Raw genomic sequence first — 72,089 nt, 5'->3', positions numbered from 1 at the left:
TTTGGCTGAAAACACAATTTGCATTGATTTTGTTCACCAAATCTCGTTTTTGTAGTATTTTGGGGTCTAACATGCACTTACAAAATATTTTGTAATTACGTGACCAAAATGGCCTTCATTTTGTAATATAAACCTTTCAAATCGTGATCCCTGTGCACAGATGTATATATGCATCTATTTCGCGAAACTTGGACATAGATCAAGTGCCACTGATTATCCGACATGATCGAGTTGCACGTCACATCAGTGGCGTAACTACGGGGGGGCATGGGGGGCACGTGCCCCCCCCCCCCCATCGGCTGGCAAAAAAAAACGGGGAAAAGGAGAAAAAGAGGGAGAAAGAAAGAAAAACGTATTATTGGGGGATAAAGAAATTATTGTTTACTATTATACTATGTTTTTCATAACTTTATGAAACCAAATTTGCTTAGGGCCTATGTGTTCATCATTCCTGGTGCTCGCATTGTCTGTTTAATTCCCGGTGTATTAAAACATCCCGCTTTCAAGTCAATATACACCGAATATGCCTATAGTTCCAGCTATCATTGTTTTATGTAGTAGCATGATATTATGCTTCTTTTGAATGATTACCTAACGCGATTGCCCCCTTTTAAGGTCTGAATATAACACATTTCCAATTTGTACTTACGTTCGCGTTAGTGGATTGGTATATATGTTAGCTCTTCATGAATTCTAAAAAACAATTCTTAAAATATCAATTTTTCTAGTCTGAAAATCGAAAATTTTCAGCTCGCGCTTCGCGCTCGCATCATTTGTATGTTGGAATACTTACGGTCTTAGTTAATTTCTACGAGCAAACATAAGAATACCCCTCTTCTAGCTTGAATTTATTTTTTTTAGATTGCGCTTCGCGCTCGCAATATTTCATTAGTGATATACGTATCATGTTTATGATTATAATTACTACAAAAAGTGTTTCATGTGTTTAAATGTAATTCTAACAAAAGAAGCATGCAATTGTGCTCGCATTTGATGGCTGTGGTGAGATACGTATGCTCTTCATGAATTTCAAAAAAAAATCCTGTCCCTGTTTGGGGATCAATATATCTAAACAAAAGTCAGCTCGCGCTTCGCGCTCGCATTGTTTGTTTAGTGAGACAGGTATGTATCATGATGGTAAAAACTAGCTTATAATCTCTTTTTAGGTCTGAATATAACAAATTTCAGCTCGCGCTTCGCGCTCGCATTAATTGATCAGTGAGATACATATCCGTTTAATGGCACAATCCTTAAAACTTATCTTTTAGGTCAGTATAGGCCTAACTGGCAATTGAGCGCGCTTCGCGCGCCCACTTAGTGCATTATGAAAGATTTCTGCCTAAATGAGACAGAAAATCGTGTACAACTCTTGAACGCACACACAGGTCACGGAGTGACCCTGAGTGCAAACAGCTGACTGTGTTACAACTTAGGGGTGATACATTTTCACAATAGGGGTGATCAAACTCACTGGAGGGACTTTAATTCACTTATAACAAAGAAATGTGTACTACAGTACTCCTGTTGAATGCTCTGATGAAAATTATATGAGTTTCACATTCATTTGAACGAGAGGACAAGATTATTGTATATATCGAGTGCATTATGCGTAAATCATACTACCATTGCGACCCCTGCCAGGCCGATGGTTCAGGCATGACGATCCTGAGTGACGTCACCGATAGAGACCTCAAATGCCAGGAGAGCCTATTCGACAACTAACTTCATCTAAAAAACACGTATTGAAGATAACATCCAATGGGGAAATGACTTCCATTTTCGTGAAATATACATTCCATTCTTCAATAAATCTTTCACTCCGTCGTTAACTGCCCATTCATTCTCGAGCAATGGGGGAATGAATACAGAGTGTCTCAAAGTTTGTGTGAAAAAAGGTGCATTTTCCATAGAACTTCTGCCAAAAAGCAATGCGTAAGGGAAAGATTAGCCCCAAAACACGAATAGATGAGTTAATCAAATGGGATGAATCATGAAAATCAGTGAAATATAGTTTCTCCTGTACTCATTACTGAATACCCTGACTCGATACGATTAATTTTTCCCCCTCTCCATCAACTTTAAAGAAAAAGGGTGCATATTTTCATAAAAATATCATGTGTTATATCGATGGACGCCCGTGCGTACGAGCAGGAGGAAGCCAAATGTCTCATAATTTTCATAATGCTCAAAATTTTTGCCGGTGCCCCCCCCCCCAAATGCCGTGACCCACGGTACGCCACTGCGTCACATGATCAAGCTCAAGGGTCAATTCAGTGTAAAAGGTCAAGTACACCCCAGCAAAATTTTGATTTGAATAAGTAGAGAAAAATCAAACTAGCATGACACTGAAAATTTCATCAAAATCGGATGTAAAATAAGAATGTTATGGCATTTTTAAGTTTCGCTTATTTTTTCACAAAAGAGTGATATGCAGTCGATGATGTCCATCACTCACTATTTCTTTTATTTTCTTGTTTGAATCAGATTTGGCCATAGGGACCGACTTGACTGAATCATAAAGTATTAAGCAATGCTAATTCCATATGTTCAGGGAGGAATTATTCACTGTTTCACTTGATAATGAGGATAATATTTCAGATTTTATATAATAAAATACAAAAGAAATAGTAGATGACGTCATCATTCTCATTTGCATACCAAACAGGATGTGCATATAACTGTTATGTGTAATTAAGCGAAACCTTAAAATGCCACAATTTTTTCTATATTACATCTGATTTTGATGATTTCAGTGTTATGCCTCTTGGATTTATCTCTTTTTATTCAAATAATTTTTTTGTTGGGGTGGACTTGTCCTTAAATGAAATTTTGCTGTTGTGGTATCAGTATCAAATACTTCAACTAAGGTTAAGATTTTCAAAATAATTTTGAATGTCCCTATTCCATCAAAATTTCAAACAGTGGTTATCAAGTATCTGCAAATAAATCGATGTAATGCCGGGTGACTTGACGAAGGTCAAAGGTCACCCTCGGGTCAATAAACTGGTATCGACTTTAAAGGACAATTCCACTCGGACAAAGAGTTCATTTGAATAAAGAGAGACATAATCAACAAGCATAACACTGCAACTTTCATTAAAAAATCGGATGTATAAAAAGAAAAGAGTTATGACGTTTTAAAGTTTCACTTATATTTCCCCAAAACATGTAAAAATCCTGATCGGCACGTATGTTAATTAATGCGCGGGCTACTGACCTCAACCACTCGCTATCAAATTTGCATTTCATTACATGACTTGTGAAATATTTTGATATTTTTCCTCATTAACATATAAAAAAAAACAAGATTCCCCCCCTGAGAATGTGGATTTAACATGTTGTGGCTTAGTCATGTTAGTCTTTATATATTGTTATATCGGTACTAAAATTGAAATATTGACTTTTTAATTCAAACAATAAAAGAAACAAAATAAATAGTGAATGATATCATTGACTCTCTCATTTGAATATTACCAAGTTGTGCATGTAACTTGATATCTGAAAAACTAAGTGAAACTTTAATATGACATAAGTTTCTTATTCTACATCTGATTTTGATGACATCAGCATTTTACAGGTTTGGGCTTGACCTATAAAAAAAAACTCAACCAAGCTTTGTAAGATTTTATTTCTTTCAGGATTATTCTGTTACAAGGCCGCAAAACCTTTTTAGAGCCTGTACATGTGAATTGGGCCGGGGCCCGGGACCAAGGCCGGCAAAATGTGTGGCCTCGACTTTTAAACATCCCTGTACGATTTCTGACGCATACGACAAATAATTCTTGCACATATATTTGCCTTAAGACCTATGGGTGTGGCAAATTTCGTAAGAAATGGTTAAAACTGAGAAAGTAGTGTGAACTAGAAGATTAATTTGCAATGGAACGATCGTCCTAGCCGTTTTGTAGCCGTTTCCGCGAGGGAGGTATTCGCCCTTCTTATGCCGTTTTCCCCACACTGTTAGAACATTTATTCTTAAAATAAAAAGTTCCTGCAGCATAGTTTTGAGATCACCTGTGATCTTACAGAATATTGGTATTTGGTGCATGGAATCTCACAAATTCCCGTTTTAAATATATCACACTTTTCCCCTTTTTAAACAGACCTGTTCTGTGGAATTGCAGAAAAATTCCTGTTTTATGAATTTATAGAATGATTCTGTTATTGCTTTTTGCAAAATCTACTTTATTTTCTGTAAAATCACGTTTTTTTAACAATGCAAGGAAGGTATTTGCCCTTTATTAGCCGTTTCCACAAGGAAGGTATTCGCCCTTTATTAGCCGTTTTCCACAAGGAAGGAATTCGCCCGTTATTAGCCGTTTACCATAAGAAAGGTATTCGCCCTCTATTAGCCGTTTTCCACGAGGAAGGTATTCGCCCTTTGTCAGCCGTTTTCCACGAGGAAGGTATTCGCCCTTTAATTGTTAGCCGTTTTCCACAAGGGAGGTATATTCGCCCTTTATTAGCCGTTTTCCACGAGGAAGGTATTCGCCCTTTAATTGTTAGCCGTTTTCCACAAGGGAGGTATATTCGCCCTTTATTAACCGTTTTCCACGAGGAAGGTATTCGCCCTTTGTTAGCCGTTTTCCACAAGGGAGGTATTCGCCCTTTAATTGTTAGCCGTTTTCCACAAGGGAGGTATATTCGCCCTTTATTAGCCGTTTTCCACGAGGAAGGTATTCGCCCTTTGTTAGCCGTTTTCCACGAGGAAGGTATTCGCCCTTTGTTAGCCGTTTTCCACAAGGGAGGTATTCGCCCTTTATTAGCCGTTTTCCACGAGGAAGGTATTCGCCCTTTGTTAGCCGTTTTCCACAAGGGAGGTATTCGCCCTTTATTAGCCGTTTTCCACGAGGAAGGTATTCGCCCTTTATTAGCCGTTTTCCACGAGGAAGGTATTCGCCCTTTGTTAGCCGTTTTCCACAAGGGAGGTATTCGCCCTTTAATTGTTAGCCGTTTTCCACAAGGGAGGTGTATTCGCCCTTTATTAGCCGTTTTCCACGAGGAAGGTATTCGCCCTTTGTTAGCCGTTTTCCACGAGGAAGGTATCGCCCTTTAATTGTTAGCCGTTTTCCACAAGGGAGGTATTCGCCCTTTATTAGCCGTTTTCCACGAGGAAGGTATTCGCCCTTTAATTGTTAGCCGTTTTACGCAAGGGAGGTATTCGCCCTTTATTAGCCGTTTTCCACGAGGAAGGTATTCGCCCTTTGTTAGCCGTTTTCCACAAGGGAGGTATTCGCCCTTTAATTGTTAGCCGTTTTCCACAAGGGAGGTGTATTCGCCCTTTATTAGCCGTTTTTCCACGAGGAAGGTATTCGCCCTTTGTTAGCCGTTTTCCACGAGGAAGGTATCGCCCTTTAATTGTTAGCCGTTTTCCACAAGGGAGGTATTCGCCCTTTATCAGCCGTTTTCCACGAGGAAGGTATTCGCCCTTTGTTAGCCGTTTTCCACGAGGAAGGTATTCGCCCTTTAATTGTTAGCCGTTTTCCACAAGGGAGGTATATTCGCCCTCTATTAGCCGTTTTCCACGAGGAAGGTATTCGCCCTTTAATTGTTAGCCGTTTTCCACAAGGGAGGTATATTCGCCCTTTATCAGCCGTTTTCCACGAGGAAGGTATTCGCCCTTTATTAGCCGTTTTCCACGAGGAAGGTATTCGCCCTTTGTTAGCCGTTTTCCACGAGGAAGGTATCGCCCTTTAATTGTTAGCCGTTTTCCACAAGGGAGGTATTCGCCCTTTATCAGCCGTTTTCCACGAGGAAGGTATTCGCCCTTTATTAGCCGTTTTCCACGAGGAAGGTATTCGCACTTTAATTGTTAGCCGTTTTCCACAAGGGAGGTATATTCGCCCTTTATTAGCCGTTTTCCACGAGGAAGGTATTCGCCCTTTATTAGCCGTTTTCCACAAGGGAGGTATATTCGCCCTTTATTAGCCGTTTTCCACGAGGAAGGTATTCGCCCTTTGTTAGCCGTTTTCCACGAGGAAGGTATTCGCCCTTTGTTAGCCGTTTTCCACAAGGGAGGTATATTCGCCCTTTATTAGCCGTTTTCCACGAGGAAGGTATTCGCCCTTTGTTAGCCGTTTTCCACAAGGGAGGTATTCGCCCTTTATTAGCCGTTTTCCACAAGGGAGGTATTCGCCCTTTATTAGCCGTTTTCCACAAGGGAGGTATATTCGCCCTTTATTAGCCGTTTTCCACAAGGAAGGTGTTCGCCCTCATTAGCCGTTTTCCACAAGGGAGGTATTCGCCCTTTATTAGCCGATTTGCCCAAGGGAGGTATTCGCCATTTTATTCTGATGAAAATCATTGTTTCATTAAGTAAGCTTTTCATAGTCGGTACGCTTTTTGTCGCCGTTTTTTAGCCTTTTTCTAGCCGTTTCCTGTGGGAAAAAGGGGAGAAAAAACGGCGAATCACCCAAACTAGTTTGGCTCACTGTGACCACCCCCCCCCCCCGTTAGCACAATCGTATATATACCACCTTTAAACTTCGTTTGGCGGGGGGGGGGGGGACATTAAAAGTAAGCAGAGAAATAACAAACATCTCTTTGATTCCATACAAATGTTTTCTTTAAGTGAAAATTATTCTTTATTCATTTTTTATCATACCGTACAGTATTTAATCATTACATTGCTTCTACATGCATTTAAGGTGTGCGTATACCAACAAATTTGTTTTCTACTACCAACAATAAAATGAGAAATAAAAACAAAATAATACCTCCCCACAGGAGTTGAATTGAAGAGCCTACTGCATATACTATTGCCGGTGACAAGAAAATACATTTTGCATAATAAATACTGACTTTTTTTCCCTCCAAAATGAATAATAAAAGCTACTGCAAATTGCTTGGCAATCTCATATAAAGAGGCATGCACTTATCTACAGTGAATTTCTACTCACGATGACATACTGTATATCATCATTACAGAATTACAGTTCTTTCTATATCATATATGCACCATGCAATACAACTATGTTAATAACAATCATACAATTCATTTTGTCAATTGTAATGTATACATAAAGTTGATGATTCATTGATAATTCTGAGCTGCAGTTGTATTTATTTACAACAATTCTATTTTTAATATTTATGCATTGCATGTCATGCATGTGAATATAGAATAGCGACCTATGTAAAGTTATTGAAATAATGTAATGTTTACAATACACCCGAGAACACACCCTATTTTTACAGTGAATATACCCTTAAAATAGAAAAGGATGCTAACTGTGACATGCGCTATTATACAACGCCTACTTAGCTTGTTGTACGCGATCAAATGAGAGGCTGAATGTCACACATTCGTACTGTTGCACACAAGACGTACCATCCAAAATGTACCATTGCCAATCATTTTTGCACGGCTTTAGGAGGTGACGTCACAATGCGATTTCATTGAATAAGATGACAATGCGCGTACAACCCGCTGGCTAAATACGCAATGCTGTCCAAGATCATGTGCGCTTGTGAGCCCGGCTTGTGGGATTTTGCTTTTCGCTTTCAATATTTTTTCTCCTTTTCCATAGATTACTGGAGGGAAAAACTCTTCTTTTTTCACATTTTCGCTAGATTCCGAGGCGTTGTACAACACAAATAGCGAATATTCTTATTCGTGCGATGGTGTGAGATTTCGCATTCGGTGAAAGAAAGAAACGCTCTATTCAACTCGGCTAACGCCTCGTTGAATAGAGCATCTTTCTTTCACCTCATGCGAAATCTCGCACCATCGCACTCATGCCTATACGCTACTTGTATATTATTACTTCAAAGTTTAATTCAACATGAATATATTTGGGTGAAGTGATCTGTGCTGCACTAGAACAATCAATCCCATTTTGGGGATGAATTGTAAAATTTATGATGCAAAGTCATGCAGCATGTTGCCATGGTTCTGACATACTATTGTCTTTCTCCATATTTTTTTAGTATACATTGATATTTTACTGTAAAACTGAGTCTTCAGTAAATGTTTCAAAACATTAAAATATTAGTTATCATTTGCATGTAATTGTGTACAACGGATTTTTTTGCAAGGAAAAATCATGATGATGCCTAATAGACATAACGAGGGGAGGGAGGTCAGAAAGAAAAGAATTGCATTGAAAAGATGGAGGTGAATGGCCAGACAGACAAGAGATAGATATGGATAGATAGATAGAAGGATGGATAGATAGATAGAAAGATAGATAAATAGATGGATAGATAGATAGATAGATGGATGGGTGGATAGATAGATGGATAGATAGATAGGATTGATGGATGGTTAGATAGAAAGATAGATCAATAGATAGATAGAAAGATAGATACATAAATAGATCGATACATAGAAAGATAGATAAATAGATCGATAGATAGATAAATAGATAGATAGATGATAACAAGAGAGACAGATAGATGGAAAAGGTTTATAGATATATAGAAATAAAGATATGTAGATGAATAAATTGAAAGTTTGATGAAGAATAGCGGCTTCCAACTCATTACAAAGAGAAAGTGTAAAATCAAAACTGAGAAGCAGGAAGGTGAAAGAAGGAATCAAACTATTTTCATAATTATGGCAAGACAAACAAAAAGTATTGTTATTCAGAACTCTCAAAATATTTGTTACATACATGTATAATATATACAAATCATGTACATCCTAATGGCTCAGATACCATATAACTTTGCTTCCAACTTTTGCATTTACTATTCCCCTTTCCATTATTTGTTCTCCAACGGACCACAAATGATATCACATCTTGGTCTTACAGATTCATTGTACAAGTCAAGAAAATACCAGGGGTATAATTTCTGTTTGTGTTGTGGCAACTCCCGCAGGAACTCGGCAGGACAGCATTTTTTGCTGGCAAACGCCAAGCTGGTATACAACCAATTACCTTGGAAACATTTTACGTCTAGGTTAATCAGCCATAGTGGCTGACATAATAGACGACAGATATCACTCTTGGGCCTTTTTATCAAAGTGGAGACAATGGCAGAGTTGGGATTCGAACTCCCAACCTTGCTATTATAAGTCCAATGCTCAAACCACTGGACCACACGACCCAAGGGTATAATTTGAATCCAATTAGTTGAAAATCTTTCCATTTTGCATAAAAGCCCCAAAATGTGACACAGCACTGCAGTTTGGATATCTTCATATGTCATCAAGTGTACACTTCCTAATCAGGCATAACAAAACGGATTATACCATGACATGATAGTGACTTGGCTTGGGGGTTCGACACTCAAGCCATGCTCAACAGGGCAATTTTATGCTGTGTACATGCTATCGGTGTGATCGAACACAGCTTTTTTATCCGCCCAAATTGTAGGTTTCAACCCGTGAGCCGTGTCGAACTCGCCTTTTTTGTTTCAGTATAAACGCGATCACATTGCCATGACTCGGCTCAGGTAACGAACCCCCGAGCCGAGTCACTGTGTAAACCCGGTAATACTGAACAGAGTCTTTATTCATAAGGACTTGATACAATAACAAATACATGATTTCCATAACAAGTTTACTATAAACCAATCAAATTGAATGAGTAGCTTTTAATCTGAATTATTGCAAATCTGTCATTGTAACAAGTTTAATGAGATAAGCCCCAGATCATTGCAATTAAGTTACACGAATTTCAACATTTTGGTGACTGAGCCTGAATATATGTGGGCTAGAGTATTATGGAAAACATGTGTTGTAGCAAAATCGTTCAATCTGTAACAGGTTACGGGATAGACAACCCCCTAGCGAGCCTGAATATATTGCCGATAAGTGTTACAATACAATCGCTACCTACAAAATGAATAAGCCTAGCTAGAGCACTTTACAAAGCATTAGAGTAACCCAAAGTCACTTTCCTAAATATATTACTTCAAAGTACAAATTGTATAATACAAATATTGATAAATAGACAACTATGATCTATATGTTTTCTGTTATCTAGCACCGTTTAGACAAGATATAGCAAATTTTTCTCCCTACACACCAAATACATTGATAGACAATAGTAAAACTGCAACAGATAATAAATAAAGGATGAAAATAGCAATTGAACAACTTATTCCTGAAATGCGAGCTGTTTTGATGGTTTCAATTAAAATTCCAAGATGAGCTGCGTTAAAAGGGAATCTATAAGTGGCGGTAGAATGATTTGTGTTAAAGGAGAAAAAATGGTTAAAGTATGGCAGAAATCAGACAAGGTATAAGAAACTTATAAACAATAACATAAAATCAATGCTAGAATTGCTCATAAAAATTGATTTGCACTTAAACATTTTCAAGCAAAAAAACACACACAAAAAAAACATGTGCCTTTTATTTTTTCCAGGAGGTTCAGAAAGTGCATCACATTTTAGAGTAAATGGCCAAATGTCTCATTTAAGCATAATTTTTCAATAGTTTTAAGGGTCACAATTTAACACATAATCCTAAAGGAGACTAAAACCTCATATTCCTGCTTCCTACAAAACGGTTCTTCTCTTACTGTTATCATTATTATTTTTGGTCACCTGTGCAAGGATTTAAAAAAATATCTTTTATCGTTTACAAGACTACCTAATATCATTACAAAAAACTCTCCAAAAGATGTTCAAAACAAGAGTAGCCTATCACATTCCAAGTTACATTGTTCTTCTCTTTAATAGAGTTCAGCAATGAACTTAAAAATGTTAACATAGACTTTCGAATCTGCGCAGGTTGCATTTTCTTTCAAAAAAAATACAAGTTAGTGGCACTCAGACACTAATAAAAAATCCTTTTCCTTTTGTTCACCTTGGGTAGAATATCCCGAAGTACATTCACTATGTAACTAGCAATTGCTACACATGTATACTCACAGTTGTTAAAAATCAATTATAATTTTGCTACCATGTAAATTTGCGGATTGAATGGCAATCATGAGTAACGAGTAGTGGGATGGAAATTCAGTCGTTCTCATGATTTAGGAGAGTTGCACTGGAAATTTTCTTTGCAACATAAAGCACTTTTTGTCAGAACTCATGATTTTCTAGTTGTTCAACTTTCTCAACAATGGCCAGGCCAATCGGCCACCTTGTCACAGTCTCTTGCTACAAAATCAATTAAAAATATACTCTAGGTTGGCATAAAACTGAAAAAAAAAAGCTCTGAGCTCAAAGCTCACTTTCAAGATACCTGAAAACATACTGAATTACAACAGTGCACAAAGGGATATGCAATACACTTTTACAAATAATTGAAATTTTGGAAGACCCTTATAACTAAAATCAACATTTTGAGTAAGTAAAATTACATCAATCAAGTGTGCTATGCCACAGTTTAAAAAAAAACCCTTGAAAATCTTAATGTCATATAACCCATCTAAGATATTCGAGCATTAGATTTACTTAATCATTGATGGAATAATTTTTCTTTACAAATTTGAATGGCATTCTTGGTCTTAAGAGAAAAGCTCATAATGCTATACGAAAGACTTTATGCATAGCAGTCTTAAAAAAATGTGGAGTAAATTGCTATACGATACCAGGAAAATTATTCCCTGTCATTACCCCCCCCCTAGAAAAAAAAAGAAATCAATAGATAAAAAAAATAAAAAATAACTGACATACATGTACTATCAAAATTTCGAATTGTAGAATCAAATAAAAAGAAAAGATATACAAGTTTTGACATTGCTTTTTCCAGATTGCTCTCAAGTTTCACAGAGATTGCAGTAATTGTACACATATCTGATGCATGCATGAACCCCAAACTTCAAATCTTGTTTACTCCTTGTACTTGATGAAAACAAAATGATGAAACTCCATATTCTATTGTTCGAAATAGACATGAAATAATAAACTCCGAAAATTTGCTTTGCCCAATTGATCGAAATAATAAACTCCGAAAATTTGCTTTGCCCAATGATTGTGGGGGCGGTAGCCGCTATGCAGCCCCAGATCGACGAGGCTCTATCCCTTTAATCGATGAACGCCAAACAGGGTAGCAACAACTCCCATATTTTAACGTCTTTTGGTCTGATGCGGCCAGGGTTTGAACCCCGACCTACTTAGAATATTTCACTAACTTTCTTCTAAATTCAATCAAGTACTTGCGTGGGCTATACTTCATTAAATTTGACAAATTATTACAGAATTCTAAAGCTTAGGATTTGCTTTTTCAAACTTAATGAAAAATCTCAGAACTGATTTTGGGCAACCTATTGTTGGTTTGGGAGTGGCAGGTAGTGGGCACAAAGAGCAAATGTGACAGTAGAGAACACAGATGACATTTTTTTTTTTTGGGGGGGGGAGATTTACCTATACTAGTATTTATGTTCAATGGGTGTTCTCACCTCAGCCTGGCACATTAAGATTATTACACAGGATCAATTGAAAAATGTTTATAATAATCAACTAAATACATATAAATTTTCAAGCATGAAATTCAATAAACATCTTCTTACAAGACACATGCTAGAAATACAAGTGAAAATTGAAATACTTTCATGAAAAGAAACCATGACAAGAAAAGATTTGTATAAAAGCAAACAATGATACAATATCGTAGTACACTATTACATTGATGATTATTGCATATGAACATTAATTCAATTTTAGAGTTTCTTCATCAAAATATTTTTTGGCAAGGAAAAAAAAGAGTATTCAAGTGAGACAGAAGAGAATTTAAATGGCCCAAAGGTAAAAAAACAAAAACATTTCATAAAATCTGACTTTCTGGTACTTTCTATATATATCTAAAAACCAGAAATGTTTTTATAATGCTGCCCAATGCTTTCTTCATACTAAAAACTGCTTTTCTACTGCTTTAGTTTATACTACTACATCTATAGCTCTTTAATACTATTTCTGCTGTTACTACTACTACTCTTACTACAACTACTCTTACTAACACTACTACTAACACTACTACTACTACTACTTCTACTTCTACTACTACTATTGCATCTGGAAGTATTTTTTTTTTTTTACTTTAAATGATTCCAAATCTTAGTGACTTCATCAATGCTGCAATTACAAGGCTTGAAGCAGATTCTGATTTTACTATTTCTAGTATTAAACCAAACTTTAAATAAAACATTTCACTTTGTGGAATTTTCACATTTAATGCAAAATTGCAAAATGTGATTTGTTTGCAAAAATCTTATTGCAGTCGGATCGTTTCATGCGTGCCGGCTTTACACTTTTTGTCCAGCAACAAAGTACAATCCCCCCCCAAAAAAAATCCAACCATTTTGCTTACAAAGATATGCTGAACACGGCCACTGTACTTACTCAATAAGAAAATAAATGGCAAGTTAAGTGGGCAGCAAAAAATAAACCCCCAAAAATCTTAATCTCCATATTTTCACTATGAAAAGGTGTTCATTGAATGCCAGATAGAAAGGCGTTCCAGCAGAACAAGTTCACATTAAGCACCCACATCGCTCTCAACTAATGCAGAGCACATCTATAATCTCTGTATGGAATTCTTGTTGTAGTGGCTTAGTTGATCCCAGGCTTAAGATGATCATACTTTTATGGAGTGTCATATGCACCTCATTCATCAAAAGTTAATTATTTCAATCATATGGTCAATAATTGTTCAAACTATAATTTCTTATGATATCCAAAGTTTGTAGGGACTAAACAGGATATAAAGACTTAAGGACTGACAGAGTGATTATGAAACGAGAAGAATAAAATGTGAGAATACAATAAATATGAATGCATTATTTGGTATATCATGTTCTTATGAATATAGATGGACATAATGGAAAGCTGGCATTCTATGCAAGTTTGAATCAAAATTTGTGCCGAGTCTAGGGTTTAACATGGAGTTAATTATGAGAAATGACCCTACGGATTTAAAAAAACCCCATAGCTTTAATAGTGTCCTCATGCCCTCTTATTTAAAGTATGGAACTACTTGATTTTGACATCAACTGTACATGTACCATACAATGCACTAGATGCGAGCTGGCTCGGCACATCATGACTGAAAACTTCAACAAATGTACTTGGGCTTAGTCACGTCATATCTGAATGAGACTTACCAAGCTTTACAAGTTTTGAAGTTGATCAGATTAATGTGGTCTCAAATGATTCGAATTGGGTAATGGTACATGTAGGTTCAGCAAGAGTTATGCTCTCAACACCAATGTCAACACCAACACTAACACCATACTTTGAATCATACAGTGTGTTTTAGACAATGGGTTTGATGTCTTCCATAGGGTGTGGCCTGGTGTCGGGGTGCATCGCACTCAAAGAGTTGAGAGGGGTAAAGTGCGGCAGGTGCATGGGGGCGTGGTCATTGTTACCCTCACTCACCTGGCTGTGGTTAATAGGGGTGAAATGATTGATGGTGTTCAACGGATTGATGGGATTAATAGGGTGGAGGGGATTAATAGGGTTAGGAGTGGGATTGGGGTTGGGATTAGGCGGAGGGGCAGGTGGTTCCCACTTTGGGCCGTTCCCACCACCAGTATTGCCAAAATAGTCCAGGCATGCGTTCATGATGGCCATTTTCTCCATCTTCTCGTCCGGCTCCTCCTTCTTGCCGTTCTCCTTCCACCAATCAATGCCATGAGTGTTCTTCTTGTGAGTCTTGAGACTGACATTGTGGGTGAAGGACGCGCTACAAAGGTCACATCGGAACGGCTTGTCGCCGGAATGCTGTCTCATGTGAGCTTTCATGTTGGACTTCTGCCCAAACCGACGCTTGCACACCGGGCAGGAGTGCGGCTTCGTGTGGACCAGTTTATGCTTCTCAAGATCCTTGGTGGTCTTGAACGCCTTCCCACAAACCTCGCAGACACACGCCCTCTCTGAGAGATGGCGCTTTGAGTGTTGATTCAGTCCCGTCTGGAAAAAAAAGTCGGCTCCACAATCTTTGCAGACGAACTCCTTCTTCCCCGCAGCGACGACCTTGTGACGTTTCTCATGCGCTACCAGACTCTCTTTGTTGCGGAGCACGTGTCCACATATGCTGCAAAGGTGCTCCTCGGCTTCGGAATGAACTCTACGGATGTGAGCTTTCAGGTCCATGAAAAGCTGCTTGCAGAATTGACATTGGTCGAAGCGCACCATCCGCTTTTCCCGATCTGGCGACAGAGCCAGCTGCATCTGGATGGTTCCTTGGTCGTTTTGCTCCAAGACTTCCTTGGGGATGTGCGTCTGCATGTGCTTGTTAAGCCGGAAGCCACACTTGAACTCCTTGCCACAGAATGGGCATCCAAAGTCTTTTCCTCCATGCCCAACGTTGCTTGATTTCTTCTCCTCAGAATCCTTCTCGCTTGTGATGTTCTCAGGGGCAGGAATGCTATATTGACACAAGAGACATGAAAACAGCTCTTGAAAATATAAATTTGGTACAAAATGCGGTTACAGTGAGTACTTAAGGCCACCGAACACCACTGGTCCATGATCTGATTTTGAAACAAATTGCATTTTGCTAATTTGCTAAGTATTCAAATAAAAGAAGATCAATATAATAGTTTTTGATGACTGCAAGCTTTTACTTTGAAGTAAAGGCCAAATTAGTTTCAAATCGGAGCCAATCATACAATTGCCAAGACGTCATTACGACTAATATCAAATTCACTTTCCTTCTAATATTTAAGGTAGCATAGTCACAGATTTTAACGTAGGAATTTGTCACAGCAAGATATTGTATGTCTCAATATTAGCATCAAATTCTACTAGGTTTTATTCCAAAATCTGGTCTCAGACCAATCGTAAGGTGTGCGGTGGCCGGACCTTAATGCCTGTCTAAAGCTTTGACAATAATGTGAATTATACCCAAGTATCATCAAATATTCCAAACTTACATGTACCAGTGTGTAGAATCCATTCAGTATTTTTGCAGTCATTCTTTGTTTTTTTGTGAAAATTTGAAATTTTATTTTGCAGGTATCAGTACCCTGTTTGTAATAATTTTATTCTCTTAATGTCCCTTGAGGAAGCATCTTACAAATTCATTGATTGGATAGCTGATAGCTACAGACAAACATATCCTGAATTAATAGAGAGTCCCATCGTTGTAAAAGAACATTTTTAATTTGATCGGGTTTCTGATCAAAATGAATTTTCGTGTAAAATCACAAAATGACAAGATACAAGGTTTCAAAACACAATCTCCAAATAGATGATTAATTCTTTCATAGATTTGCTATAGACGAACTGCAAAATCACATAAATTCAAGGAAAAGTCAGTCAGAATTCTGATATTGAAAATTGCAGTACAATGATTTTCATCTTAAATTGGATCTTTTGCGAGGTATACAAAATACTTGCCTGATGAGTTTAACATTCCTGGGTAACGTAGACTTGCTTCTAACCCTCTTAACCTATCAAAACAAAAAGACAATTATTTCAGGGAATAGCTTTAACTTCTCACATATTTAATATTACTTTTAATCAGTGAGGAATTACCTGTAACAAAGACATGTACTGTAATATGCAAGAAGAGAAATGAAAAAATGCTATGTAAACAAAACAATTATATAATATTGACTGGCCTTGAGGGGAACATCAAATATGTCGCCCGCTAAAAGAATTATATTGGCCCGAGTCTTTAGACAAGGGCAATATTATTCTTTTAAGAGCGACATATTTGATGTTTCCCGAAAAAAGAGCCAGTCAGTATCATTATTACCTAAGGCTGTACAATGTGTAATTCAATCTACTCATTGGAACAATTTAAATGTCTGTTTGCTTTTCATTAATTCTGATTTCAGGTTATTCACGACCTTAGCGAAGTAGTAACCTTAAAGAAATCATGACGTAACTGTTACCTTGCAGTCACGCATCATGCATAATGCATAACGTGCACATACACTCAACGCATAGAAACCTTGCGCATGGGTTAGGTTTGTGTATGCACTTGCCACATTACCCATTTTCTACAATGCGTTTGTTCATAAACTGGCTCCTTTAAGATTTCTGAAATAATAAAACTGGCGATCGAAATCGGCTCCTACTGCGCAAGGGCACTAGCAGAAATATAGCCAATACTGCCCGCTGTTTCGTACAGGATTTCTATGGGCAAAGCCCGGGGAGGGCAACATGGCAAATGTTCCCCTCGTTGATCTCGGATTGAAAGGGAAGAAAAACCTTTTATTTATCTCCTAAAATGCCTATAGGTAATAATTTTCTTTATCTGTTATCAAAAATACAATGCAAAATTGCAATTCAAATAACAGGAAAATATTCCCTGTACCGGTATTTAAGGTTGCATATACTTGGTGCAGCACTGGGTTGAGATATTTTAGTATAAAACAGCTGGGGAGCGAGTGTATGATATAATAATAATGGTATTTTATTTCGAGACTGTTCGCAGCAATAGTTGAATTGCAAAGAACTTTCACATAAAAAAACAATATAAAACATAACAGTATCAAAATAGAATTATACAAATACACAAAGCATGGAAAAATATATAATCATTAATACTTTGGGGGTTAATATGAATTAACAGAATATTTGAAGTAATTGCAGAAGTTTCAAAATTTGCTTAAGATATACAAGAAAGCGGATTGGAAGGATTTATGATATAAGTGAATTGGATTGGATAAATTTGACTAAAGGATAACTTAAGCCCTGAAAAATTGCACCTAAAAATTATAATCTAGTGCTTTAAAGGAGTGAAAAATAAATTCATTGTCACATTCCTAAGAATGTTATTTATATACTACAATGTGTTACAATTACTCTCTGTAGGAGATAAAAATCAAATGATGATAATACTCAGTCAAACATATCTTGAAAACAGTCTGTAGAATGATTGTTCTTTCTAAAGTGTTTTTCTTTAAATCCACATGAACAATATTAAATACAATGCCTACAAAGTTCCGGATTTTAATTTTTGAATAAGCCCTTTGTAATGCTAGCCTACATGTATGTATGTCTTTAATTTTGGAATATAAAAGTGTTGATAAATATTTTCATTATTAGTTACATTATCCATACAAAACCTAGATGGAACACAATGTAAAAATGTTTTATAAATTATTTTCTTTTCAAATACTTTGAAAACATTTATTCATTTTCACCCATATACAGATATAAATCAACATCATCATCTTATCATTATTTCTCCCCAATATAAATGTAGAGAATACAAATTTTTAATAGATATGATTTTGATTTTTGATCGTACTTTTGCAAGGGAGGGGTGGAGTACCTGTAAGTAACAAAGTAATAACATACCTTTTTAACTGGTTCTTTTTCTGAAGGCTCTTTCCTTGGTCTTCCTCTCTGCGCAGAAAAAATGAATGAAAAAAAATATGAAACGGTTACCTCACAGGGATTATTACTCGTGGTTCATCAAAATTTATGGTCTAACTATGGAAGCCTATTGTGACAGATAACTTGAGTAGGTCTGCACAACAATGGATTTTTTTTTATTACCAACAGCTGAAAAACCATGATTTGCTAACATACAGTAACTTTAGCAAGGTTTACACACATAGTGCTGACTCAACCAAGATGGGTGTTTCATAAAGCTGTTCGTAATTCAAGAGTGACTTTAAGAACGGCTGGTGACCCATTCTTGTGGTAAATGATATAATGATAATAATATACAATCACAAATAGCAAATAGGCATGAGTGCGATGGTGCGAGATTTCGCATGAGGTGAAAGAAAGATGCTCTATTTAACGCCTCGTTGAATGGAGCATCTCTTTCTTTCACCAAATGCAAAATCTCGCCCCATTGCACGAATAAGAATATTCGCTATTTGTGTTGTACAGCGCCTCGGAATTTAGCGAAAATATGAAGAAAAAGTTTTTCCCTGCAGTAATCTATGAAAAGTGGGCAAAAAATTTAAAGCAAAAAGTAAAATCCCACAAGCGCACATGACCTTGGGCAGCATTAAGCATTTATCCAGCAAGTTTATACGCGTATTGCACATTTTACTGAGCACAATGAATTAAATCGTATGGTGACGTCACCTCCTAAAGCCGTGCAACGGTACATTTTGGATGGTACTTCTTGCTTGCGTGCAACGGTACGAATGTGTGACATTCAGCCTACCATTTGTTAGCGTACAACAAGCTAAGTAGGCATTGTACAATAATAATATGGTCCATTTATATAGTGCAGCTACTCTACTGCAGTTGATAATTGGTATCATATAATTACCCGGGCTGTAGCTGAGCTGCCATATAGGCGTTAAAACATTCAAGGTAAAAATACTACCGGGTACCCATTTACTTCACCTAGGTCAAGTGCAGCATATTCACGATTAAATGTTCACTGGCGATTTATTTGGCCAGTCTTTCTAGGAGTAAGCATACCTTCTTTGGTGGACCATTGTCTTCTGATTTCACTCTCTTCTGTCTCCCTCTCGGCTGAAAAAATAAATAAATATGTATATTTTTTATTAAAGCAGAAAATACAGGTTACCATGTCTAAGTCAAATCTGTTGGGACAAAAGAAATCAGTTTGACTTAGGAGAAACTCAATTAGGAAGTACATGTTAGGCATGATCTGGGGTGTGTTTATTAGATTTTTAAGTGTGACTTTATGTATACCCCTTTCAACCTGTCATTTAAAAATAATTTCTATGTTCGAGGGTATTAAGCTATTTCGGTTCAGGGGATTTAGATGAGAAAAAAATTTGACCTATGATGTTATTAAAGAGAGAAGTTCTCCAGTGAGCTTTCATACTGGCCATTTCACAGGGAAAGTTCTCCTGAGTATCTTTCATACCGGACACTTTTCCCTGGTGAACTTTGCCAGCTAAGTTCACCAGGGAAAAAACACAATATGAAAGCGGTATTATAGTCGCACTTCAATTTTAGGTATGTGCAATATATACAGCAGCATCACATTGGGCAGATCATGTGCATGGGATGTAAAAAGTGTATTTGTAATCAGATTAACATCAAATGACATATAGTGTTAAATTGGTTTGGATAACACAGAATTAAATAATGAATAATAAAACAGAATTTGTATTGTGCATGTATCCACCTTGCTAGGTGCTCAAGGCACTCCTATATTACCCCGGCTAAGCTAGTCTACCGATTCTGGTGCACACAGCTTTTTGAGGAATTACTCTCTGCCGGTATCCATTTACCTCACCTGGATTGAGTGCAGCACAATGTAGGTAAAATTCTTGCTAAAGGAAAATACGCCATGGCTTGGAATCGAAGCCACGTCCTTCGGATTGAAAGACAAGAGTCTTAACCACTAGACCATGGCACCCCCCCCCCCCCCCCCCGCATAATCAATAAATAACCTACAATCTAAATAGAGAAAGACTTTACATTATAACGCACGAGTAAAAAAAGTAGTAAAAAAATAACACCTCAATTAAGGAAGAAATATATCATGAACACATAATTATTATGAATGGCCCAAAGGGTTTTTTCTCCAAAGGTCAATTCCAGCCAAATGTTGCATTTTTCCATTTTCAAAAATTTCTTTTCTGAGCAATTTTGTTTATACTGTTTATAAGTATACAGTTTAAGGTTTACAAAAACACACTTATATTTACTATACCCTCATTCATTCATAAAATACACAATGTACACTCTGTTGCATTGTGGTACTAAGATTTCATAGAAAATGTACAACTTTCACCCATCCCTGGCTCCTGGCAAGCAAAGGCTGCTGATGAAAAATTCCACTGTCCATGTGACCTCCAAACAATAATTTAGCATTAGCTGTATTGTTTTACACGCTGCAGTTAAACTGTGAGGCACAAAATACATTTCAAGGTGTGTATGTTTGATGTCCCATAAGTCACAGTTTTGAGCATTAAGTTTCCCTCATATGCTGCCATAGACTCCTGGAGACAAGTATTGGACTTTTTTATCTACCATAGTACATGCTTGCTTCAACAAATCAAGCTGCATCTGTATTGGACTTGAAATAGCTATACTGGGGGGACATACATTTCAGTCCCATAAGTCACATGTCCCATAAGTCACATATACAGTTCGTAAACCATGCCACCTTAAAGCTGTCCATGACAGCAAAGAGAGAGACAAGAATGCTTAAAAGCTGGAGAACAGTATGCTGTCAGAAAAAAACAGTCTGAATATCATACTGTAGGCAGTGCATTGAACAACAACAAAAAAGTTTGCATTGTGTGCCCAGTCCAGAAAGAAGGAGAAAACTGAATATGATCGCTAAAATGCAAATCTGAGTGCAGGTAAATTGGGTTTGTTTCACCCTAGCTTTTATTCATTTTTTAGGTCCAGATCATTCTCATGGTTTTCTTGTCCCCTTGGAGTATGCATCCACTGTTTTACATATGATGTGAACTTGGTATATACATGTAGTTCCATGGAAACTATTAAAACCTATGTCAATGTCCCATCAGTCACAAATTTTGTAGTTGAGCGACCCTCTGGATCCTGTCAAAATAAGAGCACCAGTCCTCAGATGCATTTAAGGCTACTATGAGCAGAGCTATTAAAGCCCCTGTAAATGCCAAAAAATTGTTCAGAAGCTTGCAATCAAGTTTTCTCAGAATCATTCCTGCCGCCTGCCAATAGAAAGGAACATGCGCATTTAAAGAGGACCAAAGGGTGGTGTCACAATGTCATGAACATCGAATCGCCGGTTCTAAACTTAGTCGCAGCTGCATGATCGTCTTACACATTTGTATTTGCAAAAATGGTGATGTGTGTTGTCCCTGGTTGTTACCATCATTCTGATAGTCGTAAAAGGGCACTGGTTCATAAAGCTTTTCGTAACTTAAGAGCGACTTTAAGAACGACCGATGATCCTTGTGGTAAATGTCATCATAAATTGGCAATGTTTTAGCATATAAGAAAGGATCACTAGTCATTCTGAAAAGTTGCTCCTAACTTACAACAGCTTTATGAAATGGCCCCAGGTTATTTTGTTTAGAACCAGGCTGCCATTACACCATGACAACTAACATCACTTTGGTACTCTATAAATGATGATGTCCTTACAGGCATTCAGAATTTCTATGAAAGAGATGACATATCAACCCAAGCAGCTGGCAAAAAAAGAAGTTGTGATAGGGTGCATCCCCATGGTATATTTTTAACATCCAACATTTTTTGTATTGCCTGAAGTGTATAGTTAATGAATCTTGATGTTCCCTTTGTCAAATCGTGTCCCATGGGGTTCCAAATTGGCAATTTTTGGCGGCCATCTTGGATTTTTCATGAAAATCAATTATTTTCATATTTTTTGCACAGACAATGGTAAATCTTCCATGTAAATGAATACACTTTTTACTATACAAGTATACATGTACATGCAGTTTAGATAGTAGAAAGCGATTGCAACCGTTTTCTAGACAGTCCAATTAATGAATTTTTTAAAAGAATTTATGCCAAAATTTTAATATTTTTTGTCAAAAATTTGCCTGTGCACTGATATCCATCTGTTTTATTATAAACATCAACAGCTAATGAAAAATATGAGCATTTGACACAAAAGAGAGTATATTAACAAGAATATTGATATACTTCATGGCAGCATTAATGTCTTAATTTCTTACATGTAATACACTGTAAAGGTCATTTTCTTACCATACTGTATGAGACAGATAGAGAAAAGCAACATTTATTTGTCCCATCTGTAACAAATATGTCCTATCATTATGTCCCATCAGTCACAATTGAAAGTGTGTACATTCTTTCTACTTGTTCATTTTTCATCTGTTTGCTAAATATTTATGATTGTAATTGTTTATTGATTATTTTGTACTTATTTGATTACAGTTCTTAAAACTTGATGACAAGGAAGCTTTTTTTTGTTAATGTTCCCTTTATATAAATGAAGTGCATGAAAAGATGTTTCTGCCCTTTGTTGAATTTATTTCTGACACAATGGCATGAATTATTAAAGGTGTCATCTTATTAGGGAATATTTATTCATGCTGAAATTAAGTTTGACTTAAAAAGTCATCGAGAGGAAATGTAAATTCCATGAAATGAGATAGGGTCCCATCAGTCACATTCACTTGTCCCATAAGTCACACACGATTGCACACAACTACTGAAACAAATGAAATGAATCAAGTCCAATTCAAGTACTGTTAGTGAGCCCTATCACTAGTTAATCTCCAAGACCAAATCTAAAAACATTGTCATAAAACTGAGATAGATATGGCACTTTGAACAAAAGAGCCCAATTGGTGTGGTCCATCGATGTCCCATAAGTCACAATGACATTTCCGAATATCTAGCACCCTATGCAACCAAGCTGAAAGCATACATTTCTGTATAAAGTAAGTTTAAGTATTCTTCTTACAGTTAAATAAAGTAAATCCATGTTTGTGCAGCTACTATTTCAGATATGCACCTCAGTTATGTGGAAAAAAGTATCAAATGTCCCATAAGTCACAATGGTTTTGACCCAAAATAACTTGATACCACATTCATGTGGTATGTCTTCATTCAAGCTTAGATAATCAGTAGATATTCTTTGCAGTGATGTAACATTTAATTTGCGCGAAACTAAGAAATGCCTGCAATTAATGAATCCAAATGTCAAAGATGTCATAATCCTACAAGGGGTTGCATTCAAATCCACTGCAAAACACCTTTTCAATAATTCACATTAGCATTGTTTAAATGAACTCTTTGAAGTAACAATTCTCAAGTTAATTTCATTGAAAAGAGGTTTGCAAACTTGTATGTTTTATACATGTACTTATAACTAATGTAGGATTATGGATATCATTAGCATATCTGCATTCATTCATTGCAGACATGCCTTACTCTGGTGCAAATCAAAATTTACATCACAGTAAAAAATGCCTCCTGATTATCTAAGAATGAAGACATATCAAACAATTAGGAATCAAATGATGGGGGGGGGGATACTTTTTCAGGCCATATATAATGAGTATGTGTTCATTATATATTTTTCCTTTTTATTGGGGATTAGTTAGGTCAGGTGTCAAGTTTTAATTTAATGTAAATGTGCACTTACAATTTTATGCCACTTCATTTTGATAACCTACCTTAGTAACCTTTTTAGGAAGTTCCCCTTCTGTCATGATCTTCCTGGGGCGCCCTCTCTTGTTGACCGTCATGATCTGTCCATCCATAACGACCATGTCCTCCATCACAACTTTCTGGAAGACCTTACCCCTCCTTTTGGAGGTGGGATGAGCACAGGGGACGGCAGTTGGAAAACTTTCTTTGGTGATTGGTACAGCGACTGCTTTTCTCCTCCTGCCACGCTTCTTTGGCGGTTGTTTCCTCTTCACAAGGCGGATAGTCAGGTTACCCTTTTTGGCACTTTGCCGTGTAACACGGGTGCTTTTGCTCTGCTTGGGACCTATCCAACGCCACATCGGCATTCTAACAGACTTGATATCGTGATTATCTGGATGCGAGGATGCATCACTGTCAAGGCTATCATGCTGAGGGGTGCTTGGCAAGTTTTGTTGATGATGTGCAGGCTGTTTGCAGTTTGCTTCATCATCAGCGCTCTCTTCTGCTTCATCCTCACTGTCATGCTTCTCATCAGAGGAAACATCCAAATTCTGGTGGTTTTTGGAATCTACAGAGACTGCTTCTTCCTTGAGGTCTTGGCGCACTGCAGCCATCAGCTTTGCTTTCATGCTTCTGATGGGGGTTGGCAAAGGGTACGCTGGCGATGGGATAGGGGATTCTGCTTCATCTTGGGAGCTTCCGGAAGATGGGTTCTTTTCGTGGTCATGAGCAACAGAAGATTCATCACTCTCACTCCCACTATCCTGGGAGTAGGAATCCTGAGGGAGCTTGACGTGCAGTTCGCTCCGATCAGGATGCAGGACTTTGGAAGTCTCGTCCACTTCACAAGGTGAAACTTGGGTTGGAATACTTTGGTGCTTCTGTTTGTTTCCGTCTGCATCCTCTGCCTCCGAGTCAGAATCTGACTGTTCTGAACTGCTACTTTCTTCTGAACCACTCATCTCTCGCATCTTTTCCCTATCCCTTCTCTCCATTTCCATCACCATCTCTGCCACCGTGTCTCTGACTCCCAGCGATCCCACACTGGGTAATGGAAGATTATTACTCACTGTACCTACAGTTTCTGGATTTCTTGGAACGCTTCTCTCGTTAACAATCGCTTCACTTGTAAACGTGTGATTAGGTTGGATGAAGTTCATGTTTGGAGTACTGTCAGGGCTATGCTCCGCGGTGTGTGGCAAGGTTGGCCTATCTATAAAATGTTCCCTACTTGGTTCTGTCACGTGCGATTCTACCTTCAGGTGACTCGTATCGATGGCATCCAGTGGTACCTCATGCCTAATATCCTCAGATTCACCGGATTCTACATTCTCTGCTGGGCCTCGCCACCCATCATGGCTCATGCCCATCATCATTCCTACCCTAGGATGTCCAAAGTCAACATGATTTCTGGAGTGAATGGTCTCTCGAGGGCTAGGATCAACCATTCCTCCCCGTCCTAGATAGAATTCCTGCATTCTTGAGTCTCCTATTCCCCGGGCAGCCATATCCATCATCATACCGCGTTGCTGCTGGAAGAGTTCTTCAAACCTACCCTTCTCAAGGGCTGGTGGAGCCATACCAAACATCATAGCCTGGTTCTGTCTCATCATCTCTGTTTGATAAGGGAAACGCTCCTCAGTGCTCACCCTCGGAGGGGGAGCACCAAACAACATCCTACCTCCTGTCTGCAAAAAATCTGGATGATATCGACCTTGTCCCATTTGACTGGCCATCATCATCAAGTTACTGCTTCGCTGCTGAAGCATGTTCCCCTGGTGCATCTCAGCCATCATCTGCGCAACCGCTAACTGCTTGTTGCTCTCTTCATACCCTGGCTCCTCTTCCCTACTCCATCTCATAGGCTCCACAGGCTGGTGGACATTCACCACCTCCCGCTGTTCGTACGGCCGGTGGATCACATTGCGAGGGTCTTCCCGCTGCGGCACTTCTTCACTTGGTCTGTACCCCAGCGGAATGCCCTGGGGATGCATGTTGACGCCGAATCCCCCGTAGCTCCTGCGAAGGAGGTTCTCATCCCCATGGTAAGGCTGGGTTTCATGAGCGAGTTGTCTTGGACCTCCATCCCTGTGCTCCATGCTGTCCTGGAGTCCACCCTCTACATGCAGCTCCTGCTCCTGGTCCTGCTGCTGTTGGTCATCAGCATGACCCACTCCTATGAAATGCGGAAACTGTCTGGCATGTACCTGCCCTGAAAGATAAAAATGAAAACAAAATACATAGAGTTAACAATATCTTGATGGTGAGAGTCAAAGAAAAAAGAAGGGTGATGTATGCTTCAGAATCATTAATCACTTGAAGTTGAATTATCAAAAATATTTGTTCCATAAGCAACTATTTTTTAGACAACTCCAGAGATATATATGTATATGGAAAAAGATTGTTTGAATTTCCATTTACTACCACATGCATAAAGATTGGGGGGCTTGTGGGCATTGACCCTCAAAAGTTTCAGGACTAAGAAAAAATAGGATAGGATAAGGGATCCTTTTCTCATTATTGTCAATTTATTTTTGTTTGCTTGATTTGCTCACTCGCAGCTCTATTTAGAAATATGCCTGTTTTTTTTTTTGGTGGGGGGGGTGGGTCATCACACCTTCTTATAGATCTACGATTCTGTTTGGTGCATGACAGCATATTTATAAATAACCTCATCCCTCACAACTCAAACGGGTGAGACACGATTCTTTTTTTCTTTTACCATTTTTCACTTATTTCTTTTTTTGATAATACATCAGTCGGTGGATTGTTTTTCTTCAGAAGAAGAAATATAGTAGACGAAAGAAAGCAATAAGGACTGAAAAGAAGGAGATGAAATTTTGATTTTTCTGATACAATTTTGAATTTTAATTAGTAACAAGTGGAATGCCTCTGGCCGTCTCACCTGCATCACGCGGTTCAATATAGCAGCAGTGCTGACTTTGAACACTACTCTAACTCGCACAAGATGTTCAGTGATACATGGTTACTCTTATGTCCACTTTTTATGAACTAGACCAATAAACTTACAGAGATATGATGGTTATTCAACAAAAAAACCCAACATGGCCAAAGTTCATTGACCTTACATGACCTTTGACCTTGATCATGTGACCTGAAACTCGAACAGGATGTTCAGTGATACTTGATTACTCTTATGTACAAGTTTCATGAATCAGATCCATAAACTTTCAAAGTTATGATGGTAATTCAACAGATACACCCTATTCGGCCAAAGTTCATTGACCTTTGACCTTGGTCATGTGACCTGAAACGCGCACAGGATGTTCAGTGATACTTGATTACTCTAATGTCCAACTTTAATGAACTAGACAAATAAACTTTCAAAGTTATGATGGTAATTCAACAGAAACCCCCGATTCGGCCAAAGTTCATTGACCCTAAATGACCTTTGACCTTAATCATGAGACCTGAAACTTGCACAAAATTTTCAGTGATGCATGATTACTATTATGTCCAAGTTTCATGAATCAGATCCATAAACTTTCAAAGTTATGATGGGAATTCAACAGATATCCCCAATTCGGCCAAAGTTCATTGACCCTAAATGACCTTTGACCTTGGTCATGTGACGTGAAACTCATGCAGGATGTTTAGTGATACTTGATTAAGCTTATGTCCAAGTTTCATGAACTAGGTCCATATATTTTCTAAGTTATGATGACATTTCAAAAACTTAACCTCAGGTTAAGATTTCGATGTTGATTCCTCCAACATGGTCTAAGTTCATTGACCCTAAATGACCTTTGACCTTGGTCATGTGACATGAAACTCTAATAGGATGTTCAGTAATACTTGATTAACCTTATGGCCAAGTTTTATTAACTAGGTCCATATACTTTCTAAGTTATGGCGTCATTTCAAAAACTTAACCTCAGGTTAAGATTTGATGTTGACGCCGCCGCCGCCGCCGCCGCCGCCGTCGCCGCCGCCGCCGTCGCCGCCGCCGTCGCCGTCGCCGTCGGAAAAGCGGCGCCTATAGTCTCACTTTGCTTCGCAGGTGAGACAAAAACGTAATAGACAAAATAAAACAAATTTGAATTGTCGACTAAACATGAAAGAGACAATCCCGATTTATTTACTAATAAAAGTACTAAAAATTTAAAATCATTGGCAATAGAGACTGAAAAAGTAGTTGACGCAATTCTGATTTATGTAGTAAATTAGGATTGGACGAAATAAAGCAATGGAGACTGAAGAGGAATATGTTGTTGTTGAAGAGGGATATGGCCTTTTGATCTATTTAGTAAAAACGTAACAGATGAAATAAAGCAAATTTTCTTATTGTGAGAAACATGAAAAGATGAATATATGGCAAGTTCCCCTAAGTCTGCGCACACGCATATCTGCGCGATTCTAGTAAAAGAAGATACGCAACGAACACAAACTTTACACATGCATCACATAGACAGATATTCATTGAAAAATCAGTCTCAAAATGATGGAAAAATAATAAATTTTGGTCATTTTATGTGACAGCCTCAAAATGCGGCCTTTTTCATTAAAATACCCAAATCGTGTGCAAAGTGAATGAGTGCGCAGACATGGGGTACCATTTTTTTTTCAATCAGAAAATGACTGCCCGAGGTTTTTTAAAGAATATCCTATATTTTTTTCGAATTTTAATGAGATATTTGGTACCCTTACTCGTGATAATATAGGGAACATTATTACAGAACGATTTTGTGAAAAAAAGTTCATGTTAAATCTTAACTCCAATCGTAAGGTGCGTAGACTTGAGGACCACCATCATACTACTAGTTCACAAAATAAAGCAATAGAGATTGAAAAAGAAGTTAGTCCAGGATAGGCCCCATAGAAAATTGACCAAACCTTGTTTTTTTATATATATACAATATTTTTTGATGGTTTCTTGTCAATTCGAGGGTGCTGATTACGAATCTGAACGATGCCACTCATGTAACCTTGAGCATTTTCCGCAAATTGGCAAAATCCAATATGGCCGCCAAAATATGCAAATTTCCCATGAAACTCATAAAATTGTCCTCACATTGGCTGTGAAATGCATGAAATTGTGTGGCAGGAGTGAAGTGCAATCTTAAAAAATAATTTTTGACAAAATATTTATTTTCCCGATATTCAAAATGGCCACCATAGGCCATTGTATACACTATCATGAACAATTTGAATAGGGAAAACTAGTTTTTACAAAAATGAGCACTAAACTGCAAAAATTGCGATGTATGAACGAAGTAATATATTGAAATCATCATTACTAATGAGATATATTATTTATTATGTTAAATATTGGAACATTGCTTTGGCCCAAAGAGTATTATGTACAATGGCAATGGCCGGGGCCAAAAAATGACATGATTGAGCATTAAAATGCAGATTATTAAGATAAACGAGTGGAATACTGACTAAAAACATAATTGTAAATATGCCATTTATGTGGTAAATGCTGTATTTTGAAATTCAAAATGGCCGCCATAACCCATATATTAATTTTGTACAATGCGAATAGAGAAAATAATTTTCACAAGAGTAAGAAACATAAAATGCATGTAATTATGATCTATGAATAAAACATTATCTGACATGTTTTATAGCAAGACATATCATTTCTTTTGTCATGCATGAGATAAATACTGTATTATGAAATTCAAAATGGCCCCTATAGGCCCTAACAGTATTATCTACAATGTGAATTGGGACATATAATTTTGTAAGAATTTGGATTTGCTTGACTATGACATCCATATAATCATGTTGTATGAGTAAAACGTTATTTGAAAACACTTTTTTTTCAATCATCGCATTTCTTCTTCCATGTAGGTGATAAATACTGTAGTTTTACATTCAAAATAACCTCTACAAGCCCTAAATAAATTATGTAACATGCGAACAGGGAAACTATATTCACAAGAGTGAGAATCATAAAATGCATATAACTGTGATGTACGAGTAAGTATATTGTTTTAAACATTATTTCTAACTGAAAACATCACATATGGGTCGTGGACATGGTGGAGGTAATAAATGCTGTACTTTGAAATCCAAAATGGCTGCCATAGGTCCTAAAAGTATTGTGTACATTGTAATATGGGACATATAATTTTGACAGAATTTGGCTTTTCTTGACTCTAAATATTGCATATAATTCGTCGGCGGTCATCCGAACCGTCGTATCCACATATGACGGTTGAAAACCCATTTCAGAGATAATCGACTTCAAAGTTTACTGTTATTTTCAATTGTGATGTAAAGGTGAATTATTGTCTAAAACCATGGTTTCTAACTAGATATATCATAATGTTGTGTAATTAAGGTGATAAAATGCTGCATTTTTAAATTGAAAATGGCCACCATAAGCACTTATCATATATAATTTGGGTGGAGACAAATGATATTCACAAAAAGGGCATATGACAGCCATTTTGAATGTTGAAATACAGTATTTATCACCTAAATTACATAAGATAATTATATATTTTGTTATAAATCATGTTTCCAGACAATATTCCACTCATACATCACCATTAGTGACAATAGTGACCATTAGTGACCAAGCAAATTGACTGATCAAATGATTTGTTCCTATTCATATTGTGTATAATACCGTAAGGGACTGTAGCGGCCATTTTGACTTTAAAATAACCGTATTTATCACCTAACTGGCAGAATAAATGATATATCTTAATAGAAATGATGCTTTCAGACAATATTTTACTCATATATAACTATTACGTGCATTTATGGTGCTCACTCCTGTCAATATTGGTTTCCCACTTTGCATTTACATAATACGGTTAATGTCGATGGCGGCCATTTTGAAAGTCGAAATACAGTATTTAACACAAACTTCAAACCTGAATGATATATTGCGTTAGAAAATACGTTTTTAGACAATATCCAGTTAATTTATCACATATATATATATGCATTTTTAGCACTCAATCTTGTGATTTCTTTTCTCCCATGGCAGCCATTTTGCATATCAGAATACAACATTCACCACATACATAGCATATTGGTAATATATTTCATTAATAACTATGTTTATAGTCAGTATTCCAATTGTTTAATCTTCATAATAAGCATTTTAGTGATCACTCTTGAGAATTTTTTGGCTCCCATTGCAATTGTACGCAATACTGTTTGGGCCAGTGGCGGTTATTTTAGATATCAAAATACAGCCAATTTTCCCATATATGACATTAAAAATTATGTATCTCGTTAGTAATGGTGATTTGCATATAATACTTCGTTCATGCATCGCGATTATTTGCAGTTTAGTGCTCATTTTTGTGAAAATTAGTTCTCCCTATTCAAATAACATTGTACATGATAGTGTATACAATGGCCTATTGCGGCCATTTTGAATTTCAGGAAAATAAATATTTTATTAAGAATTATTGTTTAAGATCGTATTTTACTCCTGCCACACAATTTCATGCATTTCACAGCCAATGTGCGGAAAATTTTATGATTTTCAGGGGTAATTTGCATATTTTGGCGGCCATATTGGATTTTGCAAATTTGCGGAAAATGCTCAAGGTTACACGAGTGGCATCATTCAGATTCGTAATCAGCACCCTCGAATTGACAAGAAACCATCAAAAAGTATTGTATAAAAAACAAGGTTATGCCTCTTCTATCCTGGACTAAGTGGGCCTAGATGCAATTCTGATTGTTTAGTAGACTCTGATGCCAAATAAAGTGGAGACTTAAAAGAGACACATGATGATGTCTTGCGACTGCGAGTTTGGTAGAGACAGGTAGGACATCTTTTTTTTGTTTTATGGTCAGTTCCCCCATGTCTGCATGGTCTCCCAAGTCGGTGCACACTGATAAAAAGATGATGAAAATATGAGAAAAATCATTTCAAAATATCGATGAAGGTGTTATTTGACAAAAAATGGAGTTGATAGAATTTAGAATGCTTGATTTATTGTGACGTCTATAACGAGCAGTTGCTCTATCCTAAATATAAAATGCCCAAATTTCCCATTTTTAATGGTCCGTAACGACCCACTTTTTTTCTTTTTGATAACAAGTATGAAGTTATCTATTGATATACTAAATGTACCATAAAAATCATTATCATGTATTTCTTGACATTTCATTTACTTTTTTACCATAATAATAGCTGCTTGCAAAGGCCTACGCCGTCACAAAAAAAAAATCTTACCTTTTAAAAAAAATTGGTGGGGGATGGATTTTCCTCGAACGCATACCAATTTTTTTATTTTTTTTCTGCTATTTTCATAATAAACTTTAAATGAATTCAACTTTGCACTACTTAATTTTTTCAAAGACAAAATAACAAAATTACATCTCGTCATCATCATCATCACCACTATCATTAGCATCACCATCATCACCACAACCGTCACCACAACCATCATCATCACCAAGATAATTTTCATCATCATCATTGCCATCATCATCTTTCTTTTTTTTTCCTTTATTTTTTCCCCATCCCTTCTTCTTTTTTTTTCTTCCAATATTCCTTCTTTTTTTTAGAGCGGCACACCGTCACGTTCCCTCACTGATTATCCGCCTCTATATGCTTGGTGTTGTATAAATTGGCGGATACCTCATAAAATGAAATAAAAGAGAAAATAAGGAAAGGGAAAAAGTAAGAAAAAGAAGATGAGAAGAAAAAAAGAAAGCCAAACAAATGAGACAAAACAATGTCAAAATTTCGTAATAAAGTCTTCTACGTCAGTTTAATAATGATGTTTTCATTGAAATGAGAACAAAAAAAGAATTGAAACCATAAGAGCGGAAGCGGGGGGACGTCCCCCCCCCTAAAATGTTTGGGTTGAGAGCCCTTTTTTTTTTTTGCTTGTCAAAATTTTTTGGGTTGTCCCCTCCTAAAATTTGGGGCTTCCGCCGCCAATGATTGAAACAATGAGGTAAAAAGGACTACATCATAGTGTAAAGAAATAGAGGGAAGCTCCGAGACAATAAAAAGGTTGAAAAAGAAAAAAATATGAAAACACAAAGCTCTCACAACATGAGCATAATAACAAATTGGGAATAAGCGAGGACAAGTAGCTGAGGGACCCCCCCCCCCAACTCTCTCTCTCTAGTTATCTATCTATCCGACTCGATTATATAAGAGAAGAATTTACTAATCAAAATATTATGAGCAAAAAGCACGAGCTGATATTTTTTATGAATATTCAAAACTGATAGAGAGACGCAATCGAATTATTCGATTGCGACAAAATTGATGATCTGAGAATTTAGTGTTTTTAGGAATTCATTAAAAGCATAAAGTTGATCAACATTAAAATATGGCAGGCGCAACGCATGAGCTAAAGCTTTATAGGCCTACACCGATAAAAATTTTTAAGTATTTTTGGTAATCATGAAAAAGATTGATATTTCATGAAAGAAAGCTCAAATCCCGAGGAGGAATATTTTTATGAATTGACTTTAAAAAAACTGTGGTAAGCCCCATTTAATATTTGATTATAAGTCGAATAAAACAGTAAAAGCTGAAAAACGTTCGCGTGATATTTGGCAACCCCCCCCAAAAAAAAATAAATAAAATAAATAAAAAATAAAAAAAGTTTTTAACTATAATAATGATCGAAGGTAATTTTGTCTCGCGTAGAACTGGACAAATGAAAAAAAGATTGTCACTAAAAAAATGAAGGTAATTTTGACCCACGTAAAATTTGGCGAGCCCCCCCCCAAAAAAAAAAAGGAAAAAAGGTTTTAACAAGCAAAAAAAGGCTAAAAAGAGAAAGAAGAGACAAGAATATGAACGAAATATCCCCATTACAAATAATGCTGTGATCATCATAAGGGAGGGGTCGCATAACTAGTATGAACAACGTATTTAATTCCAAAATATTTACTACAAATCTCAATAGGGGGATGGGGCAGAAATGCTCACCCCCACCCCCCCCCCCCCCCGATCCGCCACTGATTCCAATCAATAATGACATTTATCTGCAATACTGATACTTTGAAATCAAGATACTGAAGATTGATACGCTTTACATAAATTATGAACGTCTGACAAAAAGATAATCTACCGATCACCTGACCGATCAGCTGACCAGTTCGCGTATCACTTCGGAGTTGATCACTCGTCGCAGCTGTGTGGAATGCTCACCGAAAATCAACAAAAAGGGCCTGAAATGTAAGTTTAATCATAATAGTAGGCCCTAATTCATTTTAATTTCAACTCATTTTTTTAAGTATTGAAAGTCTTCCCACCAAATGAAAGTCATAAACTCATATCGCATAACTCCAATTTGTATTAAGGCGTACATTTAGCAAAGTCTTGGGTTTGAAATCAGAACTGAATTGTCTAACCCATAATTTTAGGTAATGTCGCCTAGGCTATGAGGTCCATACATGTTAATGTTTGGACCTCATTGGTACTAGGAGTGTTGGGGCCCACCATCAAAAATTTACGTTATGAAAATTTGTCCATGGATCCGAGTCACCGGGCCAGGGACATGGATCACATTAACTAATTCCAATAAACCTAGATCTACTACTACTGCAACAATACCATTTCATTGAGTAGATTAACATTACGAGCCATTTGGGCACGAGATCGTGACCGTACTGCAAAATCTAACACTCCCTTTAAAGTCTCGTTCACAATTTCACACATGATACACACGGCTACGGGTGGGACTGTGGTATTCAAGGAATGTCCGTTCATGAATCGCACATCAGCTGCGCGTTTTTACCAGTTTCCGAAGGTCATACAACAAAAACATCCACACAAAAGAACCTCAATGAAAATAGAATAGAGTTATTCTCACCTTTCCTCACCATTTGGTTAGCCCATTTGTCGTACAGAATTATATTTTAAGGTTGTAATTGATCTGTTATTAGCATGATTATTTCAGGTTGCGAAAAATGGGCAGGGTACTCGATCCATTTTGTTGACCAAAAACAAAATCGTAATGAACGGAGGTGGCGCACTTCTACTGACTCAATCAACTTTGATTGACACCGTCATTGTCCGTCGTCAGAATGGACAGTGTTTTATTCAGTTTTTCAAGAATTGCATTTAATCTTGTTTAAGCAAAAGTCCTTGACAGGTCAGTTTTGTGACTAGACAAATCGTGATCTCATTTGGTTTGAAGCAGTAGTAAGTCAGAGAGGAGGAGGGGTGTGCCCCTATTTTTTTACAGCCCCAAAGAGCTGAACCTAGTATTGACCAAAAAATAGGACACGCCCAAGGATGAATTAAAATTATAGACGAGATAATTCTCTAAAGCTTTAATCAAATTTGGGGTGTCTTCTTTTTGTTTGTTTATTTTAGAGACAAATCATGCACATAAAGAATCTTTAGAACCCGAAATAAAATGAACACTTGTACCAATCTTTACGGATGTAATCTTGTACCGTAAGTGGAAAAAAGGTGCAAAATTCACCTCTTTTAATAATTATCTGCACCTAGAAATGTTAAGATGTGCAATTTTCAATCTTTTAAGGGAATACTTGACATAAAAAAGATTCAAATCAAACCCTTAATACATGGTGCATTTCTGCACCTTATAGGGTGTATAATATAACTAAATGTGAGGAAATGATCCAGAATTTTTCTGGAAAGGGAGCTAATGATCCAAATCCCCCATAATTGTCACCACAAAAGGAAATGAAGGGCGTTTGATCATGGCACAGCAATTCAGGGCATTCGATCTCCATAAAAACAATTGTCAAGCGAATTACGGGATTAACAGCCCCCCCCCCTGCGCCGAATATGCCTACCCCTAAATCATAAAAGTATTTTTTTTAAAGAAGGATGCATGTTGGCCCACTTTTGCAGGTTATTAAAATGCCAAGTCCACCCAAACTGAAAGTTAATTTATTAGAATGGAAAGATGAAATGAAAATTATAAAGTTAAAATAACAAAGTTTTACATTTTACGATAATTTTTTACTTCACCAAACAATGATCCTGTTCAGTATCCAAATGAGGGTTCGATGTTGAAATCACCCACTCAAAAATATTTCTCATTTTGTGTATTAACATTTGTAATGATCTCCTCTATATGATTTGTTTTACCACTGAATACACTGCCGTTGTTATACATGTATTATAATGTAATTCGTAAAAGGGTTTTCTATTGGCAAATCTGAAAAAAATTATATCGTACAATAAAAGAAATGGTGAGTGAGGATTTATCATCGACGCTCTTAAAGGGATGGCCCAGGCTGGGGATAATATCTCACTAAACGGCGTAAAATTCACGAAGCCGCAAAATGCTGAAAATTTTAACAAACTCGGATAACAAATTACAAAATTATTGAATTTTAAAGATTTGTACTATTCCCGTGAAACAGTTCAAGGCATGTCTATATGAATATTCATTAGGTCGGCTGAGGATGTCATATCCCCACTTTTGTTTTTTTGTATTTTATTACATGAAATTAGGTTTATTCAAAAAAAAAATTCTACCAAGAACTAAAACATTTGGATTGACAAATGAATAAGTGCATTAGTTATTTCATCCTAAAGGAGACACATTCACACATGTGTGAAAAAATAAAACATTTATGATTTCATGTAATAATATAAGAAAATGAAAGTGGGGGTGTGACATCGTTGTGGCCCAGTGGATTAGTCTTCGGACTTTGAAACAGAGGGTCGAGGGTTCGAATCCCAGCCATAGCGTAATTTCCTTCAGCAAGAAACTGATCCACAGTGTGCTGCACTCAACCCAGGTGAGGTAAATGAAGCTGTGTGCGCTGTGAACGCATAGCCGGGTAATATAGGAGCGCTTTGAGCACCTAACACGGTGGATATGTGCGCAATATAAATACCCTATATTATTATTATTATTATAACTGACCTAATATTCATGATGAAGTGGATATAACTGTTTTCACAAAAATATTGATAAACTTTAAAATTCAATAACTTTGTTATTTGCTATCCAATTTTGATGAAATTGTCAGCATTTTGCTCTGTGAATTTTACTCTATTCATTTAATATTTTCGACCCGGCCATCCCTTAAATATATTTACGGTTGCGATGTGAACAAAAATGTTCACTTGCGCATACTGATTTATGAAAAAAGCGAGATATCAAATGTTCTAACTTTCTTATTTAACTTTCAGTTTTGATAACATTTTCTGAGCATGTTTGTTTGATTTTCCTCTTTTGGCTCAAATCAACTTTGTGTGTGTGTGTGCTTAAATTAACCCTTTTCATATCGGAATATTAAATATTTTCATCTCGCGCTACGCGCTCACACTATTGGTTTTCATGATAAAAAAAGAAATATATTCAAATTCTGTCTAACTCTTAAACATGTGCACGCATGTTTATTAAAATAGACAGCTTGATCTTTATTCAAAATGCGCTACAACTATCCAGTTTTAATAATAATAATAATAATATAGGGTGTTTATATTGCGCACATATCCACCTTGTTAGGTGCACAAGGCGTTCTTTTACGCGACTAAGCTAGGCCTTCATAGCGCACACAGCTTTTTAAGGAATTATTTCCTACCGGTACCCATTTTCCTCACCTGGGTTGAATGCAGCACATTGTTGATCAGTTTTCTTGCTGAGTCCCATGGCTGGGATTTGAACCCACGACCCTCTGTTTCAAAGTCCGAAGACTAATCCACTGGGCCACAACGCTCCGGTTTTAGATCAGAATATGAGTAGAAAGTAATTTGACGAAATGATACACTTGTCTCTGAATTTATAAAAGAATATTACACGTGTTTAATGTTCATAAACCGGTTGCAGAACAGTTTTGAAGGTGTTTGTGTATGTGGGGGGGGGGGGGTGAACATGGTTCTGCAATCCCCGGCAACGCTCTTTAATTCATTAAAAATAAGAAAAGAATTCATTAAAAAATAAGAAAAGAATAACATAGTACTGTTTCCTTTTTCCTGTTTCTTTATTTTAATAAACAGAAGAGGGTCAAGAACAGTTCATTGAAGAACTCCAGTATCACCATTCACACAATCAGATACATCAATGGATTTTCATTACATAAGTATACAGTAGTTTGGAAACTAAATTATGAGGACTTGTGAGTCATTGGAGAGCTGGGACATTTCATCAACATTTTTCGTCCGATTATTGGTTGAAAAGCACATCTCCTATGATAACTGTCGGATAAAAACATACTTTATCGAATTAAAGAATTGACAATTCCTTTCATGAAAGGCTCTCCTAAAAAAAGTTCGAGATCTTGGCGCTCTACCAATAACCCTTGTCTTCATGGTCTTAGTTCGTTTTGGTTTTAAAATATAAATCAAAGACCATAGTAATAATTCCTAAATACAATTATGATATAGATTTTTGGCGAATCGAGCTTTTTGGTTGGATGTTGAATAATTTCTTACGTCATTTTTGTATAGGGCTTTGCAATCGGCTTTCGGTCGCTATAGATACCCTTGATGAATTGTTTTAGATATAGATAGATAAATGAATAAACAATTTCTGATGGCATTGTCAATTGAAATGCATAAATAAATAAGTATAAATAGATTAATAAACTAATAAATAAATAAATAAATGAATAAATAAATGAATTAATTAATGAATAAAAAATGAAATAAACCGTTTCTGACGGCAGTGTCTTTTACTCTGGACTTTCTATCGTTTACACCATTGTTTCCATCTCGCGAATAGAGACTTAAATTCTTCTAACCGCCACCAATACACAAGGGTGTTCAATACCATTGTAAGGTGATATGTCAGTTGCCCAACAATCATAAAACAGTCAGATGCTCCATACATGTAAATAAGAAACGCTGCAAGATATATCGATTTGGGAACCAGCGTCGTAAGGTAAACGAGCACGATTGTGTGAAAAACCTTCTTATTTTCGCGCCTTCTCTCCTCCGACATGGTTAGAATTGACTGATCGCTGGATATGGCTAGGTAGATGAGGGCGTAGCAGAGTCCCGTGAGGAGGAGGAAGCCGTAATCGACACCTGCGAGTATCAGGAGCTGGTTGGTGACTGAGGGGTTGATGAATGGGCAGATGATGACGGCTGGAAGGAACCAGGAGAGGATGCAGGCGACAATGATGCGGGGCGTGGTGATGAGATGACGGATCCCGAAAGGATCGAATCTGATGGTGATGAAGGGGATGACGGCAGCCAGAAGGATGGATAGGGTTGCTGTAAAGTCGAGGGGTGTTATTAGCATCACCAGGAGTGTGAAGAACCAGTGGCCACTCTAGAAATACATGAAATAGGAAATAGTAAGATGAAATGTATAGGCCTACGTTGACGACAAACTGGGTTATACGTCTAGCAGAAGGTATTGATGGACCATCAGCATAATCATCACTCTTATCATCACCACCGCCATCATCATTATCATCGTCATCATCATCTTCACCAGCATCATCACCATCATAATCATGATCACCACCACCACCAACAACAACAACAATATCATCATCATCATCCTCACCTTTACCATCATCGCCATCGCTACCACTACCAACAACTTCATCATCTTCATCATCATATCATCATCATCATCCTCACCTTTACCATCATCGACATCGCTACCACTACCACCACCGTCATCATCTTCATCATCATTATCATCATCATCATCACCATCATCATCATTGCTCTCATCATCATCATCACCATCATCATCATTGCTCTCATCATCATCATCATCCTCGCCTTCACCATCATCGCTATCCTTATTCCACTACCACTACCACCACCATCATCATCGTCATTATCGTCGTCGTTACAATTGTCATTATCCTTGTCACAATATAGTGGTGATTTTGCATTTATCGTTATCCTCCTTCTCCTCTTCATCATCATCATCATCATCATCACCATCACCACCACATTACCTGATCACTGGCTGCAAAAACGTATAAGTGGATAGCAACGAGGACTAAATCGCAGAGAATGATATTTATAGGCATGATAGTCTGCTGTTTCCTCAGTTCTTTGTTGAATATGATACTTATGACTGTAAGCACTGGGAGGACACCAGCTATGGAAACTTGAATCAGAATGAGAAGATCAAAAACATCCGAGCTACAAGCCGATTGCGGGTTGTCCGTTCCTGAAAAATTCCTACTCGTTTCCATCACTAGCCACCTATGAAAAATTAATCACGTACCTAATCTCTGGCAAACAATTCAGTTAATAAAATGATATAGACTCTTCATTGGCTTTCAAACAGAGAATGATTGGTTCGAATCCAAGCCATGGCATGTTCTTCTGCAATACATGTATCCTTCTTGTGCTGCACCCAACCCAGGTGAGGTGAACTTGATGGATTCCTTGCTGAATGTCTGTGAGTCGGAATCAATCGGGAGCACGAGCTATTAGATCCGGGGTAACAATGTTTGGTTTTCAAAGTAATATACAGACTGGTCTAAATTCAGCTAACATCATCATCATTATTATTATTAGGACTGTTTTCTTTTTCTATAGCAAAGACCACGGTCCTATCCCCACCGTCATTCATCTTTAACAGCCACCATTGTCACGGCTCTGGTAGTAGTCATTTCAATAAAATGTAGGATTAGAGGAGCTTCTGTCTGTATTGAAATGCTTCCGAAATGGTCCTACGCTAAATAAAAAGATTCACACTTGAAGGTCTTATCCGAGGGAAATGGTATCATGATGTATGTGTTCGGTTTTGTGTATGAATTCTCTGCTTCGCCAAGGTCTTATTGCCTATTATACAAACTGACCAGAGTAAATCAACGCAATAACGCATACACAACAAGGGCGCCGGAAGCGGGGGGGGGGGGCAGGGGGGGCACTTGCCCCCCCAAATAAAATTTTGGGGGGGGGCAAAACGAGATTTTGCCCCCCCCCCCTAAAAGTACAAAATTATAAATTATTTAAAGACAAAAGTAAACGATGAAGGCACTTTTCTGCCTAAAAATTGTCATTTCCATTGTCAATAATGAAAAAAATTTGCCCCTGACGGGGCAATTACCTATCACAGTAAGCCTCGCGTCTTTTGACGAACATGTCCCTCTGTGAAACATACCTTTGATAAGCCCCTTTTCCATCTTATTACAGTGTGATAATGTTTAACCTTTTAATGAATACATTTCAGACTAAAACCGAATGGAAAATTGAAAGTGGTTCACAAAATGCTGGCTTTGTCGGCTAACAAACGCGCGGTCGCCCAAAAACGCTCAGACCGGACCCGATATCACTAACGCAAGTGAACGCTTGTTACTCGAGCAACATATGGAATCTAAGTCATAGCTGTCAAGCCCAGAAATCATAACATCTCGACTTCGTCATATATTATTCTCGGACCTACTCTCAATCTTCCAATTTCTCGCCTATCAATTTTACTTCTATTTCTTGAAAATGTGTGTAGTTCTAAAAAGGCTGTAAAACAGAAAAGGGTTATAGTTAAAGAGGCTTGAATAGTTGGATTATTGGATAAATGAGATGATGCTAGCTTTAGTCGGCGATGAAATTAGTCGGTGATGAAATTTTTGGCGTTTTGCTCAGTGAATTCTACTCTATGTATTAAGATATAAATATTTTCAGCATGGACCATCCCTTTAAACAAAAATTTTACTCGACTATCAACTGCCCACTTCCTCCCCTATCAATTTCACTTCTTCCCTATCCACTTTTTCGAAAACTCCACATGGTGTACCGTCAACCACATCCGCTATTGGAATGTAATTGTTTTCTTCTAAATAATGTTACATAATGTACATTATGAACTTTTGAATTTGAAAAGACATTCATTAGAATTTATTTTTATATTAATGTTTCTATTCAGTGTTACGCCTTTTCTGCTTAATACACTCCTTGTTCTGACAGGAATTACTTAAAAACTTATATTTGTGCTCTCTCGCGTCGTCCGTGTATGTAAATGTATACATTAATAAATATTTCTGAAAGGATATTGCATGAAAAATGTAATTTCTGGTATTTTGAGTTAATAAGCGTAATACGCAATTTAATTTATCAGACACGAAAACCGCATTCCGAAGCGATCGTTTTGCGCGTAGATTTCATTAGGTTCTCATAAATTATGAGTATAGTCTTTCGTAATGAATTCTATGTTTAATTCTCAAGAAATGTATTTTTGAATGCTCTTAGAAACGCAACTTTTATACTCCATTTTTACACAAAGCCCTTACCGGGGGGGGGGGGTCCCACACCCTCTCCCGCTTGATCACTTCGGTATCTCACGCTGTCAAAAATATTGTGCCCCCTTCGGGATTTTGCCCCCAAAAAACTGAAAGTGTTCCGGCGCGCCTGATACACAATCCCCCCCACACACACACACCCACACAAACACCTTCCCTACAACCCATTAAAACACCAAATGCTTACTCAAACACGATTATTTAATTACTCAAACAAGCTTAGACCTGGAGACCTGTAAACTAATCGTATTCCCATTAAATCGGTCTCAAGCATTTTGTCTCATCAACTTGTCAATATCTGACAATGGGCGAGCCCTCCATTAGAGATCTCAAATGTTTACTTTAATTAAAGGCCAGAATCACATTAGATACTAAAATGTAACATCTTGATTACTGCCATACCTGGGACCACACAGAGGATGGGTGGGGGTGCAGGGGACAGTGTACCCCCTTGAACCATTTTTTTTTGCTTGTCAATATAGATGGTTGGTTTCATTACTTTAGCAGGAAATTGCTTCTGGAAATGACGTTGACCTTTGACATTTTAATGGTCAATGTTTTCCTCTCCTTCCAAGATTGCCAGGTACGCCACTCATTTTGATCTTGTAGTATTATGACAATGATATAACCAATATAATTATAACATAGTTGTTTATGTGGTATAATATTTCGCCTTACTTTGTTATTTCATTCTTGGAAATTTGAAATGCAATAAATTCTTCAATCAATCAATCATTCATATATTCATACAACCAGTCAATCAATCATTCATGTATTCATACAGTCAGTCATCTATCAATGAATCGAGTGATAATTCAATCAATATGACAATATATATATTTATATAAATATATATATATATATATGTATATAATATATATAATATATATATATACAGTGCGTCCCAGAAAAAACGAAGAGCTAGGACCGAGATTTAGCGATGATTTATCATAACTTAATCATAAATAAAATAGACAAATTACCTATCAATGTAAAGCTTAGAATCTCCTCTTTCATCTGGTATTACTTAGATTATTCCTCATTCACGCATGAGTGAGCAAAAACAATTCGAAGAGAGGATGCCAAAACTTCACTTGGCGGGGGGTATCTGAATTTCAAAAAGAAAATCACATGACTAAAAAGTTCAATATCTGCTCTTTTCTTTGATACCTCAATCACAGAAAATGGTCAAGAATTAAAAAAGTTATGATCCCTCGAAATAGTGCTTGTATTTCCCTAATTTCATTAAATAAACTTGTTTTCACCGGTTTCCCACAGAAGCTATCGCACGGTAACAAAAGACTTCATGCATGGCTGATCGTCAACAAAACGGAGTGTCGAGTTAGTTTGAACGCTAGCCTGTAAAACCTCTTCATTTTCTGAATTATTGAAATTCAAGCCTTATTTCAAATAACCAGAACCTTGTCATTTCTTGACCATTTTCTGTAATTGAGGTATCAAATTAAAGAGCAGATATTGAACTTTTTCAAAATGAGGTTTTCTTTTTAAAACACAGATACGGCCCGCCAAGTGACTTTTTGGTACCCCCTTTTCAAATTGTTTTTGCTCACTCATGCGTGAATGAGAAATAATCTAAGTAATATCAGATGAAAGAGGAGATTCTCAGCTTTACATTGATAGGTAATTTGTCTATTTTATTTATGATTAAGTCATGATAAATCGTCGCTAAATCTCGGTTTCGTTTTTTCTGGGACGCACTGTATACTTATATATATACAATATATCTAATATAAACATATATAAATATGTGTGTGTGTGTGTGTGATGTTATACACGTACTACAGTGGTAACTCTGTTCATAAAGTGTGACAGAAATGGATGAAGAGAACAAAGGGTAGATAGCTATGGGGAACCCTGATTTTAGCCACTCCTACCATTGTTCTCTTTATCCATTTCTGTCACACAATATATATATATATATATATACATATATATATATATATATATATATATATATATATATATATATATATATATATATATATATATATACATATACATATATATATATATATATACATACATATATATATGCATATATATATATATATATATATATATATATATATATATATATATATATAAGCACATAGGCCTACGAATATATACGGGATGCGATGTAAATATCGCCATTCTCATCCTGTTTATTTTACTTGGCATGCTTGGTGTGAGTACCACTCGCATATCTCACTCAATCGAGGAACGCACCACTATTATGATTATGGAATATTTTTGTTTGCATACAACGCATATCGAACAACTATAAATTTCACAATATGCATGCAGGCTGTACATCGACTGACGGTGCCTTTTGAACGCTCCTTATGTTACTGGTGTACGTGGAGACATGTACATGTTGACGTGTAAAACCATACTCAGACATGTCGCAAAGGAATCCTATTCTAACCCTTACAACTCGTGGAAATTGCAGCTAGTTAAAAAAAAATAATTCGCAGGCCGTTGGGGTGCATCAACAAATATACACTATTATTATTATTTTATTATTATTATTGAACCCTGGAATTTTCTTCGTACTGGAATCAAATCATGATGCGAGTCACTTGGAGTCACAACGTATTGTGCCATGCCATAGTCATCACAATGTGCACATGTAAGTGTTTCATTTTCTCTCGTGTTTTTGGCCTTCATATATCCACAGCGAAATCGAGGGCATAAATATCAATTTAGTACACGCTACCAATACGGGTACTACACGAGGAATTATCGAGCAAACCAATAGCTAGCTTAGCTAGCTGTATATTCTCTTCATACTTAATTGGTACTTGTACACAGCGGTAAATACACCCCCCCCCCCAAAAAAAAAAAAAGTTGGTTTGAATAAAAAGAGAAAAATCCAACTAACATAACACTGAAAATTTCATCAAAATCGGGTGTAAAATAAGAAAGTTTTGACATTTTAAACTTTCGCTTATTTTCACAAAACATCCTAGCCTGTATACAAATGAGGAGACTGATGACGTCAACCACTCACTTTTTCTTTTGTATTTTATTATACGAAATATGAAATACTCTTATTTTCTCCTCATTGTCAAGTGTAACAACTATTAATTCTTCCCTGAACGTGGGGAGTTAACTTGTTTAATACTATATGGTTCTGTCAAGTTGGTCCTTACTGTCAAATCGGTAAAAAGTGAAATATTGTATAATTCAAACAATAAAAAAAGAAAAAGAAATAGTGAGTGATGAACATCATTGACTAACTCATTTGCATGTAACTGAGTTGTGCATATCATTGTTCTGTGAAAAATAAGCCAAACTATATTTGTTGATGTTTTTCAGTGTTATGCTAGCTTTATTTTTTTCTATTCAAATTAAATTGTTGTTGGGGTGGACTTGTCCTTTTTGTTTTATCATCCCTGCATATTTGACCCTAAACACGAATATTTTTCCGAGCGAAATAGATACCCTTTTTTCAATAGTTTTGTGTTGTTGACACCCTTTTCACGTTATGTACGTAACGTGCCCTATCATGAAAAAGACATCCTTTTTACGTGTTTTTGGGGTCGCACATGGTATTCACTCGTCAATGTAAGTGCCCTCCCCCTCCCCCCCCCCCTGGCATCAGGCTCAAGTTTTAATTCAATTATAAACACATAAGATACCTCTGTTTGAAATATCAATCGTTACAACATGATAATCAGGCAATTGGATTTAAGAAAGTATGTAAGTGCCCCCTCTCTGATTCGAACGTTCGAATTACATATGTATCTTCTAACATGCCTATGGTAAATATTTGCATGTAAAGCAAATTGGTTTTATTCTTCCCATTTGGCCAATATGATCGAATGGAATGGCCGTGCTTGGTATTGATTGAATGAGGATGTAACTCATTTGCATTGCAGTAACAGTAGAATGTTCTTTGGTATGGTTCTGTAGACATTTTTTTATGAAGGATGGAGGAGGGAAAACCTTGATTTTTTTTTGCTTCAAAATGTTTATTTCACTAAATAGAAAATAATTGAAACAAGCACAAATCTGAACAGTCTTAAAAAAAAGTTGTGATGTTTTAAAAAAATTTCACTTGCTTTTCACAAAACAATTGTGCGCACACTATATGCAATTGAGACAGTCAACGATTTTCCTCATTATTTTTATTTATTAATTTTTAATTTTTATTTTTATTTCTTTATTTCTTTCTTTCTTTTTATTATTATCATTATTATTATCTTTTTTTTTTTTGGGGGGGGGGTTGGGTTAATAATGCAATAATTCAATTTTTACCGATTTGACAGTACCCTGACTGAACCATAACATGTTAAAGCATGTAATTCCACATGTTCAGGGAGGAACAAAACTTTGTTTCACAGGACAATGGGAAGATGGGAATATTTCATATTTTATATAGTAAATATAAAGGAGTAATAGTGAGTGGATAACGTCATCAGTACCATCATTTGCATCCATATCAGTATATCAGTATGTACACATAGTAGTTTTGTGAAATTAAGCAAAAGCTTAATATATCATGACTTTCTTGATTTAAATCCGATTTTAATGACATTTTCATTGCTATGCTTTTTGGATTTCCTCTTTTTTGGGGAAGCAAGTTTATGTTGGGGTGGAGATGTCCTTTAAATATTCATGCTTGTTCACTTATACTCTATTTCTCATCTCTTTTTATTTGGAGGACTTTGCCTCTTAAAAATGAGAATTAGAATCTCCAATCGAGAAATCTTTTTTTTAATAACTTTTTCATGTTTTTTAATTCATGTTTTATTGTCACAGTTTCATGATATCGCAAATTTTTGGTAGATTTACATAATACCAAACACGTTTGCACAACTTGTACATACATACATACATACACGGTAAATATGAAACATGAATAACGACCATTCTCTTTTAATTCGGTATATGGGGCGATTCGAGAAGGGGAACAAGAACCAACATGAGACTTAATTTTCTTTGCTCAATTACATATATGCCCTACTTCAGTGAAGTAGGATACCATCTCGCACTGGACACACATACCCACACACTGACCAAATAAAAACTAGATAAACAAAGAGAAAAAACAAAACAAACAAAAACATGGAAACACCCCATGAATGCAGTACATAAAGTGAACGGGAAAAATGTCAGCAATATGCCAAAGGTTCCCCTTCTAATATCATTTTTAATACATATGGCAACATAATCAAACTGAATGAATTGCACTAAAAACAAAACAGAGAACACCACAGAAGAGTCAGAACACTTGTGATAACCGATTACACTTCGTAATTCCGAAGGTTCGTAATTCTGAAACACGTAAATTGCCTATACCTCGATGTTCGTTAATCCGAAAACGTAAAAGGGTTCGTTAATCCGAACATTTGTGGCATTATTCCGAAGGTTCGATAATCCGAAAACGAAATAAGGCTCGTTGTTCCGAAGGTTCGTTCATCCGAAAACGAAATAAGGTTCGTTGTTCCGAAGGCTCGTTAGTTAAAAAACGAAATAAGGTTCGTTGTTTCGAAGGCTCGTGAGTCCGAAAACGAAATAAGGTTCGTCAATCATAATAATTTCGGACTAACGAACCTTTGGAATTACGAACCTCATTTCGTTTTCGGATTAACAAACCTTCGGAATTACGAGCCACACTTTGGTTTCGGACTAACGAACCTTCGGAACTACGAACCTCATTTCGTTTTCGCACTGTGCGAACCTTCGGAATAACGAATCTTCGGAATATCCAAACCTTGAATTTAAAGAAGCTACGGAATTACGAATGTATGCGGTGATAACCATACTATCAATTTACTTTACTGATTTCTTGACAGTTGTCTCTAGCAGCTCGGTTCGCCTGTATGGCGGATCTTCAGAAAAGGAGGGCGTGGTTCATGTAAAGGTGGCTGATATTTGGAAAGGCATATGCAATGATGGATGGGATGCTCTGGATGCCATGGTCACGTGTAGGCAGCTGGGATTCACGCAAGGATACGCCATGCTATTCAACGATGATTACGTTCAACCCCCTCGTAAAACTACAGATGTCCCTTTGGTTGATATCACTATGAAGGATAACTGGGGTGCTGCGGATTATGTAAATGATGATGATTATGGAGAACAGGGGTCAACCTAGACAGCTGGCAGCCGTCTGTTTCGAGGAGTTTTTTAACATTTTTTAATTTTTTAATTTCTCCTCGTCAACATGTATTTGGTGAGTGAAGCCAACGAAGTTCAGCTGAACAACCAACATAACAGAGACCGAAGCTTTTGGTCTAGGGTCAACCGAGTTTTTCATGATCATTGGAAATGAATTCGCTTGCAACGGAAGTGAGGAAACTCTCTTGTCCTGCCTATACAAGCCATTCAACGGGTACTGTAGAAAACGGGCCGGAGTAGTTTGCGGTAGGTAACTTATTCTTTGTGTCAATCCCCGAGGTCCCCTCTTTTAGAACAATTCAATTCAATTTTATTTATTTCACTTCCATCAAACAAAAACAAATTGTATAACCAATATATAAAAATATATTTGTATCCATTGCAAAGAAACAAAAATAATAATACATATGTTGTGAAAAAAAACTTACACGATTTGGGCAACACATTGGAGGTTTTAAATAAGTATACTATTTTTCAGTAGAAATTAAATTAAGATGGAAATGGAGGGACCCACTAAAAAGCAATGCTTGTACAATGTGGGCCCCTCAAAAATAGATAACAAAACCAATAACAGAGTACAAATACAGACATATGTAATCAAATGAGAAAAAAAAATAAATGAGAGAGAAATAATACTCACAAAATATAAAATACGAAGATATCAAAAAATATAGTTTGTATAGGACAAAACAACCCGTCCTAAAATATATCCACCCTTCCACCCCCCCCCCAAAAAAAAAGAAAAGAGAAAGGGGAGAATGCCCTGAGAAGATGGATGGGTGCTGCTAAACGTAGGTAGAACACATGCCATCGTGGACTCAAGCAAACTGGATTCAGTGAAAGGAGAAAAATATATATGAAATGCAGCCTCCTCGACTCCCACCTATTTAAGTAATTACACGGCAATACAACTCACATTTGGCAAATGAGAGCCCAATGAAAAATTAAAACAAAACAAAACATGTTTCTGACATTTTATTGAAATATAATGTGAAATAAGAGCTTTAAATACTTCTTAAGTCTCATTTATTTTTTCACAAGACAGTTTGCACAGCACTGTAATATATAAATGACAGCAGATTACGTCACCTTTTTCTACTTCTTGTTTATTAATTTTTTGCTGGTTTGATAAGGATACATCCTTAGGAGTAAAAATATATTGCAGCAATTTAAACCCAAAATTTTGAGGGGAAAATCGAACCTTATTTCAAATTTATATTGATAGATTTAATTCATATATATATATACATGTATGTATATATATATATATATTGTAAAGAAATGGATGAAGAGAACACTGATCTCTCCCCTAACTGGATATGCGGGGAGGGTCCTTTGTTTGAAGCCCGCGAGTTCTTTTGTCCGCCATACCATTTCCCCCAAAAGGAACGCGATCGCTCCATTAGCATGTGCATTGTGAGCGATATGCTAGCTGTCTGCACACTGAAGCACTCATTGCTTTTTATACAAAACTTCATATATTTAAGGTGCCAGAATTCGCAATTTTCTTGAAACCATGGTACTTTCCCAGTATACAATTCGGAAACATAATTTTGAAGGGGTTGGTGTTTTTCTCACCTACGGAAGAATGGATGAAATCCTTGACTTGTCTAGGGGTATTTTGGAGGTTTTCCAAATAACCATCTTAGGATCGATATGGCGAGGACTTTCTATAACACTGGGCTTGAACCCCCCCCCCCCCTTTAATTTAAGTCTACCCCACCCCCCCAAAAAAAAAAAAAAAATCAAACAAGTGTAACACCGAAAAATTCATCGCTTAAGTGAAACTTTAAAAATATAACTTTCATATTTTATTTCTGATTTTGATTAAATTTTGAGCATTATTGTGTGTTTTTCTCTCTATTCAAATAATCATTTTCATGAGGTGGACTCGCCCTTTAAAGAACAAGTCCACCCAACAAAAACTTGATTTGAATAAAAAGAAAAAAAATCAACAAGCATAACCCTGAAAATTTCATCAAAATCGGATGTAATATGAAAGTTATGGCATTTTAAAGTTTCGCTTCATTTCACAAAACAGTTATATGCACATCTCGGTTGCTATTCCATTATTTTAACATTTTGTGCTTCCGGCAAGGAGGCCCTAAACGTCAAATTCGTAAAAATTGAAATATTGTATAATTCAAACTATAAAACACAAAAGAAATAGTGAGTAAAATCATTGACTCTCTCATTTGGATGTAACTGGCTCGTTCATATCACTATTTTTTTTAAATAAGCGAAACTTTGAAATGTCATAACTTTTTTTTACATCCGATTTTAATGAAATTTTCAGCATTGTGCTTGTCTGATTTTTCTCTATTGATTCAAATCAACATTTTTCTGAGGTGGACTTGACCTTCTCTCTCTCTTTCCTTCTGTCACATCGATCGACCCTCTTCAATTATCCTCTACCCAGTTTGTTCATATACACTGTAGGCAGCGGAAGCGGGGGGGGGGGGAGGGTCCTGTACCCCTAAATTTTAGGTGGGGGACAGACCCCCCAAATTTATGTTGACAACTTTTTTTTGTTCTTTTTGCTTGTCAATTTTTTTCCTGCATCCCCCCTAAATTCAGGTGGACCCCCCTAAAATCGTTGTGGTCCGCCCTGAAATTCTGGTTGATAACCCTTTTCATGCTTGTCAGATTATTTCTTTTGTTTTGCATCCCTTCCTAAATTTTGGGTTGATAACCTTTTTTTGCTTGTCAGATTATTTTTATTGCGTCACCCCCTAAATTTCTGGTTGATAACCCCCCCCCTTTTTTTTTGCTCCACCGAGACATTTTTTCTTTGAAGACATTCGGCATCTCAAAATAAGTTCTGTGAAATTTCTGAAGTCTGTAAATCCGTCTCTGTAGCTTAATGTCTTTTTTACGTACTTAAAAAAAAGAGTTCTTGGAAAAAATAATTCGATCTATTGTTGACAGAGAAATATCACAAATTCACATGCCACAAGTTATAAGCCCCCTAAAGTCCTAGTCCTATACCGTACATGTACCTATAGCTTGTAAATTTTATTGTGCTTTCACAAATAAAAGATAAATAATTTTCAGAATACCTTGTAGATCCAGTCCTTGTCCCAAAAATCAGTCTATTTCGGTCAGGATCTATGCTTTGCAAAATTTTTTTTTTTTTTAACTCCTCCGAAACGCCGATTTTCAGTCTTAACTTAAGTTTCACAATACATGCTATACACGGTCAGTATTTTCGTGTCTCAGTTGTGATATTCTTCTGTCCAAACATGATTGATAAACTCATAAAACTTGGTGACATTTGTGAATATTAATAAACTGAATATTTATTTGAATCATGGTTTGAATTCATCACGCTTCCAGAGAAATCACAACAATCGATAACCCCCCCCCCCCCGCCGGAGTTTTAAAGTTTTGGAAACTTGCTCTGGTAATTTAGAATTACCACACATGTATTTGAGCATATGGGACTGCATAAAGTCTACAACTATGCAGTTCACCAGCTTGTCTTATCTGTGAAAAGTAATCCCATTTTCTCTGTTTCCACGGTCGTCACAATAAGTGCAATTATACGTGGCACAGGATGACATCTTAAACTTTGTATCAGGTATAACTTCACATTGAAAAGTGCTGTTATAAGAGTTCATTTGGTAAGTATAATTAAGAATTGACACTATTGCCGTGTACCAGACTCTAATCCGATTTTGGCTTTTTTGGGGAACTCGGCGTGCGGAGGTACCAACTTCAGGTGCTTCAACACGGATTAGGCCAATCAGCGTTATTGTTCCCATCCAGGTAGGGGAGAGATCAGTGGAAGAGAACAATGGTAGGTTAAATCAAGGTTCCCCAGAGCTATCTACCCTTTGGAAAAATTGGTGATGCCGAAAAAATGTCTCCGCCGGGAATCGAACCCGGGCCCCCAGCTTTGAACGCCGGTGCCTTAACCACTAGACCACAGAGACGGGTTAATTGTTAGGGCGAACCCAATCCGATTGACCGTCAGATAGACAGATTTTCGACACTATACCAATTATAATTTCCTTTGTCGGGTGAAGGTGGGTTTAGAACAATGACAAGCCGCCATGCCTCAGCTGGATCAAAGCTATTGCTTCGATACAGTACATGTATGGGAGAAGAAATACAAATGTGTAAAGTTATAAATGTACAACAGCTTTTGGCAACTCTTTTTATTTAAATATTGTAAAGAAATGGATGAAGAGAACAATGGTAGTCGTAGCTTAAATCAAGGTTCCCCAGAGCTATCTACCAGTGTTGTAGTGCCTTGATGCTCGGCCTTGGCCGTAAGGCGCCTTAAGGCCTATTTTTTCAAAGCCTTGGCCTTGAGAGGGCCTTGGCCTTGAGGATTTTGAGCCTTGAAATTTCAAGGCATTTTCAAGGCTTTTTCAAGGCATTTTGTATTTTGTACTGTCATTTGTTTTATATAAGTAATTATAAATGTTTCAATTGTTCTGTATATCTAGTGACACTAAATACTACCAGTCAGCAGTAGCAGCAGCAGCAGCAAGTGTACTTTGCAGTGCCATCAATTGCAATTATCATCACATAATTATGTAACAAAGAGAAGTGATGAATAATATTATTTATTGGTTATATGTTGTAATCATGACTAATAAGGATGACAATATCAATAATAATGATAATAATTATGATTAGGATTATAGTCAGTGGCGTAACTACAGGGGGGGCACGTGCCCCCCCCCCCCACCCCAATCGGCTGACTCAAAAAAAGGGGGAAAGGAGAAAAAGAGGGAAAAGGGAAGAGAAACGTAGTGGGAAAGAAGACATTATTGTTCATTATAATGTTATAATTATGTTATGTTACATTAAATAAGAAACATATTTTTCATAACTTTATGAAACATAATTTGCTCAGGGCATATATCTTCATTGTTCCTGGTGCTCGCATTGTCTGTTTACCGAGATAATCCTGTTATACTAAAACCTCCCGTTTTCAAGTCAATATACACCAAACTACCAAATATATTTCCTCGCACTTCGAGTTATTGTTTTACATGTACAATAGTATGCTTCTTTTTCATGAATACTTTAAGTGATTGTCCCATTTTAAGGTCTTAATATAAAACATTTCCTGTCCGTGCTTACGTTCGCAGTAGTGGATTGGTGAAATATGTCTGCTCTCCATCAATTCCTAGAATGAATCCGTAAAATGTCCTTTTCTGTTTTCTGATCTGAATATAAAAAAATTTCAGCTCGCGCTTCGCGCTCGCATCATTTGGTTAGTGAACTACGTAAGGTCTTCGTGAATTCCTACGAACAAGCCTTAAAATGATGCCCCTCTTCAGGTCTGAATTTCCTAAATTTTCAGCTCGCGCTTCGCACTAGCAAGATTGAATTAGTGACATGGGTATGTTAATCATGATTACAAGTGCTTTATGTGCATGTTTATATGTAATTCGAACAAAATCAGCAAGCGCTTATTGGCACTCCCATTAGATGACTATGGTGATATGTGTATAATCTTAATAGATTCCTAAAATATAGTCCTTAAAATCTTCCTGTTTGGGGTCAATATTTACAAAAATTCCAGCTCGCGCTTCGCGCTCGAATTATTTAGCGAGACAGGTACGTATCATGATTAGAAAAGATTGATTGTAATGTCCCTTTTTAGGGCTGAATATCAAAAATTTTAAGCTCACGCTTCGCGCTCGCATTATTTGACTAGTGAGATACATATCCGTTTATTGGCACTGTCCTTAAAATATCTCTATTAGGTCAGTATACCTGGCAACTGGGCGCGCTTCGCACGCTCACCAGGTCACTTTTTGCTGGTGCCCCCCCCCCCTCCATGCCGTGACCCACGGTACGCCACTGATAAGAGTGATTTTATGACAGGAATAATTCTGGCAGATCTGACTGCAATTTTTACAACAATTTTTATACTTTGAAAATAGCTCACTCTAAAGAATGATAACAAGGTTGATTTCTATTCCATTAGGGTTTTTCTTGTATTATTTTCTTTGACAAACAAGAATGTTTTAAGTCTTAAGATATTCTGAAAAGATTCAGTAAACTTGAACACAAACTTCAATTTTGTCATTTCCAAATGGGCTATGGCATCAATGGCATGATGAGCCAAAAATTTTGAGGGGCCAAGCATGGCATACAGAGCAAAATTTTAGGTTCCAAAATCAACAAATTTTGGATTGTGCTCGCATAAAAACGCATTCCATTTACACAAAAAATGTCCAGTTTTCAGGTCGGAATATCACAAATTTTTGAGCTCGCGCTTTGCGCTCGCATTATTTGATTGGTGACTTATGTATCCTAATATCCTATTTATGAGTCACTAAATGCAGTCCAGAACAGCTTCCTTTTCTGGTCAGTAAAAATTTCAGCTCGTGTTTTGCGCTCGCGTTAATTTGTTTAGTAAGATGCACACCTTTTTCGTGATTACAAAAACAGCTCGGAATATTTAAATTTCATTTCTTATTACGTCTATCTAGCAAGGATGCCCTTTTAACAGTGATTCGCACCATAATTGACAAAAAATCGAGTTTTACAACTTCAAAATTGATTTCCTTTTTCCATGGTCGCTATGCTTTCTATAGCGGAAAATTAAAGCCTAAATCAAAATATATGTCTTATCAATTAAAAATTACTTTAAAAGCTTTGCTGAACTTAATTTCCACAAAACACACAATTTATTAACACAGTCGAAAATCTCATTTTGAAAATATCTGTTTGCACCAAAATTCTCATTTTGACATATACTGTAAGTGCATTTTTGGCTTTGACCCCCCCCCAAAAAAAAAAAAAAACATTCTGCCTCGATCCCCTGTCCCAGGGAGAGGAAAAAAGACATATGTTGAGAATGGGCATGCCAAGATCAGATCACCTTGGTATAATTATTGCAATGTGAATAGCCTAGAAAAATAATTAAATGTACAAGGGTACACTGTTAGAAAATTTATCCTTAAAATAAAAGAAGTTCCTGCAGCAGAGTCTCGAGATCATCTGTAATCTTATTGAATTGCGTAATCTTACAGGAATTTGGTATTTGGTGTATGGAATCTTACAAATTTCCTTGAATAAAACACCCTTTTCCCCTTTTTTTAACAGACCTGTTATGTTAAATTGCAGAAAAATTCCTGTTTTATGAATTTACAGAATGATTCTGTTATTGCTTTCTGCAAAATCTTCTGTTTATTTTCTGTAAAATCACGGGTTCTTTAACAGTGTAACTATATATTTATTTTAATTTTATGTCTACATCTACATGATCTATCATGTAATCATTTTCGTTTTAAATGTACTCGGGTCAAAAATTTTACTCGCTCAATTCGCTCGCTCACACCTTTTATACATTTGGTCCTGTGTGTCATGTCTGCCGCCTAAGCATTGTTGTCTTATTGTTCCATATATTGAACAATTGAAATGCCTTGGCCTTGGCCTTGAGGTTTTCAGGCCTAGGCTTGGCCTTGGGTATCCATGCCTTGGCCTCAGCCTTGTGTATTGAAGCCTTGGCCTTGGGTATTAAAGCCTTGGCCTTAGCCTTGGAGGTTTGAGCCTTGACTACAACACTGCTATCTACCCTTCGGAAAAAATTGGTGATGCCGAAAAAATGTCTCCGCCGGGAATCGAACCCGTGCCCGTGCCCGGGTTCGATTCCCATTTTGTTACGATTCATAACAAAAATGGCCTATCGAGACGGGGGTAGAAGGAGAGAACTTTTCGTTTTTTTGAGGTTCCACTTTGTGTCCAGATGTCAGGAAACTGCCACTCGTTAGACATTCATCCATATAATCGTGGTAAGTGCTTGATTTCTGTTTAAACTATTTATTCGGAGAATTATTTTGACCATACTTCACGCTTGTCGGGTGAGTATGCCAAATTACACGTAAGGTCTTGAGCTCCCTACACTAGAGGGTGACATACACGTAGAAAAAATATATTCATGGACGAGCTAGTCAATACATTCATGGAATGTGAAATAAACAGATTTCGATCATATCACGTGACGCGCTACGGACCAATCGCGCTTAGCTATATGTCAAGGTTATACAATACAAAATGGTACTGGTGAGCTGGTGAAATTATCGGTTCTTTTCATGTGGAAAGCACAGCAACAACGACGTGCATCTGATATAAATATGGGAAATTAAGCAGAATCTTAGATTTCCACGACTCTCTTATTTTACATCCGATTTTGGTCATATTTCCAGCGTTATGTCCGATTTTTTTTCTTTTAAGTCAACTTATCTGTTTGGGTGGACTCGCCCTTTAAGACGTTACAGCAAATGCAATATGATTTCTCGACGGCTTCTGCTATTGATGCTTCTTTGTCCTCCAAATCGACCCCCCCCCCTTTCACAGATCACCACAATGATAGTGCCGCTGTTGCAGTTAAAATGAAAAAAGAGAGAGAGAAAAAAAAATGGTTGACTTTACAAATTGAAATATTATGAGCCCAAACATCCCAGAATAGCAATGCTCGTTTATAAGCAGGTGTTGTAGCCCTATGCATGATTCATTTACTAGATATTATGCTGGAGTATGATATTATTTTTGTATACATATATTTTTGTAATCTTTTTATAGACTTGGTGTAAGACTCACACGTTGATGATATACAGTTCAGAAATGTCTTTGCCTGCCTACGAAATGCCAACCCCCATTTTTTTTTACAGCCCATGCCACGCAGATGAATTGTACAATCTATCCCCGAATATAGTAACTTTTTCCTTGTTTTGTATTATTTTCATACTCTAGACATCACTCCTCAACAATTTAACCTACTCCTCGCCAACGTCCAGGGTGATTATCAAGCTCTTTCTTACACCATCGCCCCGAATGGCCATCCGAAAGGCCGAGTGCTAGCCGTTCAGAAACGAGACTATACTCGTGTGATTGTCACCGGCGGTGTTTGTGATCTTGGTGAAAAGGTTGCTCCCATAATGTGCGACGATACACAGGGATACACCAATGGCGGAAGGGTAAAACAAATTAATTTCTCTCCCCCCCCCAAAAAAAAAAAAGAAATAAAAAATAATAATAATAATAATAATAATGATAAAATACAGCTCCAGTCCCTGACCTAACTTCCTGAATCATTGACCAAGGGTGTAATATTTTTTTTTATAATCTATCATATGCATGAACAGTAGTATTTCTCTGCATACCTTTGTTAAGAATTTATTCAATTTATCCCTATCTTCAATTCATTGATGGTGTTAATGATATTTTTCAGGTAACACAGCCACCTAACTTCGAAAACCTACCAATGCTTGTCAATAGGCTATCGTGCAATAGTGCATACTGGATAGGGGTCTGTGACGCTGAGTTCTCCGTTGATGGCGCTTGTCCTGCTGGGGTCCATGGAAAGGGCGTCGAGTGCTGTAAGTTCATCAAGGAGCTTATCATCTTCTGGCATTTTAAGATAGGAAGAGCCATGAGAGTTCCTTTTGGAAGGATTTATATAAGAACATTACGAAAACTTCGTTTGGCAGGGGTAGTTTGCACAAAAAACGATAAGTAATAATTGTATTAACGGCCATGTCTGGTAAAATGCATTTCTCAAACAGGATTGAATGCAGAGGGGAAAGAAAGACAAGAGGGACGTTTGCCTGCCCTCTATTCTTTAAAACGGTCTAACCAAAATCATCATCGCTTTTCTTGAAAGTTCAAATCATTAAGAAAAACAGAGCAAATCAAAAGTATTTCACAATGATATCTGACATTTTTGAAAGGGTATACACATAATTTCATGACTGTAACAGGCCTACACATGACACTGGATAGAGCTTGAGAGCTCCACGACAATGGCCCAAAGATGGCTCTTGCCGCCACCACCACCCCTCCCCCCCAAAGAAAAAGGTCACCACCAAGAAAAAGAAAACAAGAGTGAAAGAGAGAGGGCGAGACAGAGGGTGAATATATAATATTCTGTATGTCATGTCAAATCTAGTATAAGATTGGATTTTTGTAACAAAGAAGTTGAAGTTGAATGTTTTCGACATTCCTGTTACATTTTTTTTATTTTTCGCTCCGCTTGCTCGCAACTTTTAATTGATTTGACGCGATACGCCATATCTACACAGCAAAAACTGTGGTATTAACCAGTGTACATAGAGGACCACACCAGTTATTTTAAACGGGTGTTAAATCGGTGGTGTTAGTTTTACACCTATAGGTGTTATTACAACACCTTTTGCTGTTACATTTACACTCTTTTGTGTTATTTTTAATCTCTAGGGTGTAATTTTAACACCTCAGGGTGTGGTCCTCTATTAACACCAATTGGTGTCAGTTTTAACTCCGCAGTTTTTACAGTGTACTCATTTTTTTTTTCACTCGGCTACGCCACTGCTCCATGGAATTCAGTTTTCATATAGGCCTACTTACAATGACCCTCCATTTAAACTCATTTTATCATACTCACCTAGTATTTTTTATTTTTTCACTTTGATACAAAATTATAATGATTTCATACAACTTTTACCCACCTCGTGCAGACACAACAATGAGGCTGTCCGTCATGGGAACATTGGTCTTCGCTGGCGTCGCAACCATAACCATCCTCATCGTCGGTATATGTTCTATTCATTGGATCAGGAAAGATAGGAAGTCAGGTTTTAACCATTCCATTCTCAGAATGAGTGATGATGGCGGACCTGTGTCGAACTAACCATGGCATCACACGTGACAACTTTTACTTGTCCTGTCACGAGGTTCGTCTCAAGAACAAAAAACTTTGATTTTAGGCCTGATCTCACTGGCTGACAGACACAAAACGTATTCATAACGGATACATCGGACAGGCAAAATTTCGGGGTGGCTCCATCCGTTTTCATCAGTTCCAGACAATGGACACAATGAGCAAACAATGAAATCACAGTGGACGGATGCTCGATGGATATAGAGTGTATGAAACACGTATGCAAAGAGTACATACATGTAACGGATACATAACGTTTTCCATCGGATGGCAAGAGCCTTCCGCTTCCTCTCTGCATCCGTAAGTGCAGTGGGACCAAGCCTTTAGAATCGTCTCACGAAAAGTATAAACGGAAGTTGTACATTTCGATCTGCACTTGAAGTGTTGACACTCCATTAAAAATTATTTTCATTGGAAAACGGAATGCAATATTTGTTTGGTAATAGTTGTCATTATACTCTGAAATATTAAAGTGATGATTGGACTTCTGACATTTTATACTAAGATTGTTATTTCAGTGCATTATATTACTTAAAGATAAATGCCAATTGTAAACACTCAAAATGAGTTCATGCATGATCGAATGAAAGAAAAAGTCAAGTGTCTTAAGCATGCATATGGAAATAATGTGCCTAATTATTCTAATAGACATGTTGTCGTTGCTGAGAAAATAGTAAAATTAACATTGCATTTCAGAAAAAAATATACGTATCGTGTTTTCAATGTAGATTTCTGGATTTCGCAAGGTTCAGTTTTTGTAAGAGTACCTGGACCAGATCTACTGGGTCAATGGGAATAATCTATGTTGACAATAATCATTGGTTTTTATCGTGCAATTACTCTCATTTTCATTCTTTCATTTAAACCTCATGCTATACAAATGTTAGACCTACAGAGGATAACTGTTGAAGAGTTTACGTTATAATAAGAAACAACGTCTCTAGAACATTTGTAGAAAGAAAAGTTTTCAAATGTTGGTTTTACTAAAGTAATTTCTGATATCGTTTCGGAAAGTCAAGCTTTGTGAAACACTCAAATGGAAAACATATCAAAGCTGAAAACGTCTCTTAAATTGCCAACCATCATGACAAATTTGTCAACACTCACATGCCTTTGGGAACGTACTTCCTCAGCTAGCATGGTGTCACCTTATGGAAATCTAAAATAAATTTAACTTAAACCAAAAAGAAGACTGGGGATCGAAGCCCGGAACCGATGACTCCGGAACATGAAAGAACCCGGTCTCAACGATTTATTTTCTTCTCCAGATCTCACGCAAATCTATCAAAGACTACATTTGCGTCTGCGGTTCTGAAATCACGCAACACCGTGTAAGTACATATTATGTTCAAATTTGCTCAAAAAAGCGATGGGGGTAGAGGATAAAATCCGATGGAAATTCATGCCTAGCCGAAATTCATGTTGCTGCCATTTGTGATTAGAACTTTATCGTTCGTCGCCCAGGCATCTATTATCATTGTAGTTGCCGGTATCTGTGGAATATGCCGGGTACAGCGATACAGCAAGAATGCTCCTGCTGACACGAGACAAATCTATCTTGCAGTCAGTGGAAACGAGTACTATTCACCTGGCCAGGCAACCTAACAACCATCTCGCTGATTCTAACTGAATCTGATGAGAAGACAGTGAACCTAGTTTGATAGACTACTAACTTCATTTGTGGCATGGATACATGAAGAGTTTAGTTGCAAAAGGGGTTAGGTCCACTGTGGACCATTCTGAGAAAAAACATTTTTTATTCTCGCTTATTGCAATATTCTTGTGAGAAACTAAATTGCCATCATGTACTACCCTATCATATGAACATAAAATTGGATATAAAGAAATCTACCTGTTTTCAATTTTTTCTATATATTTTTGAAAAAAATTATCATTGTGGACCTAACCCCTTTTTGCAAGCAAACTGAAATAAATCCAATCTCTTTTGATTAAAAAAGTGATTTTTCTTTGCCACTTTCATTCACATTTTCATTTCAATTTCAAATTTTCTTTGGTATCATCACTGACTCAAACTTTAGAGGTTTAGAGACAGAAAACAATAAAATTTACGAAATATGGACCTAACCCCTTTTGACAATTTTTTTGCCTCTGTTAGAGGATTTATTCACATCAAAATCAGGGGCTACACAGTAAATCACATTTAAATCAAAGGTTACACAATAAATCATGAAACATATAAGTATTATTACAATAATTACAAAGTCATTTCTACGTTATAGGTTGTTCTTAAACGAATCGTAACAAGCTCTTGGGCAGTTCATCTCTTTATTTGGTCTTTTTATTCGCAATGTTGTACATTTCTATCCGTTTTTTAATTTCTTTTATAAATACATGTTTCAAAACAAACCTTTTTTTCAATTCCTGACTTGTTCCTATCCAAAATAACTTTAGATATTGAACAAAATGCAATAGTTACAAAGGTATTTGTTTTACTATCACTTTCAACTTTAAGTACATGTAATTGTTTGGTGTTTACTTCCACTTTTACATTGTAAACTTCTCGCAAAATAATTTTGACAAATGAGTTCTTGAGAAGAGTTGAGTTGCATAAGGGCTTAGGTCCACCCCAAAAAAAATTCATTATTTTTTAATTCTCACTTATTCCAATATTTTTATGCAAAACTTAATTTTCATGATACTCTACCATGAGAACATAAAATGGAGTATTAAATAAATCTACCTGTCTTCATATTTTTAAGATATTCTTTTCCAAAAATATTCTGTGTGGACCTAACCCCTTTTGTTACTAAACTGAAATGGACCTAACCCGTTTTGAAAAAAAAAAAAATTCCTTTGCCATTTTAGTTCACTTTTTAATAGGAATTTCAACTTTTCTTTGGTATCATCTTATAGAGCTACTAAAAATCTATACATTGAGACATAAAAATCAAATTTGATGCAAGTGAGCTCTTGAAAACATGCAAGGACTGTTATACAGAAGTATATGAGCTAGATTTGTTTGAAAACCCTTTAATGTCGATCAAGGTTTCATTCAGAGTCTGAGCCAGATCTGTAAACTAATAATCACCGTCAGGTGATGCAACTTCAGTTACTGTCGCGCCATCAACTCATCTCACAACAGTCTCCAATAAGTTTCATCGTCCTCTCAAATCTCCGCCCATGATAATTTTGTTTTTTTTCTCGTGACGCATGAAAACTATAAAAAAGATAACCTGTTGAAAAAAGTATACTCAATGATGTATATTTTACGAGTTTTGAAATAATTTTGTAAGGGAAAGTTACTTATTATACAGATATCAACTGATGTGGTATATAGCTCAACACCCCATCAGTCAATATAAATGTTATATTAGATTGACTTCAATAATGAAGATACATCTAGATCTACGATGCATTCAGTAGATCTAAAGTTAGACTTGTTTATAACTACAGTGACTGATGAAACTGGTATACATCTTACGTTCAAAACGCCGTGGTGTAGTGGTTCTGACTCGCGCCTTGTAATCAGAGGGTCATGTGTTCGAATCCCACCATGGCCTAGCGCCTTTTGGCAAGGCGTCAATCCACACATTGACACTCTCACCCAGGTGTTAATTGGGTACCGGTACTAAACAACCGTCATTGTGGTTGGTTTAGCAAGTGTGTGCCTAACAGGCTGCATGAACTGCTAAGAATCCAGTGACCGGGTAATAATAATTGTGAAGCGCTTTGAACAGTCCTAGATTGATAAAGCGCTATTTAATGCCAATTATTATTATTATTATTACTATAATAATAATATAGGGCATTTATATTGCGCACATATCCACCTTGTTAGGTGCGGGCGCTTTTACCGGCTAAGCTAGGCGTTCATAGCGCACACAGCTTTTAAAGGAATTACTTCCTACCGGTACCCATTTACCTCACCTGGGTTGAGTGCAGCACATTGTGGATCAGATTCTTGCTGAAGGAAATTACGCCATGGCTGGGATTCGAACCCACGACCCTCTGTTTCAAAGTCCGAAGACTAATCCACTGGGCCACAACGCTCCACGTTAGTCTTACGTTCAGCACAATGACCCTTTCTTAATCAAAATTAAATTTAGATCTAGAGTCCTTCCGGGTCAAGAGTCCATGAATCGATCAGAACTTAAGGCTGAAGATAGACCGACAATGCATAAGGAGCCATGATCAGGTGCACGTTTTCATTTAAGTTGGGGATGAGATAAAATCATGACTAGATTTAGATCTATATATGATCAGACTAGGTCGCAGCTGTTCTGTTGGTTGCGGGCCTGCTATTTCTGTTGTCGAACAAGGTCCAGCTCAGGATCAAATATAATGTTTTGTTCGCACTAGATGCAAGATGGAAGTTGTATTTTGATTTTTGTTTTCGATCAGTTGGGGGGGGAGATTTCTGTTTCTATGTGACTTTGACACGTCAAAATTAAATATGAAAATGTCCCCATTTTATTCAGATATGGTGAAGGCTTGGCAAGACTTAAGGAAATTTCGTTATTCTGAAGAGGAGGTCAACCCTATTATATTCAATAATCAACATATTTGTATAAAAGGTAAAACAATTTTTGACAATAATCTTTCCAATAAAGGAAGATTTAGCGTTGATCAAATCTTTGATAATAAAGCCTGTGACTTTTTTCAAAAGCTCGGTATTACCGCAAATCAACTTCTCCAAAAGATAGATATTGTGCACGTTATACCAGCAAGCTGGAAAATTTTTAATAGTTCGATAAAGTTTAAAAAAATTGATTTCGTAGACTTTGGGATAAGTATGAATATAGGAAAACAGGAAACAGCTTTTGAAGTAATTAAATAAAAACAATTTATAACTTGTTTATTACTAAGCTACAAGAGCTATACAAATTAACACTCAAGGATGGTCACAGTGATTTTGATTTTACTGATGTAGAGATTTGTAAATTATTTGAATATATCAGGAGTACAACTCTTATAAGAAAACAAAGGGAATTTCAGTTTATGCTTCTACATGGAGCAATATATACAAAAGAACATTTGATGATATTTGGTCTCGTGGGAGATAATTATTGTTCGTTTTGTTGTACAAAAACTGAATCATACTTTCATATACTCATGGATTGCATATAAGTTTGCTTTTATGCATAAAAGTTTGCTCTTTGGCAATTTTGTATTGATCATTTTTGTTTAGCTGAATAAAGAACTTTAAATTGGAGGGAAATATTCTTATAATTACCTGGAAATTCTTGTAGAATTAAATGTGTCGATTTTGTTATTCTTTTCATCAAATATGCAATTTTTAATTCCAGTGTTGAAGGCCGGGTACCGTCATTTATTAAACAGTTAAAATAGACAAATATATTACGGGTTGTATCGAAGAAGACGCCTGGCAACGAAGTCAGGCAAGTTAAGTTTACATTTACAGAAATGGGATGAACTGAAGGTGAAAAGGGATTTGAATGTGAACAGGTGGGATGTGTCTAGTGTGGTGCGAGTGTGAATCCTGGTGTGAATGTTGATGATTTTCTTTTTTGTTACTAGTTCTTTTCAATTTCCCCTTCTCTTGTATTAATATGATTTGCAGGTTTTTTTTTCTTTCTGTATTGTGCCAAACTGTTAAAGTTCATTATGCAGATTTGTATATATTATTTTGTTTACGTATGCATGGTATGTGCATGGTTGTATGGGTGTTAAGGTGGGTGTGTGTATGTGTGTATAATTATGTAAAGTTATGTTGAAGATTGATTTAAAATGGGATACAATAATAATATATTTAGGTTGATTTTTGTTTTCCTGCTAATCATTTTAATGATTTAGCCATTTAATATTAATTATTATCAAAATACATAGAGGGTCAGGGACTTTTTTTTCAGATATAGAAGTATAATTTTATGGAGTTTCATTCCGACCTTATTTGCTTCAGCTCTTGGTAAATATATGTACTTCATTTGAATGAAATCCTAATAAAAACATGTTGAAAAAAATGTGTGTGGGTGTGTGTGTGTATATATATATTATATCACCTATACAATGCATATAAAAAAACGGGAAAGTTTTTAAAAGTCTATAAAAAATTGTTTCAAAGTATTATATATATAGTTTGATATAAATAGATGGTCTGATATCGTATCTTTGAAATGCAATTTTGAATAAATATATTTTGTTAATGCTTGAGCGAACATGGGACGTTTCTGTCGGGGGTTCAAGAAGAGGCTTGAGACAAAATGGCAGAAATGAAAAATTTGATGATTAGACTTTTGGCCAATCAGCATACTTCCTCTTAATCTTTTCATTATCTTTGCCATAATTTTCAAATTATGCTGCCAAATTTGATTTACAAATACATATATTTATTTACCTGAATTATTTTGTTTTTCATTTAAACTTTTACATTTGAATTTTCCTTCATAAGTAAGAAAAGAAGACTTTTTGTCAACCCAAGTAAGAAGATTTGCATTATTAAGTGGGAGAATCTGTAATTATTCAAGTCCTTTTATTATGTAAAAGAAATTATGTTATGGTACCTATAAAAGACAAGAATCCTATTTTCAAGGGGTCATTAAATCCTTCATGTTTAATTATGTACTTAGCAGGACAAACGGGAAAGGATTCATGTCTTTCAATGGCAATGGTGTAGCCTATTGAGTCGATTTTGAAGGAGCAAGATAAGGCAGATCGAGCAAAATGTATTAAAAAGTTGTGAAGCGAGCAAGCAAAACATTTCCACTTTTTCTATTAAAATGTCAAAGTTTGTTATTTTGACATAATATTCAGAAAATGATATCATATTTCACTTTCTTTGTTTTCTGTGATTTTCCTTTTCACTAATTTTTTTTTAAATTTTATTTCATTTATTTATTTAATTATTCATTTTTATGGGGTTGGGCACCCGAGCCCCAATCCATCAGTATTCCACTGTTCAAAGCATGGGCGGAAATCTGTCCCGAAAGGTAGGGGAACCACAAGGGCGGATCCAGCCTTCGCCAATGGGGGGGGCGATGTTTTCAGCCATATTTTAATCCCCGATCATCTGCTCGAAGATGATTTTTGTTTGTTTCATTCAAGGGGTAGTCCCCATGGTCACTTTTAAGCTTTATTCTTATATATCAACATAAATATATAATATCATAATCCGTATTTATACATTGCAAGCGCGAAGCGCGAGTAAATATTTTTGGGGGAAATTTTATGTATTTTTTCCAAAAATTTGAACATTCTGGGCAATTCATTTTAACCTGAAAAAGATGTGTTTGCAACTAAATGATTACTATGAACGCGAAGTGCGAGCAGAAATGGACTGATATAAAGGTACCTGTTAAAAACTGCTTGCAATTAGCCATAAAGGCGTTACATGTTTCAACAATCAAATAATGCAAGTGCGAAGCGCGAGCTGAAAATTTTTGAAATTTTACTCAAAGAATGGAAAGTCTAAGCACTTTTTGTAACTTAAACATAATATTTATATAACTGGACAATTGATGTGGAGCGCGAGCGGAAAATTTTGAGATTTAGACCTAAGAACGAGACACTCTATTCATGTTCTGTAAATCATGAAAAGGATGAGTAATCGGAGGTCTTGCTTACATTAATAATGCGAGTGCAAAGTGTGGGCAGAGAATGTTCATATACTTTAATTTGAACTGATTAAAAAGGTAATTGTTAAGCAGGGGCGGATCCAGCTTTCGCCAATGGGGGGGGGGCGGATTTTTCAGCCATATTTTCCCCGATCGGCCGCTCGAAGATGATATATGTTTTCTTTGAAGGGGTAGTCCTAATAGTCACTTCTTAGATTTATTCTTATGAATAAAAATAAATATATAATACACTAATACTTATTTGTATAATGCGAGCGCGAAGCGCGAGCAATTTTTGTTTAGAAATATAATGTATTTTTTCCTAAAATTTTTAACATTCTGGGCAATGTTTGCTATCCTTAAAAGGATGTATATGTAAATGAATTATACTACGAACGTGAAGCGCGAGCAGAAGTGAACTGATGGAAAAGGTACAAAAACTGCTTGTAGTTAGCCATGAAGAAGTTACATATTAAAAAAATCTAATAATGCGAGCGCAAAGCGAGACCAATTTTTTTTTCATATTTTAGCTTAAGGAATGAAAATTCTAAGCATTTTTGTACTTTAAACAAACATTTATATAACTAAACAATTGATGCGAGCGCGAAGCGCGAGCGAAAAAAAATCGGGATTTATACCTAAAAACAGGACACTCTATCATGTTTTGTAAACCATGAAAAAGAATTAGTAATAGGGGATCTTCCTACATTAATAATACGAGCAAAACGCGTGAGCAGAACATTTTTTATATTGTGATCTGAAACTGGATGATTTAAATAGAGAACAAGTTGACTATCTGAATAAACATGTGCGCTTGTTTCATACTTAGACCTATAATCTAGGCATTCTAAATACATCTTTTATCATCAAAATCAACTTGAGCGAGCGCGAAGCCCAGCTTAATTTCAGCTCTATATTTCAAGCACTCTGTAGGAAAATTGTGAGATGGATATGGATAGCACTTAATAAAGAGCTGATATTCTTCATTATTACTTGAGTTTTGACAAAGGACCGGGACATCCTTAGGACTTGTCATATAAAATGATGACTATCTTTCTATTTCTCTGGCTAAGCGCGAGATTAAACAAAATGGACAATTTAATCATTAAATTAATATCTTGTTTATTAATGCCCAATGAGGGTGGAAAATAAGCATTTTTGTAATTATAAGTATAAATGCATCAGATAATATATTTTTTAACCATTAATGCGAGCACAAATCGCAAACCAAAATCTTTGATAAACTGTCATGAAAACTAATATTGAGACATACCTAACTCGCCAATCAAATGCGAACGAGTAGATCTATCTGCACGTTTTGACAATCATGGCAGACTTGAAAAGGGATATTTTTAAAAGAGTACATTTTAAAAATCAGTTTGTAAATCACACAAAATAATGAAGGTTCGATTTCCGAGGTGAATGTGTAATGTATATTGACTTCCAAACTTGATATTTAAGCTCCATATTGAACAATCACCTAACAGGCAATGCGAGCGCGTAGCGCGAGCGAAAATTTTGTATTGTGACACAACAGATTCTTTTTCTTTTTCAAGCCTTCCCCTCGTCTTATTTTATTCACTCTGGAAAATTTGGCATGCAAAAAAAGGTTTTCACCCAAATGAAGGGTCATTTAGTCCAAAATACATGTCTTATTTCGAATGCGAATGATGCATTTTTTCCATCATAAAAGGCAAAAAATAGTAGGGGGGACATTTCATATTGTGTCCACCTACTATTTATGGTTGGGGGGACACGTCCCCCTGGGATTTCCGCCCATGGTTCAAAGGCACCATAACCTTTGTAGCACACAATGAAACGATCTAAAAAGAAATATGACGCTCTCCCATACTTCGGTTGAAAAAAAAATATATTTTTGCTTAGAGAATGGCGCAAGCCTCCTTTTTAACCCCAGACAAAAACATTCCGTGTTTGCTCAAGCATGAACGAAACTAATTTATTTTGATGGCATTTGAAGGATAAGACCTCATCAGAGCACCGGACTATTGACACCAAAATATAGAGATCATAATTTGAAACAAAAATTTATAGACTTTTCAAATATGTCCCCTTTTTTTGATACGCGCTGTAGGCGTATAATAATTGTGTGGAAGAGCCGTGGTGTAGTGGTTCTGACTCTAGCCTTGAAATCAGAGGGTCGTGTGTTCAAATCCCATCGCAGTCTAGCGTCCTTTGGCAAGGCGTTAATCCACACTTTGCCACTCTCGACCCAGGTACTAAATGGGTACCCGGTAGGATGCAAAAGCTATTGTATGTTTGATTTTGCCAGCGCCGTAATGAGGCAGCGATGAACAGGCGCGCCGGAACACTTTCAGTTTTTTTTTTTTTTTTTGGGGGGGGGCAAAATCCCGAAGGGGGCACAATATTTCTGACAGCGTGAGATACCGAAGCGATCGAACGGGAGAGGCTATGGGACCCCCCCCCCCACGGTAAGGATTTTGTGTAAAAATGGAGTATAAAAGTTGCGTTTCTAAGTGCATTCAAAAATAAATTTCTTGAGAATTAAACAGTCTTGGAGTTCTTTTTGCTCCTTCTGTTGCCTCCCTTCTGACCCAGTCTGGTGTTTCTTCATGACCAGGGTCGCAGTTCCAGCAAATTACGAGTCTTATTGCAAACGAAATTGTTTCAAACCAATGTAATATAGGCCTTTTAAAGACTTTAAGATGACAAACATGACCGTACGTAGTCGGGGGCCGCCGATCGAGAGGGCAAAATTCACCAAAAGTGTGCACGAAATCCTTCAATTTTATTCTAGAAAATGCAAAAGCTCCCCCATCACAAATCCCCTCGCTCTTACGTTAAGTGCTATATATGAGCTGAAATAGTATCAGACAAAACGCCTTCCAATCATGCCAATGAAAAGGAATAGAGGAAAATACGGGGCTGTGAAAATATCTTAAGATTTTCTTTATAGTAGAGCAGTACTGTAACGCTTATTTTTCTCTTTTATATTCTTTACATTTTTATTCATATCTCGGATAGTATGAGTCCGGTCAAGAAGACACTTTCACAGATGATTTTATTTTTTTCATGTCTAAACATTATCTCTCAGTTGCTTTCGACATGTTCGAGTGGGATTCACCATTTTTACAAATTATAAATTATAATCGTCTACACATGATTTTCTGATAACATGTCTATATTGAGTTGAAATGACCTTGGTATTTTCTTTAGGGCACTGAATTGTTATTATTTGTTTGGCGTCACCTGTGCCTGGGGGGTGAAAAGCGAACTGAATCACTATGATCCACAGGTCTCTCCTCCCGATATAACTGATTGGGTGGGGGGGGGTGCAGGTGGACCTCGACACCGGGGTTTCCCCCTACTCTTATACGAATAGTGCAGTGGGTTCTTAACGTGCAAAGGTGGTGACTCTCCTCTACACGGGGCCTCCATTTAACGTCCTATCCGAGGGACGGAGTGTTTTCCATTGTAACATAGCCTGCATCTATGAAACATGGGAGAGACGTTTACACACAACGCACTGACTTCAGTCATCCGCCCAGGGTGGACTCGAACCTACGATCTTTGGTTCGACTTCGACGGGCAGACGCGTTACCGACTGAGCCAACACCGCTCTCTTGTTATCACTGTATTAACTCAATTTATATTTAGTTGAAAATGAAATAATTGAAACAAGTTTCTCGAGATATTATGGTTTCTGGGCTTGACAGCTGTGACATAGATTCAATATCTTGCTCGAGTAACTAGTGTTCACGCGCGTTAGTGATATCGGGTCCGGTCGTTTGAATTTGTGACTATTCAGATTTAAAAGTTAATCCTTAAGATTGAGAATTTAAAAAAGGCTGAGCACTATTTACATCTCATCTGCATTTAGTTAAATCCTTAAAATTTAGGGTGTATCCACAAAACATTGTCACATTCGGAAGTCTAATTCAAAGTCAAATGAAGAACATAATTTATCAAAATTTGTATCAATTGATAGCTTTTTAAATCTGAATAATCATGTAACTAGAATATACCCCAACGCAATAATATTGCAACAGATGAAATCCGGTGACAAAGGACAAGGATATCAAAGGACGTGTAAAAGAATATATGTTACATGAGTTTACGAACGTTCAGTGATAAGTCCTATACGTTTTGACAAGTCTTGTAGTGGGTTAATTTTCTTGTACAGTGTAACAAGCGTTACCGAATTTCTTACAACTCTGATAATTATAATGTTGATGAATTTTGCAAACATTAACTTATCAATAACAAGAAATCTTATTATAAAGATGACATTTCAACTTTTAATTAGTTAAAAGAAGGTGAATTTATTGAGACTCGATCTGTTTCAGGGGGGTGTCCAATTGTGGAATAGTTTACAAACACACCTTCAGCGCGGTCAGTGGAATCGTTGTTGAGAAGTAGTGCAGTAATATTGGAGAGCTGTAGGAATGCGCTGAGAAAAGCTTTAATTTATCAGTATCAGTTTATTACTATTTTTTATTTTTCTTGTTCTTAATCTTCTTTCTTTGTTTCTTTCTTTCTGTTTTTTCTTTCTTTCTCTCCTTCTTTCTTTCTTTCTTTCTTTTCTTTCTTTCTTTCTTTTTCTTCTTTTTCTACTTCTACTTCTTCTTCTCCTTCCTCTTCTTCTTCTTCTTCTTATTATTATTAGTAGTAGTAGTAGTAGTACCATTATTAGTAGAAATATTATCATTATTATTATTATCATTATCACTATCGTTATCATTGTTATTATTGATATTATTATTATTATCATTATAATTATTATTATCATTATTACTGTTGTTGCTGTTTTGATCATCTTGTTATGTACTGGAGATCACGTTATTGTCGCTGGTAATATCGTGCGTATAGACACGAACCTCGTGATGCAATATCACTTTTTAGACAACGAATTCGATTCTTGCACAGACATAACCGTATTAATTGGGCAAATACAGCTAAGTAAAACCGCTGGGTAAAAAGTCTTTTCATGTTAAGTGCCTCTTTAAAAATGACTTAGATCCGTCCAGCGGTTTTCAATATTTACCGAGAGGAAAGCAAACATATTTACCTCTAACTGAAAATGAAAGAAGGTCTCAGAACACATTTAAAAAAACATTTCAAGGATTTCATGATATGCAAATAAAAAATCGTTTGCTTTGGTGATGTTTAAATAGCAATTTAAAGGTACTGGGCAGAGTGCACTTTGTTGGAAGATGCAAAGGCCAAAGAACTATCACAAGACAAAATGACTAGAAGCCGACAAACCTAGTTCAATATAGTCAGATGGAGTATGCGAATCTATGAAAAATCTAACACATCTCCAATCGAGATCTGTGACTGTATAAGGTCATTTTATTTAGTATGGTAGCTTAAAAGTGCAACTCAGATTTTTCAAATAATCATCTAGTCATGTCTTCCTCTCTTAGGAAAAGGATGTTATGACGAGATCTCGGATCTCGTCATGTATACATCCCGTGGGAGAGATGATCAGATGAAAAGATCTTAGACCTCGTCATGTCTACATCCTGTGGGGGAGATAATCAGATGACAAAATTTGTGATCTCGTCATGTCTACATCTTATGGGAGAGATGATGGGATGACAAGATCTTGGATCTCGTCATGTCTACATCTGTTAGAAGAGATGATAAGATGGCCAGATCTTGGATCTCGTCGTGTGTACATCCCGTGGGAGGAATGATCAGATGGCAATATCTTGGATCTCGTCGTGTGTATATTCCGTGGGAGAAATGACGAAACGACAAGATCTCGGATCTCG

General features: G+C 36.6%; 3 protein-coding genes across 3 annotated transcripts; 1 reads left to right on the top strand and 2 right to left on the bottom strand.

Annotated features, from left to right (window-relative positions):
• Positions 1 to 12,882: 12,882 nt before the first annotated feature.
• On the bottom strand, positions 12,883 to 34,806 carry LOC121421115. Its single transcript, XM_041615750.1, has 6 exons — positions 34,671 to 34,806; positions 23,910 to 26,098; positions 19,246 to 19,299; positions 18,157 to 18,204; positions 16,243 to 16,295; positions 12,883 to 15,268 (listed from the first exon to the last, which is right to left on the bottom strand). The coding sequence occupies exons 1-6, from the start codon at positions 34,681 to 34,683 to the stop codon at positions 14,152 to 14,154; spliced, it is 3,474 nt and encodes a 1,157-aa protein (XP_041471684.1). The 5' UTR covers positions 34,684 to 34,806; the 3' UTR covers positions 12,883 to 14,151.
• Positions 34,807 to 38,447: 3,641 nt separating this feature from the next.
• LOC121422124 lies at positions 38,448 to 40,491 on the bottom strand. Its single transcript, XM_041616962.1, has 2 exons — positions 39,712 to 40,491; positions 38,448 to 39,065 (listed from the first exon to the last, which is right to left on the bottom strand). Exons 1-2 carry the CDS (start codon positions 39,952 to 39,954, stop codon positions 38,478 to 38,480), a joined length of 831 nt encoding a protein of 276 aa, XP_041472896.1. The 5' UTR covers positions 39,955 to 40,491; the 3' UTR covers positions 38,448 to 38,477.
• Positions 40,492 to 44,199: 3,708 nt separating this feature from the next.
• Positions 44,200 to 60,550, top strand: LOC121421281 (egg peptide speract receptor-like). Its single transcript, XM_041615951.1, has 6 exons — positions 44,200 to 44,635; positions 47,808 to 48,104; positions 48,232 to 48,378; positions 56,857 to 57,080; positions 57,335 to 57,482; positions 58,599 to 60,550. The coding sequence occupies exons 1-6, from the start codon at positions 44,572 to 44,574 to the stop codon at positions 58,769 to 58,771; spliced, it is 1,053 nt and encodes a 350-aa protein (XP_041471885.1). The 5' UTR covers positions 44,200 to 44,571; the 3' UTR covers positions 58,772 to 60,550.
• Positions 60,551 to 72,089: the final 11,539 nt, after the last annotated feature.

Source organism: Lytechinus variegatus, chromosome 9, assembly GCF_018143015.1.
Source record: "Lytechinus variegatus isolate NC3 chromosome 9, Lvar_3.0, whole genome shotgun sequence".
Classification (NCBI taxonomy): Eukaryota; Metazoa; Echinodermata; class Echinoidea; order Temnopleuroida; family Toxopneustidae; genus Lytechinus; species Lytechinus variegatus.
This window is presented reverse-complemented; position numbering and strand designations above follow the sequence as displayed.

Coding starts and splice junctions, on each gene's coding strand:
- LOC121422124 (XM_041616962.1), bottom strand. CDS start 39,954: ATGGAAACGAGTAGGAATTTTTCAGGAACGGACAACCCGCAATCGGCT. Junction 39,066..39,711: donor TTTTTGCAGCCAGTGATCAG/GTAATGTGGTGG, acceptor ATGTATTTCTAG/AGTGGCCACTGGTTCTTCAC.
- LOC121421115 (XM_041615750.1), bottom strand. Junction 19,300..23,909: donor TTCCTAAAAAGGTTACTAAG/GTAGGTTATCAA, acceptor TTATTTTTTCAG/CCGAGAGGGAGACAGAAGAG. Junction 15,269..16,242: donor AGGAATGTTAAACTCATCAG/GCAAGTATTTTG, acceptor GTGTCAATATAG/CATTCCTGCCCCTGAGAACA.
- LOC121421281 (XM_041615951.1), top strand. CDS start 44,572: ATGATGCGAGTCACTTGGAGTCACAACGTATTGTGCCATGCCATAGTC. Junction 48,105..48,231: donor TTATGGAGAACAGGGGTCAA/CCTAGACAGCTG, acceptor CCAACATAACAG/AGACCGAAGCTTTTGGTCTA. Junction 48,379..56,856: donor ACGGGCCGGAGTAGTTTGCG/GTAGGTAACTTA, acceptor TTCATACTCTAG/ACATCACTCCTCAACAATTT.